At 41.0% G+C, this 72,089-nt stretch overlaps 1 protein-coding gene across 1 annotated transcript; it reads right to left on the reverse strand.

Annotated features, from left to right (window-relative positions):
* Nucleotides 1–27,566: 27,566 nt before the first annotated feature.
* On the reverse strand, nt 27,567–52,255 carry XRCC2 (X-ray repair cross complementing 2). Its single transcript, XM_035029850.1, has 3 exons — nt 52,147–52,255; nt 38,475–38,556; nt 27,567–28,590 (listed from the first exon to the last, which is right to left on the reverse strand). Exons 1-3 carry the CDS (start codon nt 52,183–52,185, stop codon nt 27,869–27,871), a joined length of 843 nt encoding a protein of 280 aa, XP_034885741.1. The 5' UTR covers nt 52,186–52,255; the 3' UTR covers nt 27,567–27,868.
* Between the last annotated feature and the right edge of the window lie 19,834 nt (nt 52,256–72,089).

Genomic DNA, 72,089 nt, shown 5'->3' on the forward strand with positions numbered 1-72,089 from the left:
AAAAAAAGATGAAAAATCATTAACCATTTATTATTTCTGAAACACTTAAGAACTGAGGAAAGATCTCCCCCACCTTGGCTGCTGTGAGCTTTATGGAGGCGTGGGGCCTTAAGCATGCTACAGAAGGGGTGCTGGTCATTAACTGGCTCTTTCTTGCAAGGTCTTTGCCTGCCCTCCCAGGTGGTTTGCTGCAGAGCCCATAATGAAGCTGACAGCAACTGGAGGCACGATTTTTCTTCCTTAATGCATGGCTTCTTTGGAATAGAATCAATTACAGAGTTTTATTTTATTCCATCTCTACGAATTGGCTGTGGGATGATGCTTCTTAGGTGTTGAAAAAAAAAAAGTCCCTGGATGAGAGATTGATATAGAGCAGAAAAAGGAATGTCACCACTAAGTGTATGACACAAATTGGGAACTGTGACAGTTTAGGGGAAAAGTTCATTGAAAACCTACTCGGTGCTCAGTGTGGAGGACTCAAAATGAGTAAAAACATCCTTTCTTTCCAAAAGCTTTCAATCTAGCTTGAGAGAGAAGGAAGGGGACAGGGAGGCAATGGCGGTCACCTGTGACTCAACAACAGGGTGCGGACAAAGATGGAGGACGGTGAGCAGGGAAATGACAGAGCTTGTTCTGGAAGCGGAGATATTAACAGCCTATTTGGGATACATGTTCCTTTGGGACAGGAAGGAAGAAGTTTAAGATAAGTACAGATGTCTATATACCTGTATGATAATGACAGCAAGTTGAGTTTAATACAAGTTCATTTTCTCTCTTTAACATGATGTGTTGGGACACCTGGGTGGCTCAGTCAGTTAAGCGTCTGCCTTCGGCTCAGGTCATGGTCCCAGGGTCCTGGGATCGAGCCCCATATCGGGCTCCCTGCTCGGCGGGAAGCCTGCTTCTCCCTCTGCCTGCCACTCCCTCTGCTTGTGCGCTCTCTGACAAATAAAATCTTTTTAAAAAAATGATGTGTTGGGGGCGCCTGGGTGGCTCAGTTGGTTAAGCGACTGCCTTCGGCTCAGGTCATGATCCTGGAGTCCCGGGATCGAGTCCCGCTTCGGGCTCCCTGCTCGGCGGGGAGTCTGCTTCTCCCTCTGACCCTCCCCCCTCTCATGCTCTCTCTATCTCATTCTCTCTCAAATAAATAAATAAAATCTTAAAAAAAAAAAAAAATGATGTGTTGGCCTCAAGCAATGATAATCTATTAGTAAGGTCTGCCCAGCTCTACTAAAAGGAACCAGAGCTCCTTGGAAAACTGTTACTCCAGACATGGGGCAGGAAAATTTCAAAGACTAATAAAGACAAGTCAAAATGGTATAAAACAAGTCTGAAAAAGCACCACTGATTAAATTTGGAATAATTTTAGCATCAAAAAACCTAGGACTGCAATGTATTAAAACACACCAAACATACAAAAATCCAATCCAGTATCATACTGATACTGAAACATTTTTTTCATAGTTACATTATGAGGTGGCTTAGGGAATCAATTCATTAATCTGGTAAAGGGAAGGAATCCAGCATTTATCCTGCCTTTCCAAACAGGAGGGCAAATTCTTCTCTGTGTAAGAATCATGGCTAATACATGTCATAGGAATGAAAACATTAGAATACCACCATTTAGGAACCCCTAATGAAATAATCATTCTAGGCAATGACTGTTAACGTTCACTAAAACTGTAAAGTGAAATGATGTCTGAGAGTTGCCCCACTAAAAAAAGAAAAAAAAAGATGGAGGTACAAGATAGATCAAAAAGGACAGCAGAATGTAGAGAACAAGATGATGGATGTATGGGGGCTTATTATACCATTCTCCTACCTTCATGAATTTTTGAGAATTTCCATAACAGAACTTAAAAAAAAATCCTGCTTCAGTTTCTCCTCTATGAAATATTTCCTACACAGCAGAGTTATGCATTTCACTCTTCATCTCCAAGTACCTTTGGAAATGAAGTGACCCAAGTCTCTCAGCAGTTTTCCAAAATCAAGACAAGCCATCTAGCCCACAGGAGGAATTCTGCCGGGTCAGGCATCTCTGTGGAGCCTGGGACACCGTGGGTTAACAGCCGGTCCCTGGCAGCTGAGTGGGGCCCCACAGCTGCCAGCAATTAGGCTAGCTGGCAGTCCCCTTAGGAAACTCCTGCTGCCTGATTAGGACTAATTGCTAGCCAGCATCTAAGTCCCCGATCGATAGAAAAGGAAATCCATTAGGGAAAGGCTGGGGACGGAGAGGCTGCCTTCTGGTCAGTCAGCCTGTGTGAGGACCTGCAGGCATGTTCACTAGTCTTGACTGAGGACTCCAAACGCACCCCACCCTGCCAGTGTTACCGGAAGGACTACACTGTGAAACACTCTCATGGGTTCCTTCTGACCCTGACTTTGGTCTACAACTGAAAGGTGCCTGTTTTGCCAAGGATGGCATTATGACGGTGGTTTCTTAGAGATATCAGCAATGTGTCATGGGAGTGTGGCAGAGGGCAAGTCCACCTGGGAAGCCCAGGACAGGTTTCATGCAGATGTGGGATTTTAGCTGAGCTTCCGACATTGGGCAGTTGTTCTGTATTAGGTGGACTCAGTTCAGAGACTCACTGGCAGCCACCGAAAATACGTCAGATCCTTGCCAGTTTGAAATCTGTGACTGGACACCAGACATCCTGGAGGGCATTTTCACGGGAGCCGTTTCAGCCAACCATGCTAGGTTCTGAGTGTACAAAGATGCAGAGGCTCTGGTCCTCACCTCAAGGAGTCCTACAGCCCACTGCAAGTTCAAAACCAGACAGAGAACACAGACGGACCACTGAAAGTGCTTACACCGCAGAATGAGGAGGATTTTTACTCCCCCACCACCAAATTAACTTTTCTCATTTTGTTGAGTTTCTCATTATAATGACACACACACACACACACACACGGAGTTTTCAGTTTCAACCTATTTTGAAATTCACGGGTCTTATAATCAATTATGGATTGTATTATTTGAGAGAATACATTGTGGGCTTACTTTTTTTTTTTAAGATTTTATTTATTTATTTGACAGAGAGAGAGACAGCGAGAGAGGGAACACAAGCAGGGGGAGTAGGAAAGAGAGAAGCAGGCTTCCCGCCGAGCAGGGAACCCGATGCGGGGCTCGATCCCAGGACCCTGAGATCATGACCTGAGCTGAAGGCAGTCGCTTAACCAACTGAGCCACCCAGGCGCCCCTTACTTTTTTTTTTTTTAGGATTTTATTTCGTCTTGAACTCCCAACCCCGAGATCAGGAGTTGCACACTCCACTGACTGAGCCAGCCACCAGTGAGCTTGCTTTAGGTTAAGTATCACAAGTAAGACATGAGACCCGTAAAGTAAAATACTTCCATAGATTATACAAAAACTAGATTAAATTCAAGATGTGAACTTATTTCTCCAGAAATAACATGCATCTGAAAACAAGACAAGGGAAGAACCATACCATTATTTACAACACTGTACAGAGGCAAATTCTGGTCCCTCTTGCACTAAACGTGTAAAAAGTCTGAAAGATATTAAAGTAAAACTATTGTGAAGAGGAAAAAAAATCCATAAGGATGTGTCCCTAACTTGCTATTTACCTCAAATGTAATCTAGAGCAACTTTTTAAAGCACTTAAGTGCATTCATTTGCTTTAAAATCAAGTTCATTACAAATAATCCGTTTATTAAAGAAAGTCAGGCATCAGCAACTCATTAAAGTTACTGTGTATACACAGGAGTAATAAACTCCATTTCTGTCAAAATATTCTAAGACTCAGATTTTCCCAAAGTCCTACCATACTGCTGTTCAAGTTAGACATCAGATAAAGGGTGCCTGAGTGGCTCAGTAGGTTAAGCGTCTGCCTTTGGCTCAGGTCATGATCCCGGGGTTCTGGGATCGAGCCCCGCATCGGGCTCCCTGCTCGGCGGGGAGTCTGCTTCTCCCTCTGCCTCTGCCTGCAGCTCACTCTTTCTGTGTTCTCTCTGACAAATAAAATCTTAAAAAAAAAAAATAGACATCAGATGATTGTGAATCATGATCACATTGCAGAGATCTCCTTAATCACTTTAGAGGGCTTTCTTCTCTGGTGAACACTGCAGAAGGGACCTCAGTAGGGATGGTCTGATTGTGCCACATGGTTTTGTCTCTGAGGTTATTGGTTATCAAACATTTAGAAGACTGTCCCGCAGAAGTAAATTCTTACTATTCTTTTGTGTTGCTGAATTGGGATGAGGTCATCCTCAAAGTGCCAGATGAATTTGAGTGACTTGGCTCAGGAAGCCATCAAGAGAAGACAAATTGTCACCGGCAAACTTTAAGACTTTTTTTGCCCTTTTTTTTTTTCCCCAGAGGGTTCCCATAAAAACCCCGATTACAGAGTAAGGAGACTGGCTTTATAAACTACAAAGGAAAACAAATCTCATTGTTTTATGCTCAGAACCCATACTTTGCCATCTGACCCCAAAGAAGGCAAGTGTTAGGGACTGCCCTGGCCAGTGAAGGAAGAGGTAGGGGAAGAACATGATTTATTATAGCAGAGCTGGTCCTGGAATCGGGTTCTCCCATTTCAAATCCGATGCTCATCCTTTACCATTCTTTCGACCTTGCTATTTTTTTTCCCCCAAAGTGGTCTCTTTATTCATTTCCTTTTCTTTTATTCCCTATTTATTCCTTTTCTCAGTTAGATGCTTTTGATTTCTTCCCTCTCCTTGAGTTCTTCCCTTTCCAATTATGTGGATTTCCTGGACTCCAGGAGTAGTTGAACTGCCTGGAATTCTGGGCTAGGCGGCCTTAAAGAAGCATTAGAGACTTGGTTCCCTCAAAACTGAAGGACAAATGTGCTGTTTAGTAACTAGAACGTCAAACTCTGTACATGTGATCATACACTGAAGTTTAATGCAGTTATTAAGAACCCTAATATAAACACCCAGATCCTCAAAGGTCTTGACCTTAAACTTCCACATTCTGTTTTTGCATAACTTTTCAAGGAAGTGCTCGCCATCCCAGTCAGTTTCAAGTGCAGAATGTGGGGTACAGGTCAGGTTTAAACCGCTCTCCTCTGGCGTTCTTCACCTTCCTTTGTGGAGCAGGGCTCTCGAGCTGCGTATTATTCTGCTTTGATTCCACTGTCCTTATTTGAACCCCTGTCATTCTAAGATTCCCCAAACCTTCCTTCTGAACGTGATGGTTTAGCTTCACAGTGCACAGGACACTTACACTTAGAAACATTCAACACCCTGTTATGAGGTTAAGTGACAGCAAGAGATTCAAGCGTTAACAGAAAACAAAGGATTAAAGAAGGGGACAGAAGCAGCAAAGCAGAAACCTTGGGGAAGCCCGCAGTGCTGAGAGGAGAAAGTACAGAGAGGAGGATTTGACTCTGGGAAGGAAGCCTCAAGATTCAAAGTCTGAAATCTTCCACAGTTGAGTGAAGCAGATTACTGTTAAAAATTAGATTAACTATCAGGGTTTATCTGGGTGGCTCAGTCGGTTTAGCAGCCCACTCTTGGTTTCGGCTCAGGTCATGGTCTCTGGGTCATGAGACCAAGCCCCACCCTGGGGCTTCCCACACAGCGGGGAGTCTGCTCCACCTCCCACCCCTCCCCACGCTTGTGCACTCTCTCAAATAAGTAAGTAAATCTTCTTTAAAAATGCATAAGCATTTTATTTATTTACTTTTTAACAGCTTTGTCGAGTGGTCTTGTTCCTGATTTTGGAGGAAAAGCTTTCAGCTTTTCACCACCAAGGATGATGATAGCTGTGGGCTTGTCATGTTGAGGCAGGCTCCCTCTACACCCACTTTGTCAAGACGTTTATTGTAAATGGGTGTTGAATTCTGTCAAATGCTTTTTATGCATCTATTGAGATAACTGTGTGATTTTTATTCTTCATTTTGTTAACGTGGCATATCACAGTGACTTGCAAATGGCCACCCTTTCATCCCCGGAACAAAGCCCACTGGATCACGGTGTGTGATCCTTCTCGTGTCTAGTAAATTCAATTTGCTAATACTTTGTTGAGGATTTTGCATCTATTTTCTTTTTTTTTTTAAAGGTTTTATTTATTTATTTGAGAGACAGAGTGAGAGAGAGAGAGAGCACAAGAGGGGGGAGGAGGAGAGGGAGAAGCAGACTTCCTGCTGAGCAGGACTCGATCCCAGGACTCCAGGATCATGACCTGAGCCGAAGGCAGTCGCTCAACCAACTGAGCCACCCGGGCGCCCTTTGCATCTATTTTCATCAGGGATACTGACCTGTAATTTTCTTTCCTTGTGTTTTTCTGGTTTTGGTATCAGGGTAATGCTGACCTTCTAAAATGAGTCTTGAAGTGCTCCGTCCTCTTCTGTTTTTTGGAAGAAGGATTGGTATTAATTCTTCTTAAGTTAATTCTTTTTTAAAACCAGTTGGTTTTTGTTTTTTAAAACTTTGGCTTTTTTCATGATTTCTATTTCCTTACTGATATTCTCCGTTTGATTAGACAGTGTCATTATAACGTCCTTAATTCTTCAAGCGTTTTTTTCCAGTTCTTTGAAGGTACTTATGATTGACTTTTGCCTCCTCATCCAACATCTGGCTCCTTCAGGGGCAGTTTCTGCTGCCTGTCCTTTGTCATGTGTATGGTCACATTTTCCAGTTTCTTTGCATAACTGGCACATTTTCTTTGCATAGTGACATTTTCGACAACATGGTAACTCGAGTGCTGATTTCCCCTCCCCCACCCCTCAAGGCTTGTTGTTTCTGCTTATTTTCTTAGTGGTTTGGCTGGACTGTTTCACTAAAATCTATGATCCTCTGCAGGTGCTCCTCAGAAGCACAGCCCTAGGCACACAGGCACCCCTCCTTCTGATCTCTACCTTAAGCCGCCTGCTACTTTGGGTATCACACCCAGCTGTTAGTTTTCAGTAAGGGCTGGCAAATTGCTCTGTTGTTTTCAATAATGCCCCTGGGGCATACATTCCTCCACAGTCGGATCCAATTAAACTCAGGCCCCTCTGTGGGAGCAGAGTTTGAGGCCAGTCTCTTTGAGTTTTGTTCTGATGCTAGTAGAGCTCTTCGGAGTGCCTCATTCCCTGATTCCCTCTGCTAAACTTCTAGCTGGTTTATAATTTATCTTTTTGTTCTACTCCATCTTCCTGCCTCCTCTTAATTGCTTAACATCAAACTTTCCATTATTTTGGGGGAGCACCTTGCAGCTTGAACTTCCTCATATTCTTCTCCGAATAAAGTTGGATCTCTTTGGAGCTTTCTATTCTTGTAGCTTCCTCTCTACCATGGCCCCAGAGCTCCTCAGAGTGGCAGTGCCAGCTTCTCTTGGAGGGACACCCGGCTGGTGTTGCGCGGGGACAGTAGTAGCCTCTGCTTTCTCGGCTTTCCTTTCCTGACGTCAATCCTCTGCCCTACCAAGGAGCTGGGCTGAGGGCTTTAGAGGCCAGTTCTTGGCCTGTTGTGCCTGTTGAGTTTCCACTCTAGGAGTGGGTACTGGGTAGTGATGAAGACCCAGATCTCTCGAGCTTCCTCAACATGTATTTGAGAGGAAATGAGAAATGCTGCTAGTCTGTCCTTCTGGAAAGATACTATGTCCCACAGCTGGAAGCTGGAGAGAGAAAGCCCGATGTTCTCTTCTGGATCTGCCCCAGGTAGAGCTTCATCATTTTGAGTGGGGCTGGGGAGGAGGGAAAGCAGCAGCTCCTGCGTCAAATGCCACAGACACTCCCAATTCTCTAAAAGATTTAGCAGATTTTCCTGAATCGATGTTTCTTCATTTGTGGTATGCCTTTAACACACTCCCAGAGACTGCAGACAGATGTTTCCCAGTTACAGTTAATTCACAAAGGGGAAGGTCTCCAGAGTTCCTTATACCACTATTCCAGAAGTCACCTCCATCGATTAGATTTTTTTTTTTTAATCTCGTATTCTATTTAAGACAAACTGTATCTTCCAGTATCAGTAAGGCCAACCTCCAATTAAGGAAGACATATCCAAACATCCTTGAGTCGTGGTCCTTTAATCTCTGCTAGGTGACAAGTTATTCGTGACTTCCTACACAGGCAACTGGTTTGCTGCTGGATGGCTTAAAGAAGTAAGAAGTTCACTGTGGACTAAAATATGCCTGTAACTGATAATATTTTGAAAGCATCTAAATTGTCTAATCCTTCTTGTATTACACAGTCCTTCAAATATTTGAGACCAAGCATCAAATCCCCCTCTACTCTTTTCTTTTTAAGTAGTTAACCTTCAATCTTTCTTTAAACGAGGAAGTTTCTGAACTTTTCAACGTCCTAGTCACTTTTTTTTTCAATATCTCTCTTAAAACTGGCCTAAATTAAATGAAAACATCTAAATGAAATGAGTGATTCAGTGTATGAAACTACTGTTTTCAGCAGAGATGAGTAGAAGTAAATAGATCAATGGATCGGTTATTACAGATAAATGATTAGTTGAATATCTTCCTGGCAAAGCTGAAAGATTTCATTTTACCAACTAGCATTTTCGGGCACTTTCGGTATGGCCAGTATGGTATCTGTTCGTTCCATGGTGCTAGTAGAAACCAGAGATGTCAGAGGCCAGGTGAGGGGTTTCCTAAGGGAGATTTCCAACTCTTATTCAGATGCATTATTCCTCATGTCAGTGCAGGTGCACTCTTAAATTAGCCTTTTATTTTTTCCCTTAATAAAGACAAATGAAGGACCACAATGCAAATTACTCACAACGCTTTCTAGGTCTTAGGTAACCGGAGGAGCTCATGAAGAGGCATTAAATTAAGCCGATATCTGTGCTAGAAAGTATTTAGCTGAAGACTCTTTTTGTTTTTCTTCACTATGTCACATTAAAACATATATGAAATTTACATACGTTGATGCCAGAATTTTAAAGGCATCAACGAGGTTTTCCATTTGTATGTTTTTTTTTTTTTAAAGATTTTATTTATTTATTCATGAGAGACAGAGGCAGAGGGAGAAGCAGGCTCCCCGCGGAGCAGGGAGCCCGATGCGGGACTCAATCCAGGGACTCCAGGATCATGACCTGAGCCGAAGGCAGTCGCTCAACCAACTGAGCCACCCAGGCGCCCCTCCATTTGTATGTTTTTGTAGTATAGTTGGGAATTATTTTTGAAATGAAAATCAGCAGATAAATCGTCCTCTGCTTACCATCCTCCAAGGATTCTATTTTTCCATATGAATTTAACCTTATTATGGGATAGAATTTCAGCTTGGTGTTTCATCTCTAGAACTACTATTAAATTCCACTATGGGTTATAGGTAAATCCTTGCCTCTAATATAAAAGACCCAACATTTTTTGCTTTGAATAATCTCAAATGCAGTGAATTCACATCTGGGAGCATCTGATACTTCACTTCCTAATCCTGCCCCATTTTTCCACCACAAATAGTTTATTACTAGGAAGCAAGGGGGCTGAGCCTTATTTTGTGTTGAAGTAACAAGGAAACCTGGTAGAGAGAAGGCATAATGGCCCTATGGGCTAGAACATGAAGAAGAAGAAAAAAAGAAGTTTCAGGAATAGGGTAGATTTTAGCACAGCACAGAAAAGTCTGAAAATCCCAAATTCTCTAAGGCAATGATTATCAAACTGCAATCCCAGACCAACATTGAAAGCGCTACCTGGGAGCTTATTAGAAATACAGAATCTCAGACCTTACCCCAGACTCACAGAATCAAAACATGCATTAAAAAAAAATCTCCTGGGGCTCCTGAGTGGTTCAGTTGGTTAAGGGTCCAACTCTTGGTTTCGGCTCAGGTCATGATCTCAGAGTCATGGGACTGGCCCCACATCAGGCTCCATGCCCCTCGGGGAGTCTGCTTGAGATTATCTCTCCTCTCCCCTCTGCCCCTACCCCACATGCTGGCACGCGAGCTCTCTCAAATAAATAAATAAATAAAATCTTTTTTCTTTTTAAGATTTTATTTATTCATTTGACAGAGAGAGACACAGTGAGAGAGGGAACACAAGCAGGGGGAGTGGGAGAGGGAGAAGCAGGTTTCCCGCTGAGCAGGGAGCCCAATGAGGGGCTCCATCCCAGGACCTTGGGATCATGACCTGAGCCTAAGGCAGACGCTTAATGACTGAGCCACCCAGGCACCCCTATAAATAAAATCTTAAAAAAAAAAAATCTCCTGGTCTTTTGTATGCACGTAAACATTTGAGAAACACTGGTGAAAACACCAAGAGTTTTATTCTTCTATGCCTAATGGTCCTGCTTTATTTAGGACTCTTTATAATAGAGTCACCCTAAAGTGTATTTGGACTTAGGAAATACTTGGAACAGAGCTCATGATCACATAGGATAAGGTGGTCATTTATGCTGTTTCTAATTTGGTTTACAGCTTACCCTAATGACTCATTCAAAGAATATTTAATAAACTCCTATGAGCAAGATACCAAGACACGTGTTATAGGAGATACATTTTTTTTTTTTTTACAAAACCTTAATTTTGTGATTGGGAGATAGGCTATCCTCAAAATAGGAAACAATCCCAAGAGCATCCTGTGAGACTCTAACACTCTATCTAGACTTTTTTAGACTCCAACTAGCTGTCATGAAACATAGGCATATTGCTTTAATAAATGTTCCCATTCAACCAAATGTAAAACGCATATGATTATATGGAATTAGATTTGTTCTTTCCTTGTGCACATCTTGCTCTTCATTCAATGAATCAAATGTAAATGCCACATTGAAAATTCAAGGGTAGTTTCAGAAGCTTTCTGCTACATAAATACAACTTCAAAATTTTAAGCATACTGTTGTATGAGGAAAACAATTATGGGTATAGATAGCTGAAAAAATGCTGTACAGAAGCTGCAGATCATCCAGAAGTAAATTCTATCAAGTCAGGCTGAGGCACCTGGGTGGCTCAGTTGGTTAAGAGTCCGCCTTCAGCTCAGGTCATGATCCCAGCACCCTGGCATCGAGGCCCGCATCAGGCTCCTTGCTCAGCGGGAAGCCTGCTTCTCCCTCTCTCTCTGCTCCTCCCCCTGCTTGTGCTCTCTCTCTCTCTCTCTGTCTCTGTCTCAAATAAATAAATAAAATCTTAAAAAAAAAAAAAGTCAGGCTGTAGTACCTTGTCTCTCTACTGGCCAAGAGTAATCTGCTCTCCTATAAACCAACCAACCGCTACTGATTATGGAACAGTTACTACGTAACAAACACTGAGATATAAAAGTATAGAATACAAAACTTCTCCTCCAGGAATTACAGTCCAGACCCATAGAAACAGAGATGCACGCAGAAGTGATGGTCAAGATTGTATAGAGATCTCAAACAAGGGGCACACACAAGCCTGCAGAAGTTAACTTTGGCCGTAAAGGATCAGATGAGCTGCAGGGCAGGTAAAATTTGAGCTGGGTGTTGAAACTCAAAATGAGTTTAACAAAATGACAGAATCCATTACTGTCTTGAGTAAAAAGAGTCTCCCTCACCCATAGTTCTCATGCTGCTTTTCCCAAAAGAAACATTTTCTTGGGACTCTCGTATCAGAGATCTGATTCTAAGGTCCAAATCTTGTTAGTCTACTAGGTTAGCTTTACTAACCGTCCAATAAAGAAAACGATCATTTCTGGATGATTACTTGGCTAAGCTGCATGGGGCTTTGTCTGTTTATCTGGCAAAATGTTAATGTATTAGCTTCATTTCATTATCCTTGTGAATTTTTCCTTCCTGCTTTGGCCTAGCAAAATTCCAGCTGAAAACAGTAACATGAAACCATGCAGCAACATCCCCTCTTTACTGTCTCTTTGCTGTGCCCTCCAGAGCCACACTCTTCAAAAACAGGGCTTTAAAAATGTTGTTGGCAGATGGATTAACTAAAAGAACAATTCTCTCTAGCTCATCTTTTTAGCTTACAAGCAGAGAAAGTAACAGTGAAAGAAGAAGTAAGGAAGGCTGGGATTTGAGTACCAGTTGGAGTATTTTTACTATTAGTAATATACATTTTTGTTTACCAGTCAACCTAACCTACTTGGAGGCCAAAGTAAAAAGCAGGGGCCTCTAACACTATGCCAAAAATAATTTTCAAAAGGTTAAAAACATGATCTCATATCAATATAAAACAAACATGAGCCCAAAAGTTTTATTCAACTCATTAGATCATGAGGGAAATGGCAAGACTGGGTTCAAATGAGAATCTGAGGGGCTAGGTATTGATAACAATACAGGAATGTTAGGATAAGATGACGAGGTTATATTTAAAACTAGCGAATGTCCCACAGGGCCATAAGCCACAACCTCTGGAGTTATCTTTCCCACTGGACAGAAATTATTTGCATCTTTAAGCAGACAAGAATCTACAAGTTAACCTCTGCTCCTACAGAGTTGTCCGGTAACCCAGTCAACAGCCAGTCAAAGGAGGAAGCCCGGCAGGGCACTGGAAGAGCACCAGGCAACCTCTTGCATCTACTGCAAATTCTGAGTAATTCTTCTGACACTCAGAAGAGACTCTCAAAAGGTAACGGCAAAGGTCCACCATCATAACGGAATAGTATGCAGATCTTTATAACAAGGTGACATTGGACCAATTATGAAAGAACACTGGTAGGAGCAGGTACTCATTCTGCACAGTCTGAAGAAACAAGAGTTAAGTAATAACACAGCTCAGGGAAGGAGGGCACAAAAAATGTTCCAGTGAACACTAATGAGCACAGAGGTCGTCTACATGGCAGCCTCCACGATCTGGAGCCCAGGCGAGAGGCACCCAGATATAAGTTTAAAGGGTAGTTAAGTCCAATATTAAATTCTAACACACTCTTGCTCATCTGGAAAATGCTGGGCACAGTCATACACCAGTGGGGAGACACCACCGGAGAGGAATACATAACCCACAGAGTACAGGGCCACTTGGTTGTAGCATTTCGCACTAGAAACCTCTGAAGGCATTAGTCTCACAGCAAAGTCCAATAAATCATATTTCTGTAAATGTCGATTATGAAAAATCTTAAACTGTTCAATAAACTCTCTTCAAGAAAGTATGCAAGTATACAATTCAAACATACTTCCATGAAAAATATTTCTAAATGTAAAAGTGCTGTTATTTAAAGAGAACAAATCAATTCAACCTCTTGATTGAATACATACTAAGTGCAGGATATGTTATTTGGCCGAGGTGAATTAATAGGAATAAGATATTGTTCCAGCTTTCAAAAAGCTTATAATAGGGAAGGTATCTCTGCAAACACATGGGAGCTCCCAGGAAAGGACGAGTGATGCAGACCTGAGTCACAGCAAGTCAGGGAGGGCTTCCTGGAGAAAGCAACATCTGAGTTGGGCCTTGAGGGATTCAGCATTCATTTGACTGGAAAATCCCCTGAAAGGAATGACTATGAATAGATTAAAGGTTGCTCTAATATTTTTTCTTAAAATTACTCCAATTACGTAGAAAAACATATGTGATACAACAGAGGCAAGTGACAAATTGAAATAAAAATATTAAGAAAAACAGAACCACGTTATGGACAATTCACAAAAGAAACAGAAATGGCCGATGAATGTCTGAAACTGTATTTGATCCTGTAAATAATCAAAGAAATGCAAAGTAAAATGAGATGCCATTTTGCACAGAGCAGCATAGCAAAGATTAGAGAGAAGATAATACTCTGGGTCAGCAAGTGCATAAAGAAACAAGTGCTCTCGGGGCGCCTGGGTGGCTCAGTTGGTTAAGCGTCTGCCTTCGGCTCAGATCCTGATACCAGGGTCCTGGGATCAAGTCCCACATCAGGCTCCTTACTCAGTGGGAGTCTGTTTCTCCCTCTCCCTGTGACCCTCTCCCTGCTTGTGCTCTCTCTCAAATAAATAAATAGATAAATAAATAAAATCTTTAAAAAATAAATAAAAAAAAGAAACAAGTGCTCTCATATACTGTTACTAGTTAAACTGGAACACTTCCTTTAGAAATGAATTTCCACTCTGAAGACCCCATCACAAAAGTAGACAGCAATACAAAGATTGCATCTACATGAATATCTTCGAAACACTGAAATAATCTTTAAAAGGACAAAGCAAAGAAAGAAACATCCAACAATTGAAAATTGGTCAAATTATGGATCCATGAAGTATCATGTGCCATTAAAAACTATAATCATATAAAAGTTAATGATGTGAGAAAAGTTACAAAATATTAAGTGTGAGAAAATCATGTTATAAAACTCTTGTCAGTCTGTATGGTCCCACTATTGTTTTTAAAAAACAGAAGAAAAAAAGGATCTTGGTTTTCCTGTGTCTTTTCAGATTATGCCTTTAGGTCTCATCTCCCACATTTAATAGTGATCTAATTCTAAGCCAATGCATCCTTTTTTCCTTATGACAATCTCTGGAATCAACTAGTAAAAGTCATTGTTTTTAACTATTATAACGCTTAAGAAAATCTGAAAGATGTACAGTATACCAATAAAGTTAATATAGCTTTTAATTTTCTTTATGTCTGCAATAAACATTACTTTAAAATCAGAATATCAATTATTTACAAAGTGAAAAAAATGGTCTTATTTTTATGTTTTAAAAAGATTTTATTTATTTATTTATTTGAGAGAGAGAGAGAGAGAGGGCGTGAGAGTGGGGTGAGGGGCAGAGAGAGAAGCAGACTCCCCGCTGAGCAGGGAGCCCGACGCAGGGCTCGATCCCGGGACTCCAGGATCATGACCTGAGCCGAAGGCAGACACTTAGCTGACTGAGCCACCCAGGTGCCCCCAAAATAGTCTTATTTTATTTTTTTAATTTAATTTTTTTAAAAAATATTTTATTTATTTATTTGAGAGAGAGAGACACGGCGAGAGAGGAAACACAAGCAGGGGAAGTGGGAGAGGGAGAAGCAGGCTTCCCGTGGAGCAGGGAGCCCGATGCGGGGCTCGATCCCAGGACCCTGGGATCATGACCTGAACCGAAGGCAGATGCTTAATGACTGAGCCACCCAGGCACCCCAAAATGGTCTTATTTTAAATAGCAATAACACTTTTACGAATTTAGGTCTAAAGAATTAACCACAGATGACACAGAAAAATCTGTGTGCTGGCACCATCTTAGCCCATGTCTACGAGGTTTATAAAGCTAGCAGGCTAAGACTTCATTAGAGAGGGGAACGGGAAGTCAGAAGAGCATACACACAGGTGCACCACAAGCCTGGTCTCACAGGACGTCTTCGGTGCATTCACAGCAAGCACTGCACCGAGGAGCAGTCCATTTTGGGGGAGAAGGGGAAAATAAGTTACATGCTAGTCCCCTTCCCTTCCCGAACTGTCATCAGTCAGAGTCAGCCCCAGAGGGCATTCGGCCCCTAAATTTCCAGGCTGTATTACCTGGCCTCTTTAGGCAGTTAGTGGGGAGGCCAGGAGGCAGGCACAGTAGATGGGCTTTCGCGGGAGGTCGGTGCTGGGGGCTCCCCCATTTGTACGGCTCTGGTAGCAACAGCTATGAGCTGGGCCTACCAGCGCAGAAGCAACGTGAGGCAGCGCTAGTGATGCTCCTGTCCAGAAGGTAAGTGGCCAAGGAGGGGGTGTGTGTGTAGGGGGTGAAGTAGGCATGGCCATGTGGATCGCGGTATCGTGGACGACACAAAACAGCATGGCACAGCCAACCCCTTGCAACATGTGGATCTACTCGTATCCTCTTATGACAGCCAGATCTCATATGAAAATAAGATGCCCTCACTTCTCCACAGGAAGAAATGAAAATTAACCTAGTTTGAAGATTTTATTTATTTATTTGACAGAGAGAGAGAGACAGAGCACAAGCAGGGGGAGCAGCAGAGGCAGAGGGAGAGGGAGAGGCAGAGGGAGAATCAGGCTCCCGCAGAGCAGGGAGCCCGATGCGGGGCTCGATCCCAGGACCCCGGGATCATGATCTGAGCCGAAGGCAGAAGCTTAACGACTGAGCCACCCAGGCGCCCCCAGTTACTTCTATTTCAAACGCACTATTCACATGTAATCCTATGTATGAATATTCTTGTATAGTCAAGAATCCTCTGTAATAAAAGAATACCTGTATCTCTGGCATCAGTTAGATTTTCATACAATGAACTTGAACAGACAAATCTGTATTTGGTAATGTAGTTAGAATTTTAAGTGAGATGAAGCCTATCACCCTATAAATAATTAGTACACTAAGATGGACTTAGAGGTCGGAGAGACCTCAGAGGTCAACTGGTCAGAAAAAAACAAAAGAATAAACTAAGTCACAGTGAAGAAAACTCCCCAAACAGACTTCAGGAAATTCTGGGCTGTATTTGAGATGTAAAGACATGAATTATGTGACTATCCATAAATATTTCTTAATCTTTTAAAAGAGATCCTTTAAGAAACTTCAAAATAAATTAATGGAATCCAATAATTTAAAACTCAAGTGCTGTTATTTCTACAAGATCCTGGGTTATACGTTCATTTGTTCATTGGAAGAAAAATCACATTTTCATTTCTTATATTTTATTTATATTAGCAAGCACTTCAATATTAATTCAAATATCTATCCATTAAATGCAAAAATGTTAATGTAATATTAAAAATGAAATTTAAATGGAAGCAAGGGACTATCACATTAAGGTTCCCATGGCAACTCTCACTACACTTTCCAGCTTCTGAATTGTAATATGGTCATTTATTACAGGCTCATATCAAATATAATTTTGCAAATATTTAAAGATGTATAGGTTAATTCATGTCAATTCAAGACTTCAGATGCAATGTAATATATCAGGCTACGGCTACTCTAAATATTAACCCATATTCTCAATTTAGACGTATCTATATAAAATACGTGCAAACTTCCTAAATTTTGAGTGATTTGTTAGCACTCACAGGAAGCACAGCATTTTGCTATCCCCATCACAGCTGAAATCTGAACTTTGTGTTAAATACTAACATAGGTAGGTCAAGTGCCTTCCTCTTTAGCTTAGCAAGAGTTTGAAATTACAGATTAATAATCTTGCCGTACTAGGCAAAATGTAAATTCATTAGCTCGCACAAGTTAGAAGTCCAGGAACCGAATAATGCAGGAGATCAAATGATACTGCCAAAGCCTCACCTTTATGATCAGCTCTACTGTTTCCCACAACCTTCAGCAGGACATATTAATATACTGAGAACTCAAAAAAGTAAACATCCTTTAACCTAGCAATATCTCTTTATTTACCTAAAGGAAAGAATTGGACCCCTACAAAGCTGTATGTATAAGGATTTAGAAAAATATATAAACAATCTAGATGTCCATCACTAGGAGTGGGTTAAGCAAACAATGATACACAGAGCTTTGGAAATGATTAGATCAGTATGTACCAATGTGGAAAGGTGTCCACAGCATGCTGTTAACAAGTATGTGTGTACAGCAAAGAAAAGAAAAAAAAAAAACAAAACGAACAAAGCAAAAACAAAAGCCAAAACACTATCTCAAAAACAATGTGAATACATCATAAAGACCGGTCCAGAATAGTCCAGAATATTAATAATAGAGATCATTGGATGATGGGATTATGACTGATTTCTTGTTCAGATGAATATAATTAGAAAATAACATATAAAATGTAAATACGTATACCTGTTGTTACGGTGTGAGATGCCAAGATCCTCCTCCACCGAAGGCAGGAGTATAAACTGGTATAAACCTTCTTGAGACATTTGATAACATGAAAACATTGCAGCAAATGTATTTCCATGTTCTGTTTTAAAAAAATAATTGGAAGGTGTCTAGGTGGCTCAGTTGGTTGAGCATCTGACTCTTGCACTCAGCTCAGGTCTTGCTCTCAGGGTTGTGAGTTCAAGCACCATGTTGGGCTCCTTGCTGGGTGTAGAGCCTACTTAAAAATAAATAAATAACTGGCACATTGGAAACCCCCAATTCAAAATGATTAGTAAACATCTGCAAAAGGGAATGCCATGTAGCCTTTACATCTCATACTGTAGAATATTTCTATGGGAAAATACTATTGATAACATGTCAGATCAAGATGCTCTTAGCTACAAATAGGAAACCTCGACTCAGTTTAAATTCTAAAATTTCTGGATAATCACAGCCGTTGAACCTATCTATTCACCTCTTAATTCCTCCTGAAATCTGGCTGAACTGTCAGAAAAGGGGGTGCAGTCAAAACCCGGAAAGATAAAGCAAGGAGGAAAGACAACAGGAACACGATCTCCGATCCCTGAAGCTAGAAGGCTGGTGACTGGGGGAGGCCTGTGGACCCAATAAACAGAGGACATGGAAGCCTCAGCAGGCAACCCACAGACATGCTGATTTTCCCATCAGAACTCAAAAACTGCTCAAGAATGGGCATGTTTGGAAAGTGGGAGTACAGTAGAAGAATTCATGTGCGAAATGAGAACCCAGGTATCCCTAAGAATCAAAACCTACTTGCAGATTTTAGAGGCCAGCGACCCTCCCACAATCACCAAACTTTTCAAAATGTGGAGGCCAGAGCACCCTTTCCAGCTGCGCCTTTGTGTGTATGTTATGATTACTGTAATGTACGATAATGACCTGAGGCTTATTAAAAATGAACCTTAATGAACTGGATAGAACATCGACAAATCTCATTCTGCTGCTTCCTTCCTTTTCTTTCTAATCTTAGCATATACTGTTTAGTTTTGCTTGTCTTTGAACCTTATTTTAAAAAGAATGTGCACATTAAAACTTATGAGTGTTCACAGCAGCATCATTCATAACAGCCCCAAACTGGAGGCAACCCAAATGTCCGTACTGATGAATGGATTTTTAAAGTGGCATATTCTCAAAACGGAATACTATAAGGCAATACAAAGTAACAGAGTACTGACTCATGTTGCAACATGGTTGAATCTTGAAAACATGATGCTTTGTGAAAGAAGCCCACAAAAGACCACATATTGTGTGATTCTATTTATATGAGAGGCCCAGAATAGGGAAATGCATGGAGACAGAAAGTAGATTAGTGGTTGCTAGGGGCTGAGGAGAGAGGGTATGGGTTTTTCTGGGGGGAGTGATGAAAATTTTCTAAAATTAAACAGTTGCACAACTCTGGATATACTAAAAACCACCAAAGTGCAAATTATATTTCAATAAAGCTATCAAAAAAACAGGTATTATACTGAATATGTTCTTTGGCAATATTTTAAGAAAATTTAACATTATGCTTAAAAATTTATCCAGGGGCGCCTGAGCGGCTCAGTCCGTTGAGTGGCCGACTCTTGGTTTTGGCTCAGGTTGTGATCTCATGGTCTTGGGATCAAGCCCTGTGTTAGGCTCAGTGTTCAGCGGGGAGTTTGCTTAAACACTCTCTCCCTTGGCCCCTCTTGCACTCACGTGTGTGGGTGACCAAAATAAATAAATCTTTAAAAAACATATTTATCTAATGTTTATGTACTTGCAGTAGTGCATTCAATTTTAACACTGCTGAGTGCTTCGTGGTATGAATAAACTATCATCTGTTTATCCATACTATGGTGAATGGATGTTTTAGTGGATTCTGGCTTTTGCTGTTAAAAACAATGCTAAGTATTTATACATCTTTCCTGATGCATATAAACACGAACTTCTCCAGGACATATACCAGAGTAAAGGGTGTAGGTGTTTAGCTTGATGAAATAATGGCAAATTAGTTTCCCAAGTGCAGCACCATCACGGGCTCACATTGCCATCAGCACTTAAGTCTGTTGCACATCTTCACTGCTTGCTACCGTCAGCCTTTTAAGTTTCTGTCCTCCAACTACGGAAGAAATGACATCTGACTGAGATCTTCGTTTGTATTCCAAATGAACAATGAGACTGAACCTCATTTTATGTTTTTTGATCATTCCCATTTCTTCTGTGAAATGCCCTCAAATCAGTTTTGCCCATTTTTCTTTTCATTAAATTTTCCTTATTGTGTGTATACCATATATTCATAGAGTATCATACACATATAAAACAAATTAGGAAAGTTAATGAATAGAAAAATATATACAACGTATATGTGTATATTCATATGATGCATATATGCAATTTGTTTTGGATACCGAGCACGTTCACATGGATTGCAAATATACTTTGTTTGTAGCTTGTTACTTTATCTTTCGATGCATAAAAAGTTTTAATGTCAAATTTATTTATTTTTAAGATTTTATTTATTTTTTGACAGAGAGAGACGGCGAAAGAGGGAACACAAGCAGAGGGAGTGGGAGAGGGAGAAGCAGGCTTCCCGCGGAGCAGGGAGCACGATGCGGGGCTCGATCCCAGGACCCTGGGATCGTGACCTGAGCTGAAGGCAGATGCCTAATGACCGAGCCACCTAGGCGCCCCTCAAATTTATGTTTTTGCATTAGTTATTTTTTTGTCTGTTTGAAGTACTTCCCTATAATATCACAAATATATTCTCATATTCCCCTGTGGTTTTTAATCTTTTGCCTTTACATTTATGTCTTTAATCACTGAAATGGATTCTTTTAATATTATATAAGGATCCAGGTTTTTTCCATATGTATCATCTATTCATGCTACAATTTGAATAGTCCATCTTTTCCACAATGATTTGCTCCTTTTGACATGTATCAAGCTCCATTCCTGGGTGGGTTTGTTCTGGAGCTCTTTCTGGTCTACTTGTTTATCTCTGTACCAATAACATTACTTCAATTACTTTAGCTATAGAACATCTTTCCATATAATAGGATAAGTCTCCCTACCTCAGTCTTAGTTTGGAACACAGAGCAGCCTTGGAAGGGCAGTGTTCAGACCTCCCTTTGAGAGGGGATATGCCACCACTCACTGGTGGAGTTGACAGCCTCCAGCTAAAGCACCTTCTGGATCTGCTGCAGCATTTGAGCTGAGGTAATGCTCTTCCCAGGCAACTCGCCAAGGCCTGGCCATTTCTGCCCGACGAGGGACTCCCCTACCATCTCTGTACTGGGGCTCCCTGTTGATCAGGCCAAGACTTTCTCAGAGCTCTGCTACCAGGCTGAAGTTCCTGCTGCCAATTCTCCTTCCTTCCCCCCTCTGCCCACCAGTGTCACACCTGCATCTCAGCCTGAAGGCTTTCCCCGCCAAATCCTCCTCTTCCCTTTCTTTCACATTTTATACTTCTAACCACATTTTAGCCTCTGTCTCCTTAAGACCTGAACTGATACAAGGGTCTTGACTATTTTTGATGCCTTGCTCTATTCGATTCAAGAATCAGATTGCCAAGTTCCAAAATGAAGACAAAAACAAAACGACTTTGATGGGATTTTGACAGGAATAACACTGGATGGGTTTATCCACTGCAGAACTGATAGCTCGAAAATACAGAGTGTATGTATGAAGCTGGTATCTCTCGCCACTTATTTAGGTTTTCTTTAAAGCTTCTTTAAATATAGCATTATAATTTTCTCAGGGTCTTGTGAATTTTTGAGATTTCTAGGGATCTCATATTTCTAGTTATGACTGAAATTGTAAATTTTTAAACTATTCTAATTCTGCTAGTATTTAGAAAAAAATTAATCTTTTTTTTTTTTTGAGAGAGAGAGAGAGAGAGTGCTGGGGGGGCGCCGGGTAGGAAGAGAGGGAGAAAGAGAATCCTGAGCAGGCTCCTTGCCCAGCGTTGAGCCTGACATGGGGCCCAATCTCACAACCCTGAGATCATGACCTGAAGTGAAACCAAGAGTTTGATACTCAACCAAATGAGCCATCCAGCTGCCCAGAAAAAGTTAATCTTTTAACTAGCAAATTTGCTAAACTATTAATTCTAATAGGTTTATAGACAATTTTAGGTTTCCATATTACACAATCATACAATTATGAGTTTTGTCTCTTCCTTACGCCTTTTATTCCTTCTCCTTGCCTTGCTGTGCTGACACTTTCAGAGCAACGTTGAGTACGAGCGATCGCAGGCATTCTTGTTCTGTTGATTTTAAAGGGAATCCTGCTATTTCACTATTTAATAATGTTTACTATGGGATTTTTGTAGAGACCTTTTATCTGCTCAAGGAAATTATCTTCTATTCTATGGTAAGAATATCATGAAAAGATGTTGTATTTTATTAAAAGCTTTTTTTTTTTTTTTTTTAAGATTTTATTTACTTGACAGAGACACAGCGAGAGCAGGAACACAAGCAGGGGGAGTGGGAGAGGGAGAAGCAGGCCTCCCGCGGTGCAGGGAGCCCGGTGTGGGACTCGATCCCAGGACCCTGGGATCATGACCTGAGCCTAAGGCAGACGCTTAACGACTGAGCCACCCAGGCGCCCTATTAAAAGCTTTTTTGTGTCTGAAATAATCACACTGTTTTTTACTTTTAATCTGTGAAATTTACACTGATATATTACCATGAAGATACTGAATCCTATAAAATACTTTTCTACATGGTCTGAGATCTTGTTTTTCCCTTTAATCCAGTTTATGTGGTAAATTATACTGATTGATTTTCAAATGCTAAACCAATCTGTTTCTGGGATAAATCCAACTTGGTCATGACGTAGTATCCAATTTCTATTTCATTGAATTGTTTGTTGATTGTGTTCAGTATTTTTGCATATATGTCCTTCAGTAAGAAGGGCTTGTAATCTCCCCCTCATATGTCTCTGTCCAGTTTTGGCATCAAAGTGTTGATACCCTAATTAAATGAATTGGAATCTGACTCTGACCCTCTTTTTTCTATTGTCTGAAAGAGTTCACATAAAATTGACACCATTCTCCCTTCAAATGCTTGATAACTCATTGGAGAAACCATCAAAGCCTGGAGTTTCCTTAGGGGTCTTTTATTTCCGGTCCAATTTCTTTAATAGTTAAAGACTATTCAGGCTTTTAAAATGTCTCCTGTGCAGGCTTTAATAAGCTGTTATTTTTCTATTAGTTTGCCCATTTTACCCCTTATCAAAAATCTTGAACACGAAATAATTACTAATAACTTATTTTTTGAAGGTCAGTAGAATCTGCAGAGGTGTCCCCTTTTTCATTTCTGATATTGGTTATTTGTGCCTAGCCAGGGGGTTACCAATTTGATTAGCCATTTCAAAGAAATAACCATTGCCTTTGTTGATCCTTTATTACATTTCCCCTTTTATTAATTCCTGCTTTTATTATTACATTTCTTCTACACAGGGAAGGGGATTTAATTTGCTATTCATTTTCAAGTAAATGCTTATTTAGCTCATTTTTTAGACTTTCTTCTGATCTAATATAAGGATTTAAGGCTGTAAATTTCCCCCTAAATATTGTCAATGGAGAACTTACTCTGTGATTTCAATCCTGTGAACTCTGTTGACAGATTTATGGCCCAGTATAAGGTCACTAAAAAATGTTATAATCACGCTAGAAAATAATGTGTTCTGCACTTGGTGGGTGGTACGACATGTGTTGACTGTGTTCAGTCTTCAGTATGCTTACTGCTTTTGCTCCTTGTATCAAACACTAGGGTGTTAAAATCTACCCATGATTCTGAATGGACTCCTTTACACTTCTGTAAACTTCATATTATCCTGGTGAACTAAAAGATTTATCAATTTTGTTACTAATCTTTACCTCTAGTAAAGATACTTTCCAGCTTAATATCTTCGGATATTAATATACATAGATCAGTCTTCCCTTCACTCATGTTTGAGGATCTTTTTTCCATTCCCTTAATATCATTTCTTGTATTCTTATGTCTAGAGGTCTCTTTAAAATAGCAAATATGCATTTTAAAATCCAGTCTGAAAATGTATGTTAAACCAGAGAACTTAGTCCATTTAAATATAATTATTGGTATACATGGACCCAGAGTCTGAACACTAACTCCACTGGCCCCCACTCCCACGCCCCATGTTGTTCTTCCTAAGTACTCTAGGTCTGTAGGAGTTGTGTATGTGTGCCTGTTTTGGATAGTGCATTTGAGAATGCACTTTTAGAAATAATTTGAAGGCTCAGATGATATTATCATCCTCCTCAGAGAACTTTTGTTTTGGTTGGGATATGGGGGCACTAAAAATCTGAGACCACTTTAACCTACCCTCCACCCAGACTTAAGTTACCAACACTGTGCCATTCTTGTTTCTTCTATACACCCTAGTTCAAGTTTTTAAAACAGATTTTGAGAAATTTTCAAGGCTTGTGATTTTTCAAACCACCCAGATGATGAGAGGCCAAGATGTGGCCTGTGCAAGGCTGATCTACTTCAATTTCACCCTTAATCCTAGGACTCCACCAAGCAGGGTTCCTAGTGAGGGGAGTGGTTTACTAAGGCTCCCCGGCAAAGTGACACCAACAAAGTACAGTGCGCTCTCAGACCCTTCAACTGACATCGGGATGTCCTTCCTCTTCTGAACCTTCATCTGGTAATTCCTCACTAACTGGTTAGCTCTTTGATACCTTAAATATAAATGTGTGTTTTATCCAGTTGTTTTTGTTTGGTTTGCTTTACATGTTCTGCTAGTACTGGAAGTAACTCTGGGAGAGTTCAAAGTATTAGTTCAACAATGATTATGTATTTTTCAGTTTCTCTTTTTTTTTTTTGAGTGTTTTGATAAGAGGTGTCCATTGTTTTCAAATTTATTGATATAAAGTTGTTAATATGCTAAAAAAAAAAACCTCTGCTCTATTCAATTATGTTCTTATTCATTCCTAAAAACTGAGCTCTTGCTCATTTGACTTTGTTGTTCCTGTTTTGTTTTCTATTTCATTAATTTCTACTGTTTTCTCCTATGTCCTTTGAGTTGTTTTTTTTTTTTAAAGATTTTATTTATTTATTTGACAGAGAGAGAGACAGCGAGAGCAGGAACACAAGCAGGGGGAGTGGGAGAGGGAGAAGCAGGCTTCCCGCTGAGCAGGGAGCCTGATGCGGGGCTCGATCCCAGGACCCTGAGATCATGACCTGAGCCAAAGGCAGATGCTTAACAACTGAGCCACCCAGGCACCCCTCAAGTGCTTACTATTTTCTTTACTCACTATTACTTCTTACATCTCAGACCTTCTGTGATAATATTCCTCCTTCTTGAAGTTTATCTTTTAGAAGTTCCTTTAGTGAGGCAATTTTGGTGGAAAATTCTGTTTTTGTTCATCTGAAAATGTCGGTCTTTTACCCTCATTCTTAGATAATCCATAAAGCAGAGTGTCTGCATCAAAATTTCCTGGAATGGTATTAATAATACCACATTTGATAGTTGAAGGCTGAAAACTGTATACAAAGGAAGCAATAAGGTAAGCACTATCTTAGTTTTGTATTGCATTTATCAGATGAATGTCTGGAATACCTTTCATGTGCAATTTTCTTTCACTAGATTCTCACAATGATTCCAAGAAGTTCACCCCCTTTTTACAGGTAAATGGAACACTCTGAAGATTTGTAAGCCCTCACTCCATTATTCTGGTTCTAACCAGCACCCCTGTATCTGGTATCTGTATAACTTAGGATGTACCATTTCTCTTTCCCTGTAAGTCTCATTCTTTTTATAAGTATTAAATTTTCTGTAGTGTTCAAGAAATCCCATTGGTATAAGTTTTAGTTTAAAAGAATTTTTTATTAACCAGGATTCTTAATTCCTTCCAACACGTCAGATAACAAATCTTTTTAAGATAACTAAGTCTTTGGTCTGACACATTAATATATAATTGAAAATTTAAGTTAATATAAAAGTTCATTAATTTTTAATCATGTTCCCTAAGAATAAGTTATAAATCTGTGAACAAGTCCATTAAGTTAATATTTCATTTATATAGATGAGAAATGGAAACAAGGATAGAATTCTGCTAAGAGTTGCTTAGTTTTTCATACATGCGTGTTGACGCATATACCCAGAGCTAGACCAGGGAAGATAATGGAATTTCTTATCTTTTCCAAACACCTAAAAAGAGATGGAACTTAGAGCAGACCAAGAGATTTATCTTATTTTTTAAGATTTTATTTATTTAAGCGTGTGTGCACGCACACACACACTCCCACTGAGCAGGGAGCCTTGGGCGGTGGGGGGGGCGGGAATCCCAGAACCCCAGGATAACAACCTGAGCCCAAGGCAGACGCTCAACCGACCGAGCCACCCAGGCACGCCAAGAGATTCTCCGTCTTACTGATCACACACTTATCCAGGGGGAAACCAGCATATTCCTCCAACATACAAATATTTATAAATTACTTACACGTAACATGTAATAAAAACCACAAAAATACAAAGCGAAAAAGGATGGACTGGGGATAAAATAGGTCATATTCTTAAGTATTTTAAAGTTTATTAGTGGCAAAATAAATTTGTTGAGGGCATATGGGTGTGAGAGTGTGAATGACAGAAATGTGATCCTGCGTAACTTGACTTGATTGCCCTTGGGACCACCATTGTTTTAAATTTCACGATATGGCCGAAAAGCAAACACTGGGCCTAGGAGGGCTGTTTGTCTGACCACTTCTTATTGTCTACGGACAGTCTGGTTCCCCCTGGACCCACAACAGAAGTAGCTCCTACCCCAGGACTTGTCCTTCATTAGGGTGACAATCCCAGGAGGCCCCATGAGGGTGAAGTGAGACGGAAGGACAGAAGACAGTATGCAGTGTGTTAATAAATGGACTGCTGCTGTAAGCAATGGGAACCAATCCTACTGGGGCCACTCCTGAGAGAACCTCAGTGTCCTCTCAGCTGAGGGGTAAGGAAGCTGGAGTGTTTACACACCAAATCCTGCCCTTCACTGGTCAAGGACTGCCCGGCCTGGCCCACATGCAGCCCAGCAGGCTCTGGCAGCCAGCAGACACCTCCAGAAGTGGGTTTTGGAAACTGCAGGTAAGCTAGAGGTGGCACAGGGTCCGTGAGCAGAGCACAGACAGCATCTGCCACCTCTGCTGTCCCTGCATCATGAAGAATATTAACGTCAATCTTAATTTCTTTGCAGGATCCTTTCTAAGCCCTTAAAAAGAATCTTTGTTAGGTAGGTTAATTTACAGTTAGTTTTAACTAAATTGGTAACATATAAATGAACATACCCACGAAAACATCAGTCAATTCTTTCCACTTTCCCCACAGGATACTTCAGATATGAATGCGACAGATGACCACCCGACACACAGATCAATGAGTGCACCAGAGTCAACTGAATATCAAATATTGTTGCAATTTCATCTTTTCTTAGATTAAAATGTATAAATAGAAGTTCTGAGATTTTCTTCCTCTCCACAATACATTACCTTGTGTACCTCTCGAGGTGCACGCTCCCCACTCTGGCCACCCCTTGGCCAAAGTACACAGAGCCTTGTCCAGCTCTCAGCTGGAAATAATTTGATTCATTTCATGGTATGGCTGGACTATTCTAAATGGCTAAGAACATACTAGTAACATACAGTTTTAGCATGTGTCTATCACTTAATGAGGAGATGAAAATTTCCAAACAATCTTCACAGAATTCCTTGAATGGGTATATTACTTCCCTGTGTTAAAAAAATGATAGAGACCCAACCAGAATGCAACTCCATCTTGGACTCATTCTAACTCAGATCAGAATGCTCTGACTTTCCAGTCTTTGGTGTGAAAGGCAGATGGGCAGGCTCCTTGTTTTCATCCCCTCTGCAGAAATAACAGCTCTACAGAACATTTTCCAAAGTCACAGCTTCCTAAAGGAGTTACATATGAGAAATCGGAAACGCATTTAAACTTTCCTGAACAATTAAGTACTTAACTAAATTCCAGAAACGTGACACAAAGTTATAAAAAAGTTCATTTTATTTAGGCTGCCATGTGTAGATTATTTATTTAGTTTTAAAACAAGCTTAATATACAGTTTATTACCACCAGTTTGATTTATCTTCAACAACCTAAGAAGAGAATAAAGTTCTACTGTACTAGTTTAAGAAATCTATTCTGGAAAAAAAAAAATTCCATTCTGTGTAGAAACATTTATATTAATTCTCCCAGAGTTTAAAGCTTTATAATCGAATCATTTTAGCCCATTAAGGACTTTTTAAATTTTGCATAATATCCTGAAAAACACTATTTTATGATACATATCAACAAAACTCAATGCCACTTTCTCCAATAATAAAAATATGCTTTTTTAAACTGTTACTTTTTAAATGACGTGAAACCAAAGAAAACTGGTTGCTGGTTTTAAAATCCTCTTGTTTGGAGAAAAATATTCTATGCCTTACTACTTGTTGCCATGCCTTACAGAGATAGGGTCTGTAGTCCGCATCTGCCTCACTCGGATGGTTCAAGGCAGAAGAAGGCCCTTCTGTCCGGTTTGTGGTTTTCTGCATTATACTTTGTGTTGTTGCAAAAAGAACCAAGCGATACTCATTTACGAGCTTCTCTAAGAACTGAGCACATTTCTTCAGGGTATACTCCTGTAGGTTAACACTTTCTCCTCCATTGACGCGGTCTATCCAGTAAAAAGCAGACAGGCTATCCAAGATCAAAAGGCAGAGGGAAGGGTGGCTACAAACCACGGTTTCTAGTGAGTACAGCGTGAGGAGCAGCTGGGTGTTACTACTGCAGTTCACCAGAAGCAACCTTCCGAGGCAGCATTTTACCATTTCTTCAGAACTCTGGGATAGTCTATGTTCGAGAATTGTAACCAGCCGAAGCATATCAAAGTGATAATCTGTGTCAATAAATAAGACTTCTACTTCCAGTCCCCCTTCCGATTTTGGGAGTATACATCGTGCTGTTAAATGATAAAGCATTTCTGTTTTTCCTGTTCCCTCTGGACCATGAAATTCAAGAATATCACCTGTGTAAAATGTAAAACTGTCAGTCAAAGTGGAGCAGCGCAGTAACGGCAGGCTACAGAACGAGTCTGCAACAATGTGTAAAAACACATTTACCGGAACGTCAAAGAAAAATCTAAATCCATTTGCCAAAACGGATCCACACAAGCAAATACAAATAAATAAGGAAATTAAATCATGAAATTTCACCTCTGAGGAAGGAGCTGGCTATTAATTAGCATCAAGAAAATGTGGAAAACGATGGCAAGGTTGAAAGGCACCCCAGGAAGTCTCCTGGGGAGGGGTCCACATGCACTCACACTGAAACTGGCGATAAGCTAAGAATAAAGTGCCAGACCTCTCATCTTTCAAAAATCTATTGATTACTACTATGGTACACAGCATTTCTCGTACCTGATTACCCACTAAACATTCTCTCCTTTTCCTTAAGTATAAAACCTCAATTTGGGGGGTGGGGGAAGGCAGTGCACCCAGTTGAAAAACTATTTTCCTTCGTATCCCTTGCAGAGAGGGGTCAGCAGGTATCACGGTTGTAGCCAATGAGACACGAGTGGATTGCTGCTGGGGGTTGCTAAGTTTTGCTTTCCTGGTACAGGGGCCACTTCTGCTCTGCCACGCCCCACTCTGGAGTGAGTATAAAAGGGACACCCTAAGTAGGGTGGGCCCTAAGAATGTGGAGCAGGCAGACAAGAGGTGCCCAAGACTTTGATGACACTACGGAAACCCACACAGCTATGCGGGGCCTGCCTCTCTACACTTGTGAGGTGAGGAAAATAAGCCTCTATCAGGAAAGCCCCTAGGCTGGACTTCGGTGACATGCGGTTGAAACAAGCCCTAATTAGAGTTTCTCGTGTTACTGGCATTACGGGCAGAACAATGCTTGGTTGTGCAGTTTGGTACGTTCAGAGCCTCAAGAGTCCACAGCTCTCAGGCCTAAATGCCAATAGCATCCCTCAACTGAAAACACCCCTCCACATTTCCAATATGCTATCACTTATTCTTTGCTATAAAAATTTCTTGAAATTGTGCCCAGCTGGAATGACATCTGCACTGTAAATTATTTTGCTAGCATTATAAGTGGAAGTAAACCACTCTGAACTTCAAAGACTCCAAATCTTTTTCTATATAGGTTCCAATAACTCTCTTCCAGTGAGGACAGCGCAAATTAAACACCTGGGTAAACTGTTCTGCCTCCAGAGCTCTTCAAAATCCACTCTGGACAGTGGCCTTCCAATTCTTGCTAGTTTGTTTCCATTTAATTTATGGCTGAACCACATAATTGGAAACACTGTGTTAAAAATGCAGATTCTTAGGCCCCAAGCACATTACATAGTCTGAGAATCCAGTTACTTTATTTCCTGTTATTACTAACAAACCATTGTAAACTGGAACGTTCACAAAGAATGTGTAAAAAATCTAGCATGTTACCACTATACCATATTTAAGGTACTGTAAAACTTCAAAGAGTTTCTACCATAATCTTACGTGCAATTCAAAATTTAAATAAAAACGATCACCCCACACCCCTCCCCCAAAAGATTCCAGACTCAAGAAGTAAAACTATTTTCACAATAACAATTGTTCACTGATGCTCTTGCTGAAAGTTAACATAGTAACTAAAAAACTATTCAAGCCAGATGTTCAGTTTATTCTCTCCTACATGATTAAGGAGCTAAGCTGAAATCCGCCCTTTACCTACAAGTAAGTCTTTTACTTCCCTATATTAGAGAAGGAGAAAAAACTACATGCATTAGATGAAACATTAACATAGAACAGATATTGATGGTAGTGAAGGAAAGCTGAAAACACAGTTTAGCAAGACTAATCTGAAAACAGTTTGCAGGACACAGTGAACCACACAGAAACACAGTGGGGAAACCAATCACCAGACTGCACCAGACCTTCCCTTCTTTCCCCAGAAAGAGGCCTATCAATAGCAACTAAGTTTTCTATCATACTTTACAAACGAAAAGAGACAACTTGATGATCTCTCATTTGATCCTAATAACAACACTCTGAGGTAAAAAGCAAACTTTATCACGTTCCATCATCACAGTTATCATGCTATATATTTTTTAAAGATTTTATTTATTTATTTGACAGAGAGAGAGCACAAGCAGGGGGAGCAGCAGAAGGAGAGGGAGAAACAGGCTCACCAAGCAGGGAGCCCGATACGGGGCTCAATCCCACGACCCTGGGATAATGGCCTGAGCCGAAGGCAGACGCTTAACGACTGAGCCACCCAGGCGCCTTCATGCTATATAATTTTTTAAAGATTTTTTTATTTTTAATTAATCTCTACACCCAACGTGGGGCTCAAACTTACAACCCTAAGATCAAGAGCCGCACACTCCACCGACCGAACCAGCCGGGCGGGCGCCCCTCATGCTGTATGATTTCTGACTATTTCATTTTATTTCCTGTATGCTCCTTTCAGGTTGGGACTTTACTATTCTATCTCCAGCACAAAACATAGTATCTTTCGAATGCACTTCATCAGATTACTTTCTTTTTGAGAACTTCTTGAGGGACATCTAAAAAATGAAAATGTAAGTCCTAAAGGTGAGGAGTAAAGGCTCCAAAGTGAACTCTGGAACATCGCATTTTGAAGACTTTATTTGAGAGAGATAGAATGAGAGAGAGAGCACGTGAGGCGGGGGTAGGGTCAGAGGGAGAAGCAGACTCCCTGCCAAGCAGGGAGCCCGATGCGGGACTTGATCCCGGGACTCCAGGATCATGACCTGAGCCGATGGCAGTCGCTTAACCAACTGAGCCACCCAGGCGCCCATGAACATCGCATTTTGAAAGGAAGCAAGTCTGATAGGGGAATCATAGGTAGGGGGTGCGACACTGGTCAGAGTCCAGCAGGTGCAAAGGCCCAGGACCAAGGCTGGAAACAAGAGACCGACACAGGAGACAAGCCAGAACAGGAACAAAGTGCCCAGTGAGTCCAGTGCCCTGACCACGGCCCCTGGCCCAAGGGGTGCTGACACTTGGGTTCTGTCAGCTCTTCAGCCCCTTCACATATTCAGAAGGTAAGGGTAAAGCTAAGGTAGCGTTGTAAAGGTTCTGTTCAGAGACAGGGTTGGAAGTACCCATGCAAATCAAATACATAAGGAAAGCAGGGATTTTTAATTCACATAATCACATAAATATCCTAACAAGAATTTAGCTTTCAAAATACTATGTTAGCTAGATGTCACAAAATAAAAATGGCTTACAACACTAGGATTTAAGATTCAAGACAGTTAATAAGAGTGCAGACATAATGATCTGAGAGTAAGCTACACAGAAACAGAGAACAGAAAGCTCAATTTGGTGGGTGAGAGTGAACGAAAAATTAAGAATAGAGGCCAAATTAAGAATACATTCACATTAGAGGAGTCAGCATGAAGACATATAAAAACAGAAATTTAATATAAAAATTAGGAGGAAAATGACACAGAGCATGAAAGGTTTCAAGAAAATGAAACAGTACTAAATAACATTAAATGCAGCACAAAATTTCTAAAAGTACAAAAATGGCCGGGGAGAGTTTGGGAACAGATCACTGAATCGGTCCTGGATAGTTACCTTAAAGCAGTAAATGTGTAGTTTGCAAAACCACTTTTTTTTCCTTTTTTTTTAAAGATTTTATTTATTTATTTGACAGAGACACAGCGAGAGAGGGAACACAAGCAGGAGGAGTGGGAGAGGGAGAAGCAGGCTTCCCGCTGAGCAGGGAGCCCGATACGGGGCTCGATCCCAGGACCCTGGGATCCTGACCTGAGCCGAAGGCAGCCGCTTAACAGACTGAGCCACCCAGGCGCCCCCAGCAAAACCACATTTAATATAAATATTATTTTATGAACCAAACTTCAAAATCAGATACTCAGAAAAGAGATGGAAGGGCTCTCCAGGGAGCACTCAGCATTCTTCCAAGAATCAGGCTGCAGCGAAGGCAGGGGGCACATGAGGAATTAGGGGGAAAATATGACGGTCTACATTCATTTAAAAAGTAAAAATATTCAACAACAGTTTTGTGAGGCTGGAGTCAAATGAAGACAACCGAAGGTAGGAGAAAGGCAACATACTCTGAAGTAAAAGGGAAGAGACTCCACAGGGAGACCGAACTACATGACACTGGCCAGAAAGTAAGTGTGAGCTATCTCTGGATATTTCTGGAATCCTCAGAATAGGAAAAAAATGAAAACCTAGCCAAATATTTTCTTGGAGAGAAGGTGGTGCTCATAAACATCTTTCAGCATAACTCAAAAGAGTAAGTCTCGAGCACTTGCTTACATGGTTTAACAAGGTTTGCTAAATCCATACATTACTAAGAAATAGATTATGTAGTATATGGATTCCTTAGATTCTTGGTTTGGCATGATTGAGATGAGGCAAAGCTTAAGGTGAAATCCTTGGTTAGATGATTAAGGGGTATATAAAAATACTCTTTCCCTTTTACAGATTAATAGCAAAGCAGTAAAAAGGTCATTTGTAACAACTGGGGAAATAAAATGTGCAAACTTGCATATTACACATAAATATTATCATTAAGGTCCCAGATTCTCTACAAATATGTTTAATGATCAACTGAAGTCAGTTTTGCTGATTTTATGAACATTTACTGTCTAATCATCACATCAAAAATCATATTCAAACATCATGTTCTACAGAGGGGCATAGTCCTTTTAGGGGTATTTGAAGTCACTATCTCAAATGTTTCTGATAGCTGTTGGAAAAGAAATCATACCCTTGTCCACTCAAAGTACTGGGTATGACAACTTGCAGTAAACCTCCCCCCCCACACACACACACACGCACACACCCCAAAAAACACCTCTACAGTTTGGCACTTGACAAATTAAACTAAATCAGAAAATCTGGATGGTTTGGCCTTGATAGTTGCTCTCACAAATAGAATGCTGTAAGGGATCTGGGTAACAGATTGTCAGAGTGAGTTTATGAATCTGAAGATCCTTCAAAATAAGGATAAAAAAGAAAAGCCAAAAAATACATCATCTTGGTACCAACCTACTAATTGTGTAACAATATGTTGAATTTGCAGATTACAATCATTACAGTATGGAAGAGGTAATGAATTGGTATATACTACTGAGTAACTACTACGGAAAAGCACTTAGAGATGTTTACAATGGCGTTAGAGCTTTCTATAATCCCTGAATGTCTTACTGCTTCAGTCTGAGCTTCCCCACAGTTTCTGATAAACTACTGTTGTTGATAAACAGTCCTTCTAATACGTCTTCAGTCTACTGCTCCCAGGAACACTCATCTAACCGGTTTTACAGCTAAAATATCGACAGTATTTATTAAATATTGAAATTAAGATGGTGTTAATCCAAACTAAGTAAACTTTTTTTGTTAGTGACTGAGCATGATGTTGTTTTTGGAGTTTCTACAAATGTAATATTCAAATGTATAAGCTGTGAACCCATGTTTCTGTGTCAGTTTCATAAGGTCCAACTTAATAATATCCTTTCTGATAGAATAGAAAGTTCAATCTTTTGTCTAACATGTTTGGTCAAAAGTTGTCTTTATTACTGATAGTTCAGAAAATTGTTTGCTAACAGATCTGCTTTATAAAAAATAGTACAAGGAATCTTCTAGGCTGCATGAAAGGACAGTAGAGAGTTACTTGAACCAAATGAGTTAATAAAAACCACAGGTAAATGCAACTACATAGGTAAATATGAAAGACAGTATATATTTATATTTGTAACTTTTTTCACTTATCTGACTTAAACAAATTAACTGAGTAATAATTTTTTATTTCTTTGTTATAATACATTTTCTTTGCTGTAATGGCTTTTTAATTTCCTGCATTAAGTCAATTTTAGAAGTGTTTATGGACATACAATGTATAGATACATAATTTGTAACAACATAAAGGAAGGGGGAGGAAATGGAGCTACCCAGTAGCCAAGTATTTAGAAAATATTGAAATTAAGATGGTATTATTAATCCAAATTAGATTGTTTTAAATTAAGATATTAATTGTGACCCTCAGAACAACCATTAGGAAAATAACTCAAGGGTGCCTGGGTGGCTCAGCTGGTTAAGCGTTTGCCTTCAGCTCAGGTCATGATCTCAGGGTCCTGGGATGGAGCCCCGTATCGGGCTCCCTGCTCCATGCATGGAGCCTGCTTCACCCTCTCCCTCTGCTGCTCCCCCTGCTTGTAATCTCTCTCTCTGTCAAATAAATCTTTTTTTTTTTTAAAGGAAAATAACTCAAAAAAATAAAGTAAAAGCAATGACCAGGAATAAAAATGGTACACTAGGAGCACCTGGGTGGCTCACTTGGATAACTCTTGCCTCTTGATTTCAGCTCAGGTCATGATCTCAGTGTTGTGAGATCAAGCCCATGTCGGGTGGGGCTCCGTGCTGGGTGTGGACTCTGCTTAAGATTCTCTCTCCCTCTCCTTCTGCCTCCCCCCCCCCCTTTAGCAAAATGGTACACTAGAAAATATTTAACACAAAAGAAGACAGTAAAGGAGGAATAGAGAAAAAAGATATAAAATGTATATAAAAGAGCAAAAGACAGTCATAAACTCATCTTATCAATAATTCATTAACTGTAAGTGGCTTAAACAGTCCAAACAAAAGGCAGAGATTGGCAGAATGGAATAAAAACACATGCTTCAACTACAGGCTATCTACCGCAGGTACACTTTACCACGGCACAAATAGACTGGGGACAAAAGGATGGAAAAAGACATGCCGTGCAAACAGTAACCAAAACAGCTGGTGTGACGATACCATCACCAAAGTATACTTTAAGACAATTGTTCTTAGAGACCAAGAAGGACATTTTTTTTCCCATCATGCTAACAGATGGCATAAAAGTTACCATTTTTAAGTGTACAGTTCAGTAGTGTTAAGTTACATTCACATTGCCGTAAAACAGCTCCAGAATTTTTCCATCATGCAAAACCCAAACTCTATACCCATTAAACAACAACTCCCCTTTTCACCTTTTCCCCCCAGCCCCGGCTACTACCATTCTACTTTCTGTTTCTATGAATTTGACTGCTATAGATACCTCGTAAGTGAAATCACAGTATTTTCCTTTTTGTGACTGGTTCATTTCACTTAGCATGTCCTCCCAGTTTATCCATGTAGTAGCATGACAGGATTTCCTTCCTTTTTAAGGCTGAATAATATTCCATTGTTTGCATATACCACATTTTGTTTATGCATTCATCTGTCAATGAACATCTGGGTTGCCCCCATCTCTTTGCTATTGTGAGTAGTGCTGCTATGAACACAGGAATGCAAATACCTCTTCAATACTCTGCTTTCAATTCTTCTGGAGATCTTCCCAGAAGTGGAATTGTTGGATCATATGGCAGTTTCTTTTTTTTTTTTTTTTTTTTTAAAGATTTTATTTATTTTGAGAGTGAGCGAGTGAGTGCACGCACGAGCAGGGGCAGGAACAGAGGGAGAAGGAGAGAAAGAATCTCAAGCAGACTCTGCACCAAACCCAGAGCCCAACCTGGGGCTCAATCTCATGACCCTGAGAGCATGACCTGAGCTGAAATCAAGAATCAGATGCTTAACCGACTGCACCATCCAGATGCCCCAATCATATGGCAGTTCTGTTTTTGATTTTTTGAGGAACCTTCATACTGTTTTTCATAGTGGCACCATTTTATATTCACATTAACAGTGCACAAGGGTTCCAATTTCTCTACAACCTCACCAACACTTGTTATTTTGTTTTTTACTGTTTCCATCCTAATGGGTGTTAGGTGACAAAGAAGGACATTTTATAATAATAAATTAATCAATCCATCAATAAGGTAAAATAATAAACTTATACATGCCCAACAGCACATGAAGCCCCAAAATATATGAAGCAAAACTGAGAAATAAAGGGAGAAATAAACAATTCAATAGTAATCGACAGAAACTTCAATACCCACTTTCAATACCAGATAGAACATTAGGCAGAAGATCCAACAAGGACAGGAGACTTAATGCTAAAAATCAACCAGAACTATAAAACATCAAGAAAACACTCAATCTAACTAGAGCAGAATATACATTCTTCTCAAGTGCACATAGAACATTCTTCAAGATAGACCATACGTTCAGCATAAAACAAATCTCAATCAGTTAAAAAGGTTGAATCACAGAAGACTGCTCTCTGATCAGAAAAGAATGAAAGCCGTAAATCTTGACCTTGGATTAGCCAATGGCCTCCTAGCTATGATACCAAAAGCATGAGCAATAAAAGATAAAACAGATAAATTGGACTTCATCAAAATTAATAACTTTGTGGGCACCTGGGTGGCTCAGTTGGTTAAGCGGCTGCTTTCGGCTCAGGTCATGATCCTGGAGTCCCGGGATCGAGTCCCACATCGGGCTCCCTGCTCAGCAGGGAGTCTGCTTCTCCCTCTGACCCTCCCCCCTCTCATGCTCTCTCTCGCTATCTCATTCTCTCTCTCAAATAAATAAAATCTTTAAAAAAAAATTAATAAGTTTGTGCTTCAATGGACACCATCAAGATAGTGAAAAGACAACCCACAGAATGGGAGAAAGTATTTGCAAATCATATTTGTTAAGGGACTTGTATCTAGAATATATAAAGGACTCTTACAACTCAGTAAGAAAAACACAACCCATTTCTTTAAATGGGCAAAAGATATGACATTTCTCCAAATTACATATACAAACTGCCAATAAGCACACACAAAGATGCCTAATATCATTAGCCATCAGGGAATGTAAATCAAAACCACAATGAGATTATCATTTCATACTCACTAGGAAGGCTATAAAAACACAGACAATGACATTTGTTTGCAGGATGTGGGAAAATTGGAACTATTCTACACTTCACCCCTGGTGGCAAGTAAAATGTGTAGCTGCTGAGGGAAACAGTCTAGCAGTTCCACAAAAGGTTAAACACAGTTGCCGCACAAACCTAACAGTCCCTCTCATGGGTATTACCCATGAGAACCGAAAACATATATCCACAGAAAAGCTTGTACACAAATAATCACAGCAGCGTTATCCGTAACAGCAAAAAGTAGAAACCCCAATGTCCATCAACTGATGAATGGATAAACAAAAAAGAGAGTATTACTCAACAAGAAACAGAACTACTGATACATGCCACAATAGAAAACTTGAAAAGATTATGCAAAGTAATAGAAGCCAGTCACAGAAGACCACATACTGTATAACTCAATTATATGAAATATACAGACAAGGCTATAGAGTCATCAAGTAGATTAGTGGCTGCCTAGGGCTGAGGGATGTGGGAGCAAACGGGGAGTGACCGCTAATAGGCACGGCTTTCTTTTTGGGGTGATGAAAATGTTCTAAAATCAATTGTGGTGATAGGTACATAAATGTGAATACTACAAATCATGAAATTGCACACTTAAAAGGGTGAATTATATCTCTACAGAGCTCTTCCACTAAAGAATAGAAAAACAGTGCCAGCACAGTACCTTTCTGTAAGTTCTCCTTAGTGTAGAAGCACTGCAGGGAACAAGTGGGCATGTCCTCTCCCTTCTACAGAAGTATTAACAGACAACGGGGTACCTAAGGACTTTCTTGTGATTCTCAAACTTCTAAAGAATTAAAAAATAAATTATAGTAACAAAACTCCCTCAAAAATACTGTGTCGGGATAAGAGAGGTCAGAATTTATTCTGAAGATTTACTGCAGATGAGCCAAACTTTATCTCATCTGACACAGATAATGAAGACTTAAAAGTGTTCTGCCATGATCTATTTCTCACTTTTTAATTTTACAGGTTAATCCATATAGCCGTTTGTTACGAGTATGTACATATAAATGAGTATGTTGGCAAAAAACATGTTTTATAAGCCTTAATGTATGACACTGTATTTTGGTTTGAGATTGTTTTTACCATGTACAGATGAATCTTCATCAGCAAACAGATATGGTTCTATTTCTTTCAAGGAACTTCTACCTTCAAGTCGGGCAAGGAGCTTGCAAAAGAAAAAAGAAAAACTCATTACCTAAAAATATAAAATCTTAGAAATCTACATTTACACAATTTTCCAAAAATCTATAAAAAAGACTAATTTAGTCTTGAGGATTTAGAAGAAATTATGAAGCAGGAAATACAATTTAGGAGAAAAATTATGTTCGTTTATTCAAAAAATATTTCCTTTTTTGTTTATGTATCAAATACTGATGGCATAAAATGAGTTCCTGCCCTCAGAAGAGCTGATAGTGTAGTTTGGGAGATAGGACCAAACTGCTAATTACAAAGTATTTACCTTTCTTATGTGTCCCAATTTTCTTTCTCATCATACTTAATACACTTACATCCACCAGCTTTTAATCTGTCTGCCTATTATATTGTCAATTCCTTATCTAGTAGTGGGAGGGGACAAAGGAAAACTGGAGAAAAACTGCCCTTGAAGAGCTCCCGCATGGATTTGTTGGGTGGACAGAGCTCAGGCATGACCACAGCCAGGGTGCAGAGGCTGTTACTTTGCATGTAGGTGAACTGTAAGCAGATTCACCTGCTAAAGCTTGCAGCACAAAACAGGCAGGAGATAAGTAAGTGCTAAGAGTGGAAGTCAGATCACAGAAGGCCCTACATGCCATGTTTAGGAGCTTATTCTCTGGTTTGCAGACAAGAGCAAGGGATTGTAAGCTATGTAGCGAGAAGCAGTCTAGAATAGTTTACTCAGTAGACAGTTGGGACTTCAGAACCAGACCTGCTAGCTCCCTTCTCTGGGCCTCAGGTCTCTCATCATTCAAGTGATAACAAACAGAATCTCCCCTCCCAAAGTTGTTGAGGATTCAGGGTATTAAAAAAAGTGCTTGACATGGAGTAAGCACTCTGTTAAGTACAGCACAAGCTACCATCATCTGCATTTCAAATAGATTATCTTGGTGGCTAGGAGGGTATGTATCTGAAAGTAAAACCAGATATGGAGAGTAGGCTGGAGTCTGTCACACTAATCTGGAGGAGGAATGCCCGCACCAAGACAAAAGTAGTTAGGATGACAGCAAGCAGAACTGCATGACTGACTTAAATGTCAATGAGGGACATGTAATCAAAGATATCAAAGCTGATTCTCAAGTTTCTGAGAAACCAGCACAGATCTGACCACCCCTCCATACAACAAAAGAGAAAAAGAGCGTATCACAAATGGGAACAAAAGCAGTCACTCTTTTTTTTTTTTTTTAACTGAAGGGAAAGTTTTGTAAAGATTTCCTGAAGTGATGAAAAGGTTCTATGCATTAATTTAGCAAATGTTTACTGAGTTTCTGTTACATACAATGCACCATGGCAGGTAAAATGTAGACTACAAAGATGAAAAAGATAACCTACCCTCAAAGAACTTGCTGTAACCGTCCTCTGGGAGATGATATTTTATTACAAAAGAAAGTAAAGCACTGCTCACTACACAAGAGACACAGCGCGCTGAGTTAGCGCAGACTGGGCAGGCGTATCCGAGGTTAAAACTCTCCTCCTAAGTATTCAGACACCATCTTTCTCGCTGAGTTGACACCTGAACTGACAGCGGACCAGTGGAGGCAGGTGAAAATGCTGGCCCAACCGCAGAAATGGCACCAAACTGTCCCAGCACACAGGGCATTCCTCACCACTCACAGAAAACACGCAAAACCAGTTTTTCATAAGAATGCCTTTGATGAGAAGGTTAAAAGTATTAGTTCTCTTAAATCATGACCCCCGAGTACTTTTTAAAATCATTGTGATGACACAGGACTCATACTAGCAGTAAAGAATTTAACCTTGATCAGAGAGGTCTGGCCTTTGCCCTTGGCCCCTAGGAGGTCATCTGCAAGTCTCCTGGAATATCTTGCCTGATCAAAGTGTCTTTGTTTACCAGGGAAACTTCCGCCACACCAGACAGTCTAACAGTGTGACTCAGGGTTGGGGCTTTGGATCAATTTGACCTCTGGTCTCAGGGGGGGCCAGAGAGTGAGGTCAGCTGCTTGGGCAGCTGACTGTGTCTACATGAGAGAGCCCCAAGAAGACGCTGGACACCAAAGTTCAGGGGAGCTTCTGTGGTTGGCAGACCATCACAAACTGTTGCTGGGAGAACTGAGCACCATCCACAACTCCACCAGGAGAGGACAACTGGAAGGTCTGCATTTGGAATTCTCCTGGACTTTGATCCATTACATCTCCTCCTCTGGCTGCTTTTAAATCTGCATCCTTTCCCTGCAGTAAACCATAACCATGAATATAACTGCTTTCAATAAGTTCTGTGAGTCCTTCTACTGAATTGCTATACCTGAAGGTGGTCCTGGGGAACCCCCAACTTGCAATCAATATCAGAGTTGAGTGTAGTCTTAGGTCTCTAACTCTGCAGTTTGTGTCTGAGGTAAAGTCAGCTCCGGGGGACGTCCCCAACTTCACACACAGATGAAGGACTTCTCCAAAATGAAATGCAATCATTTTGTTTTGCTTTGTTTTGTTTTCTCTAGGAAAAGCACTTGTGTTGAATATTTAAGTTGGATGCTTTTTTCAATTGGCTATCCTTTTATTTGAAAGAACGACTAAAAGACAAACTTTGATTATACAGACTTTGGTATGTGGCAGACATTTTGTTGAAAACAAAGAAAGTAAGCTTGTCACTTCAAGAAAACTGACAGTATTTGTTGCCAATGATAACATCTGAATTTTGGAAAACTCATCTGCCACTGTGACCTTGACAGCTTTCCAAAATTTAAGGTCCTTTTTGGTGAAGTCACCAGTGTTTTAATGAATGTGATTTTTAAAAATAATTATTTAACAAAACATGCCAATACTTGAAAGATTTGTGTAATTCAGTGAACCAGTATCTCCAAATGACCAATGCATGATGTTAAATCAGTCCTGGTTAAAATATTCACTCCAAGTGTTAGACCAATCAATGATTTTAACATACGAAAAAAAATCACTGATATAATTTTATATTCTACGTTGCAATTAACTTTTAGGAAACTACTATCTTGTCAAGTTTTGGTACAGAATCAAAGAAAACCCACAATTATCTAAAAACACCTTCAAATACTCCTCCTTTTTCCAACTATATGTATCTGTGAAAGGCCAGGGAGTCTTCATGTACTTTAACCAGAACATACAGTAATAGACTGAATGCAGAAGAGATGAGAACCCAGTCAAGTTCTATTCAACCAGACCTTAAAGAGATCTGCAAATATGTAAAACAGTGTCACTCCTCACATTTTTTGTTTAGGGAAATATAACTATTTTTCATTAAAATATTTATGGTAATAATCAAAGGGGTTATAATTGTCACTTGTATATGAATGTAAATATTTAAAATTCTAAATTTGTCATGCAGCTTTCTCTCTTGAGCTCGCCCGCTCTGGAGATCTTGCGAGTGTATTTTTCGCTTTAATAACCTTCTGGCTTCTGCTATTCAATAAATAGATATAACCCACATAAACAAAAGCTCTTTTGGTGACAGATACTAACTGCACTTATTATGGTGATCATTTAGCAACATAAATATCAAATCATGATGTACACCTGAAACTAATATTATGTTTTAACTACTATACCACCAAAAAAAAAAACCTCCACAAAAAAATGCACAAAAGCTCTTTAAAATCCTCAATAATTTTTAAATGTGTAATGCACTCCTAAAGCCAAAAAGTATGAGAACCACTGAGTTAGAAGATGGAGAGTCCAGCTTGAAGGACAAGAAAGAAACTTGCATGGACAAGATAGAACACATACAATGACTTTAAAATGTTTTAAAAAGCATGTATACAAATAACTATCCTCATCAGAATGATTAACTTAGGAAGTTACTCCAACTGTTTACTCTTATTATCACTCCTCAAAATATTTTAGAATTCTCTACTGTGAGAATTCCTGGTAAGAAAAGTATTCAAGAAAGCTTTATATTGGCATGACATTTGGACAGAGATGGTATTACTCCTCTTACCAAACTGGCTAAGTTAGCCAGTTTGCATCTGATTTTCCACTATTATTAAAAAATCAAATTCATTTTCAAAGGATGAAAACTTTCCACTATTGAGAATATTCAAAATGATGTTTTACAATGCCAAAGCAGAGTCTGTTTCTCTTTCAAATAAATAAATAGTAAAATCTTTAAAAGAAAAAAAAAGGGGGCGCCTGGGTGGCTCAGTCATTAAGCGTCTGCCTTCCGCTCAGGTCATGATCCCAGGTTCCTGGGATCGAGCCCCGCTCCCTGCTCTGCAGGAGGCCTGCTTCTCCCTCTCCCACTCCCCCTGCTTGTGTTCCCTCTCTCGCTGTGTCTGTCAAATAAATAAAATCTTAAAAAAAAAAAAGAAAGAAAAGAAAGAAAATACCCTAAAAGTCTGACATAACCTATTATAGAAATTAAAATTAATGATGTCCAGATTTAAGGAATGAACTGAAAGAAGCCAGGTATAATCAATCTGGAGTTTCTGAAGGGCAGAAAAGAGTTTGTTAAAAGGAACCCAAGTAAGTTCTGCTAGACAAGACAGTTTAATTCTTTTAGGGAAGATTAACACACTGGACAATCTGAGCTTGGTGATGGATTTCTCTTGAGTCTCTCAGCAATCTTTCTGAGGCCAAATTTCCTATTTAGAAAAGAAGGCACAGTGGACATAACAATTTTAGCCTATTTGGCAGTTTCACTAATATTGTTAATTAATAGATTTTACATTTGGTTTTTAAATCAGTATCTGCTAGGTTTTATCATAACAATAGTCATCAACTAACAGCTACTATTTGTGCTTACTGTGGTATCAGCAGTACATAATTTATATACATTATACCTTTTAACTGTTACATTAACTCTATTTGTTATCATTCTATTGTTCAGTTGAGAAAACTAGTGGATGCCAGAGCCAAGATTTAAGAGATCTTTTCTGGCTCCCAAAGCCTGGAGTTCTGGGCTCCACTACCTCAGAGTCAGCACCACCGAGACTAATCAAGTCTGAGTACACAGATGAAACGGTTTTTGGACCTACTATGCTGCCGATCAAACCGGTCCAAGATCCTGTCCAGGCAATTACCTGGCCTCTTTCAACCATCTCTGTTAGTACTCCCTCCAACAGCAACAAGGAGCCCTAAATGTTTCAACAGCAGCATTACTGCCATAACAAGTATATAATCTGCCAAGGGGGTAATACTCTATTGTATAGATATCCACTGGTAAACATTTCAGCCAAGTCAAGTGTATCCCAGGAACTGAGTGAGGTGCTAGGGATTCACAGATGTAGCAGACACAGTTCCTATCTTCAAAGAATTTAAGAAGGGAGAGTCAGGAGGTTACAAAAATGCAATAAAGTACTGTAGCTGCTACAAGAGAAATCAGGCAGGGTGCTGGAAGGTGTGGGAACCTAACGCCATCTTGGACAAATCACGTGGAGGACCAGTCAGTGACCTGGGACCTCCTGGAGCACAGCACCCCTCCCAACATTCTTTCCTTTTGTTTAACCACACCCTTAGGTACACCCTTAGGGCATAACATCCTTGACCTGCCCTGGAGACCTGACTATGACACACAGCCATTAAACATTCTCCTCTTGGGTGGTCCCACAGCAGTACTCCCAACCTCCGGGCAAGAAAGGCCCCGTCTTGTCTTAAGGGAGGTGGGGTTGGGAAGATTTACTCATCTTGAGGCGGCCCGGAGACAGGCTCAGTCAATAAGTCCCCTTCACAAGCCATTTCACATCAAGCTGGACTTGTCAGCCTTTCTGTTCAGTCTCAGGGTCAGTTCTAATTTGTGGGAGGCACCCTTAATTTTGAATGAGAGATTTAGTATATAGTTCTTTTAAATACATACAAAATGTGCCTTGACAGAGAAATGCTTTTTTTCTTTCTACAGGGAATGTCCTTTGCCTATTCTCTCATTTAAATTTCTAAGGCCAAGACTATTGAACAAACAATAATATACATTCTTCAAGGCCACCTCCTTCCATGAAACTATTACTGTACTTAACACATTACATCCCTCATCTGGATGTAAAAGCTCAAAAGGAAAAGAATCTTATCTTGGCTCACAATGGACTCCAAAACGCTTTTGTTTGGCAGAAACTCAGTAGCTCCCTGTTAAATTAAAGGTAAACAGGGCATAAGTAGGCAGACTTGGGAAGGATGGAGAGTGTAAAGAACCTCAAACTATTTTGATTTTCATGTTTGGACAGTCTGCAAACTTCTACCAAAAGTCCTGAGTATTCATGTCGAAATTCTTCATACTAACAAAAGTCCATTTCCAATGCAACTGTATACCTTCAACACCTAGTTAAGTAGAATACCTACCATACAGATGTTTTTAAAAACCATTTAGTTATGGAAAAGCTTACACAAGAGCAGAAAGACGAACTTAAAGATCAAACCAACCAGAAATGAATGGCATTAAGGTAAATATATACACATACATAATATATAGCTCATTTGGATAAAGGCTCATTTCCCCTGACCTTTTGTAAATAAATCTGTCTGCAGATGGACCCCAGCAGCAGGGCTGCAAACCAGTTAAGTATAAAAGGCTACTCAAAGGGGCTTCTGGGTGCTTCAGTCAGTTAAGCATCTGCCTTTGGCTTGGATCATGATCCCAGGGTCCTGGGATGGAGCCCCACATCAGGCTCCCTGCTCAGCTTCTCCCTCTGCCTCTCCCCTCAGTTTGTGCTCTCTCTCAAATAAATAAATAAAATCTTAAAAAAAAAAAATAAGCTACCTAAAGAAGCAAACATTCTAAACAAAATATTCCCACCCCTGCCCCATAACAAGCCTGGATTTCACACCTACAAAATGAACACAATTCTTAGTTTTACTACTCATATGCAGAGGAAATTCACGCCAAAACATGTTAACTATAACACAGGGATATAAGCGAGGAGCTGGAATAAGGAAGCAAGGGAAAGCAGCAGCTAGGTGAATATGTATGTGATTGATGCAAAATTTGGATCTCATGGTAGTTCCATAAATTAGAGGACCAATTCCCCTTCACATGGGAAATTAGGCTCCTCTGCCACTCTGAAAATTCAACTGTCCCTTCAGGGCAGAGTACTAGGCCTGGCTCTTCAATCAAGCTGGAAGAACTAATGCTTTTATAAAAGCAATCATCCTGTAAGAGGAAAAGGAAAAATAGATAAAGTAAAGCAAAAACTACTATATATACACCTGACAATTTAAGCAGCATGAATTTCTTTTTTTAAAGTTTTCAATTCCAGTTAACATATAGTGTTATATTAGCTTCAGGAGTACAATACAGTAACTCAACACTTCCATACATCACCCTGTGCTCATCAGGGCAAGTGCACTCCTTAATCCCCAACACCTGTTTCACCCATCCCCCCTCCTCCCCTCTGGTAAACATCAAGTTTGTTCCCTATAGTTAAGAGTCTGTGTCTTGGTTTGTCTCGCTCTTATTTTTTTCCTCTTTAAGATTTTATTCATTTGAGAGAAAGAGAGCATGAGCTGGAGGGTGGGGAGGGAGAGAGGACAAGCAGACTCCCAGCAGAGCAGGGAGCACAATGTAGGACTCGATCCCAGGACCCTGGGATCAAGACCTGAGCTGAAGTCAGACGCTTAACGACTGAGCCACCCAGACGCCCGTTTATTTCTTAAATTCTTAAATGAATGCAATCATATGGTATTTGTCTTTCTCTGACTTATTTCACTTAGCGTAGTACTCTCTAGCTCTATCCATATCACTGCAAATGGCAAGATTTCATCCTTTTTTATGGCAGAATAATATTCCATTGTATGTATATACCCCCTCTTCTTTCTCCATTCATCAATCGATGGATATCTGGGTTGCTTCAATATCTTGGCTATTGTAAATAATGCTGCTATAAACACTGTATCCCTTTGAATTAGTGTTCTTGTACTCTTTGGGTAAAATACTCAGGAGTGCAACTGCTAGATCATAAGGTAGCTCTAGTGTTTTTTAAGATTTTATTTATTTGACAGAGAGAGACACAGCAAGAGATGGAACGCAAGGAGGGGGAGTGGGAGAGGGAGAAGCAGGCTTCCCGCGGAGCAGGGAGCCCGATGTGGGGCTCGATCCCAGGACCCTGGGACCATGACCTGAGCGGAAGGCAGACGCTTAACAACTGAGCCACCCAGGCGCCCCCCCAACATTTTCTTTAATGTACAGAATTTATTTATTTATTTAAGATTTTTTTAAAAATTTATTTATTTGACAAAGAGAGACACAGCGAAAGAGGGAACACAAGCAGGGGGAGTGAGAGAGGGAGAAACAGGCTTCCCGCGGAGCAGGGAGCCCGATGTGGGGCTCGATCCCAGGACCCTGGGACCATGACCTGAGCGGAAGGCAGACGCTTAACAACTGAGCCACCCAGGCGCCCCTAAGGTAGCTCTAGTTTTAACTTTTTAAGGACCCTCCATGCTGTTTTCCATAGCGGCTGCATTCCCACCAACAGTGCACAAAGGTTCCTTTTTCTCCACATCCTGGTCAACACCAGTTGTTTTTTATATTGCTGATTTTTGCCATTCTGAAGGTGTGTAAGCAGCATTAATTTCTAGCAGAATTTGTAAGGACTAAATTTTAAATTTATGATATCCCACAAAAGTAATTCCATTAAACGCATTCTTCAGATTTCATCAGGAAGTTATATCAAACTGCTTCAAATTTTCATTTAGATAAAACAAATATAGGGGCACCCGGGTGGCTCAGTCGATTAAGTGTCCAACTCTTGATTTCGGCTCAGATCATAATCTCAGGGTCGTGAGATCAAGCCCCACATCGGGCTCCAATGGAGTCAGCTTGAGATTCTCTCCCTCTGCCCCTCTCCCCACTCGCTCGCTCTCCCTCTCAAATAAACAAAATCTTTAAAAAAATCAAATATATGCACAGTCCCAGAAAGAAACAGAAAGCACAAAATCAAAATTACAGGAGCTTAACGTTGGCAGAACACTTATTCTCACCTTGCATGTAAGGAACTCTGCTGGAGAAATATTTCTGGCATATTCTCCTATCCTCTCATTCTCTCTTCCCCAGGGAAGATTTTCTAATGGGTTATTTTAAGAGCAGGTACTAGACACCCCCTTCCTCCCTCCCAACGGCTTTCCTACAGGAAGTACACTTTCTCCTGTGTTCCTATACTTCAGTCTAAAAGGAGTGCACTCAGAAATGAGCATTTGGCAACATAAGTTGGCTGATAACCTAGACAAGAGAACTTTTAGTGGTACAGTGGGAGACCGAAGCCTGATCACCATGGGCTAAAGAATGAATGGGAGATAAGTGAGGCACAGAGCACAAACTCTTTGCTGTGCTGAGGAGTAAAGGAATGGGGCTGGGTGGGGCGTTGACATCTAGGGAGGTTTTCTGCTTCGCGGTTATTGTTTTATGTTAGGATACCAACGGAAATGACTGGTGGAAAATAAGACTAAAAATGCAGAAGACAGGGACGCGTGGATGGCTCAGTCGGTTAAGGGTGCTGGGATCAAGTCCCGCATTGGGCTCCTTGCTCAGCAGGTAGCCTGCTTCTCCTTTGCCGCTCCCCCTGCTTGTGCTCTCTCTCTGACAAATTAAAAAAAAAAATGCAGAAGACAGAAAAATGACCATAGGAGTGGGAACATCTGTAGCAGTGAGGTCCTTTGAGAAGGAATGGGATGGAAAAAATCCGTATCATAAGTGGAGAAGTTGCACTTTTTTTTTTTTTTAAGATTTTATTTATTTATTTGAGAGAGAGCCCCCGCTTGAGTGCCCACGCAGGGGGAGGAGCAGAGAGGGAGGGAGAAAGAATCTCAAGCTGACTCCCAGCTGTACCCAGAGCCCAAGGTGCCCAAGGTGGGGGGTGGGCCCCCCTTCAGCCCCCCCCAAGGCCCTCCAACCCCCCGCGCCTCCCCTTGATCTCACGATCCTGAGATCATGACCTGAGCCAAAACCAAGAGTCAGATGCTTAACCGACTGAGCCACCCAGTCGCCTCGAAGTTGCAGTTTCTTTTCTTTTTTAAAAGATTTTATTTGAGAGAGAGAGAGAGAGTGAGTAAGAGAGAGAGAGAGAGCATGAGAGGAGGGAGGGTCAGAGGGAGAAGCAGACTCCCCACTGACCGATTCCGGGACTTCAGGATCATGACCTGAGTCGAAGGCAGTCGCTCAACTGACTGAGCCACCCAGGCACCCTCGAAGTTGCAGTTTCTTAGAAGCAAAAATATTTATTCTATTTTAAGGAGGAAATTCAGAGAAAAATCAGTGCATATATTATCAAGATAGACTTCATGAAAAAGCAGGAATTGCTGTATTAATATCTGATAAAGCATACTTCAGAGGAAAGAAAATTCCTAGAGACGAAGAGGGACATTACAGAATGAATAATAAAAGGATCAATCCACCAAAAAAGACATATGATCCTAAATGTGTACATATCAATCAGAGCCTCAAAATACAAGAAGCAAAACTAATTAATACAGGTGAAAGGAGAAATAAACAAACCCACAATTATAGCTGGGACGTTAACAGTCACCACTCAGCAACGGACAGACTTACAACAGAAAATCATTAAGGATACAGAAGATCTGAACACACAAGATCTGACTCATGTATATAAATCACTGTACCCAACAGCAAATATACATTTTTTTCAAGTGCCCATGGAACATTCATCAAGACAGATCACATCCAGGGCCATAAAACCTCAACAAATTCAAAAGAACTGAAATCATACAGAGTACGTTCTCTGACAATGATGGACACAAACTAGAAATGAGTAACAGAAAGACAACAGGAAAAATTAAGGGAGTTCCCATGAAATTTTTTTTTTCCAATGTCGCATGAAGAAAGGCAAACGAGGGGAGAGGGAAGAGAAGATATGAAATTTATCCACTAAAGAAACAATTACTGAGTGCCAGCTGTGGACTAAATATTGTTCTAATCACTGGCACTAAAGGAGTAAACTCAACAGACAACAAAATCTGCTCTCATGACCTTTAAATCGATATAAACTGTCAGCTGTGCTAAGAAGAATAAACAGGATAAAAGAATAAAGATTAACAGTAGACAAGGTAAAAAAAAACAGGTTATTTTATTGTAAACTGTAGTCAAATGCTGGTCTTTAAATCAAGGGTTCATTATTAAGTTTTCCCCTTGCTACCTGGCCTACCATAATTCCATCTCTAGAATATGTTAAAAGAAAGTATTTTTTGCAACTTTATTTTCTTGGAAGACCCTGTATGAAATGTCTTTTCCCTCCTACTCGCAAAAGGTGGGAATAGTTAGCTGCTTTTTGAAGTTGTAATTCTCATGAATTAAAAATTTAAGGTAGGGGCGCCTGGGTGGCTCAGTCGGTTAAGCGACTGCCTTCGTTCGGCTCAGGTCATGATCCTGGAGTCCCGGGATCAAGTCCCACATCGGGCTCCCTGCTCGGCAGGGAGTCTGCTTCTCCCTCTGACCCTCCCCCCTCTCATGTGCTCTCTCTCTCTCAAATAAATAAATAAAATCTATAATTAAAAAAAAATTTAAGGTAGTTTGTTTCTTGGGCTAGCTTTTGACTTCAGGTATCTTCCTCAACACAGTGCCTCCAAGTAGAATCCATAAAGTACTGTAGCATAATGTGCAAAGGAAGAAAATTGTGTCCAAACAAATTAAGCACTAGCCATTGAGCGCCCAAAAGCACTTAAAGGAAGAGTTTCACTTAGCTGGTTTTCTTAACAAAAAGGAGAAAAAATAAAGAAGCACCTATTGCCCAGCTTCTTGTTCCCCTCCAACCCTCTGTACTCCAAAGTAGTATGAGCCAGGCAATCTGGCTTAGGGTCTCCACGCAGACACGGCAGGCCAAGGATACGTTGCTAAATTTTTTGTTCAATGATTTGGCTGTGTTAGGCTCCCTTTTTTTTTTTTTTTTTAAGATTTTATTTATTTATTAGAGAGAGAGAGAGCGCGCGTAAGCAGGGGGAGCGGCAAGCAGAGGGACACACACACACACACACACCGACCCCTGGCAGAGAGCCCGACGGGGGCTCGATCCCAGGAACCTGGGATCATGACCTGAGCCTAAGGCAGACGCTTAACCGGCTGAGCCACCCAGGGACCCCAGGGCTCCCATTTTTTAGATACTAGGCTTGTTCTGACTGCAAAAGTTATCTATGTTTAACCTTGGTTTCAAACGATCATCTAAGTAAGTAAGGTTTTAACTGTAGTGGTTCTTATACATGCAGTAGCTCTACTCTTAAGGAGCAAGGGTTGGTAAACTATGGCCAGCAGGTCAAATCCAAAAGTTTAAAAATAATTTAACACAGCCATGCTGATTTGTTCACCTCTCTATGGATGCCTTCACATTAGAACTGCAAGGTTAAGGAGTTCTGACAGAGACCCCCTGGCCTGCAAAGCCTAAATACGATCCCGCCCTTCACAGGAAAAGTTTGTTGACTTAAAGAGTACTGTTTCTCCGCCGCCTGGGTGGCTCAGTCGGTTGGGCATCTGCCTTCGGCTCAGGTCATGATCCCAGATCTCTGGGATGGAGCCCCATGTCGGGCTCCCTGCTCAATGGGGAGCCTGCTTCTCCCTCTGCCTCTCCCCTCCACCTGTTCCCTCTCCCAAATAAATAAATAAGATCTTATTTAAAAAAAAAAAAGAGTATTGCTTCTCTCCCTCATCTGTATGAGAGATCCTTCCTAATCCACCCCGGCCTATTTCTCAGTGCTCACTGCCCAACTCCACTTTCCCTCACTAGCTGTGTTCCAACTATTCAGAACTACCTGCAGTTCCCCTAAATAAGCCGTGCTCTTTAGGCAGAACCCACGTTAATTGCTATTCTCTTTGACTGCCACCCCCTCCTTGCCAAGGAGAACCTCACATGGTTCTTTTAAAACCCAGTCATCTGCTCCTCCTAACTAGATGCCTGCCCCTCTGTTGGGCAGCATGCTTTCCTACACATACTGCAATTTTTAGGTCGGACTCCCTGACTAGCTCTTCAATGGCAGAAGTTGTTTCTTTTGTTTCTCACTCCAATTCCTTAACCAGTGGAACCAGTGGGTGACACGCTGTAAGTACCTGAAACTTCCTGGTTCAATTCCTGAATAAATTCTTGCAGGATGTCAAATAGCTGGCGTGTTTTTTGAGGTACTTAAGCTGGAAATGCAAGCTGGGAGAGCGAGGGCTTGAAGCATAAGCAGAGATGTAGAGGCTAGAGGGAGAAGGGGAGGCAACCTACTCAAATACTGCCTGTCCTGGCTAAACGTCTGTCAATTCTCCAACTGGCAATCCCTCCCTCTTCCTCGCTTCTGTTGCCTGGCTTACCGTTTCTAACCGCAGTTAACGTGTGACAGATTCGGACCGTCAGCCTAGCGATCAGAGATCAGGAACCGCACACCTATGTGCACGCGGTGGGGGGGAGCCTGCCTCCGCCTCCGCTCTGCGCGCGCGCGTTAGCCTGCCCATCTCAGAAAGCTCCCAGGTACTGGGGGCCGGCTCCGGGTGCGAAGGCAGGAGGGGTCGGCGGGGGGCCGCAGTCCAGGGCGGCTCGCCTACCCTCCGCCGAGCGCCCCGCGCGCCCCGGGCCAAGGCACCCGCCCCACCTCCCCGCCGTCCCGGCTCCCTCGCCCGCCCACCGCCCTGTTCCCATCTCTCCCGCTCCCGTCCAGACTCGGCGGCTCTCACCTCTGTCCCGGACTCGGCCCTGCGGAAGTCACTACACATCGCCCCGGAGGCTGGGCGAACCACACACTCAACTTTCCCGCCACTGGCGCCATTTACCGCGAGCGGAGGAAGCCAGCAGCCAGTCAAACGCGCTGACCCGTGACCCGGGCGCGAGCATGCGCATTGCGCCCGTCCGCAGCCGGGGAGGCGGCGGGCATGCGCAGTGGTGTGTACTGGCGTCCCTCGCTCGTGACGTCAGACTCCGTCTCCTAGGAGACCCGGAGACAGCTGGTGATTTTTTTCTTCTCTCCTAAGCTTCGATTCGTTTTATTAGGTAAAACTAGCAGCACGTACCTTTTTTTTTTTTTTTTACTATAAAAAAGCGGTTACTGAGTACGCAGGGCTTTTTGTCCGTTGTGGGTTAAAAGCCTCTGGCTGGTTATACATGTGATTCATGGTTAATTCTGAAAACAAACAATTACACTAAGTTTGAAAGAATCTATGTAATTAAGAAATAATTATTATAATAGTAATTACAGCTAACACTTACAGTGCTTAGTATGTGTCCTCAGTGCTTTATGTATAATAATTCATTTAATCCGCACAGTCCTATGAGGTAGCTACTGTTGTCCCCATTTTACGGACGAGGAAACTGAGGCACAATTTTGGCACACATGACCAGAGTGTAGTGGGTCAGCACGTTAACGGGAAGGAGGGAAAGAAGAGCATGAATGCAAACAGTTCTTCAGAGAAACTTGGTTGTGAAGGAAGGAGATAATATAGTACCAAGAACAATCAAGGAAGAGTCTTTTTTTTTTTTTTTTAAGATTTTATTTATTTGAGACAGAGAATGAGAGAGACAGCATGAGAGGGAGGAGGGTCAGAGGGAGAAGCAGACCCCCTGCCGAGCAGGGAGCCCGATGCGGGACTCGATCCCGGGACTCCAGGATCATGACCTGAGCCGAAGGCAGTCGCCCAACCGACTGAGCCACCCAGGCGCCCCAAGGAAGAGTCTTTTAAGAAGGCAGAGCCTGGGATATGTTCAAATGTTGACAGGGAGGAGCTGTGGTAACTTACCGGTTAAAGAAAGAGAAAGAAAACCTGATGGAGTCAGGACCTAGAGACAGTGGAGGGTGGAGGTATAAGAGTTAGCTTTAGCTGTGGGAGGGTATCTCTTTCGCTGAGTAGAGACAAGGGTTGAGAATGGGTGCAGATGCCCATAAATTTGGGGATGAGAAGCTCAAAGAGCTTGAGGGAGTTCGAGTCTGAGGTACAAAGCGAGGCGGTAGAAATCCAGGACTCGTCTTGTGAAAGTAAAGTGTGTGCCTAAGCTGACTGCCTGAATTAATGTTACCATCTACAGGCTCTGCCAAAAACCTTCCTCAGAAATCCATTCTTGGTTCATTCTGTACACAGAGCAGCAGTGACTGACCTAAGTGCTCTATGGCAGTAATTATTTTAACCAGGGTAATTTTCCTTAACACTTACTGTCCACAATCACGTTCAATACACAGCATATATTAGTACTATTCCTTCATTGCACAGAGCTTTTATCCCTGAGTTACAATTTTCTTGAATTTCAAGATAAATTTTCTGAAATCATCATGGATTTTGATATCAGATACACCTGGAATTTTAAATCTGGTTCTGTCACTTATTACCATGATACTCATCACTTACCACCCTGGCCCTTAGTTATCGTTGTGTTGTGGTGATGAAACTATGTACTTAAAAGAGCTAGCACAGCACCTAGCACAAAATGTTGATTCCCTTCCTACCTCCCTATCTTTCTTAGATCATATCTTAACATAGTGCCAAAGATACAATAAATATTCAATACCCATCTCCTGTTTACCATGATGGCAGTGATTAGGGCCAGATTAAGAGATGAGCCTGTCTGGAAGTTGTCCAGGGTGGTACATCATAAAAGCTGCGAAAACTCTCTATGTATTAAAATATCACAGGAATATGAGATGGAAAAAATGATTTTTAATTGCAATTCTTTTCAAACAGGATACTGTATGTGGTTGGGAAGAAAAGACACTTGGAAAGATGGTAAAACAGGCACCATAAAAGACAACGCTTGAGTAACAGAGAGTTACTATGTGTAGGTTTAACCGATTGGGATAGAAGGTAAGGTGAACAAGCTGGTGCATTACCACCACCAACATTCATTCACCTACTCTGCCTTCTCCCCACCCACTCCCACACAAGGAAGCAGGACTGTGAATCCCCAAAAATATGTCGGCAAATACTGAAAATGCATCCTTTAGAAGATGTGCCAACTTATTTGCTTCCCTAGGGAAGTCTGCAAATCTTTTTTTTTTTAAAGATTTTATTTATTTATTCATGCGAGATAGAGAGAGAGGCAGAGGCAGAGGGAGAAGCAGGCTCCCCGCGGAGTGGGGAGCCCAATGCGGGACTCAATCCCAGGACCCTGGGATCATGACCTGAACTGAAGGCAGACGCTTAACCGACTGAGCCACCCAGGCGTCCCAGCAAGCCTGCAAATCTTGATATAATTCTGATAGTATTGATGATAGTGATGGCTTGTGCTATAACCCCTTTTGAACTGAAATCCTGGATTTCCTAACTTAGAAATGTGAAGTCTAGTTTTTCTAATTCTGCAAAATATGCAAGACATTTGTGTAATGAACAGCTATGGAAGATATATTCAGTGTCTCCCTCAGGAGCAAAGTCCTGCTTATTGTCCATTAGAAAAGATTTGTGTTCGCTGAGCTGAAATGTCCTCTCCTATAATGCAACCCACTCCACATGCAGGTGTTATCTTACCCTCTTCACATTCTTTGTGCTTACTGGGGCTCTTGGAACCAGTGTACCGAGATGCTGATATTCTGGCTGCTGGTTAGGACTCTTGTGTCTTTTTTTTAAGATTTATTTATTTATTTCAGAGAGAGAGAGAGAGAGAGAGTGAGTGTGTGTGTGTGTGTGTGTGCAAGCAGGGGGAGGGGCAGAGGGAGAGGGAGAAGGAGAGGGAGAGAGGGAATCTCATGCAGACCCCTGCTGAGCATGGAGCCCGACACAGGACTTGATCCCTGGACTCTGAGATCATGATCTGAGCTGAAATCAAGAGTTGGATGCTTAACCCACTGAGCCACCTTGGTGCCCTGTGACTCTTGTGTCTTTTATCAGCATCCATGAAATTGTGGTTGACTAATTCATTAGCTTACAGGAAGAGTAAAATCTCAGACTATGTGTAGTTCTTGATGACCCACACTGAGCAATCTGTAACAGGATAAATTAAAGATTTTGAGTGAGCAAAGAAGTTCAGAGAAGCAGGAATGTAATTGTAATTGAGAAAGGCAGGATTTAGCCAAAATAGATGAATATGTCTTTCATTCTGACTGAAAGTTTTTTTATGCCTTGTTAAGCTTTCTTGATAAAGTTTTGGGCCTAATCTCTAGGATTTGAGAAACTAGAAATTTAGTCCTGGTAATAGTAATGCCCACTTTTGGGTTCTAAAAGGCAAGAATCTGGAACTAATAGTATTAGCCATTAATATCAAGGGGAAAAACTAGAATGAAAAAGTTTCATGAGGGGCACCTGCGTGGCTCAGTCGTAGTTAGGCTGAGGTCATGATCCCAGGGTCTTGGGATCGAGTCCCGAGTCAGGCTCCCTGCTCAGCAGGAAGCCTGCTTCTCCCTCTCCCACTCTCCCTGCTTGTGTTCTCTCTCTTGCTGTGTCTCTCTCTGTCAAATAAATAAATAAAATCTTAAAAAAAAAGTTTCATGAAAAGATATATTTTCACCCATCTATTCTTTAAAAAGCTGATGTAATATCATATACTTATGAAATAATTCTCATAGATAATACTAAAATTGCTCATGGTATAAACTGGAATGTTTTTGGTTACAAATCTCAGAACACTCAACTCTTATTGGTTTAAATAATAAATGAGAGGGGTGCTTGGCTGGCTCAGTCAGTAGAACATGCAACTCTTGATCTCAGGGTTGTGAGTTCAAGCCCCATGTTGGGTGTAGAGATTACTTAAAAATAAAAATAATAAATACATAAATAAATAAAGAAGTTTATTGGGTCACACAGATAAAAGTGCAGAGGTAAGACAGGCTTCAAGGCTGGTTTATTGGGGGTTGAATTAAGCAAACAAGTACCTAGTTTCTTTTTTTTTCTTGTCAGATTCATATTCTCTACCTTGGCCCTTATAGGGCTATGTGTCTGCACCTGAAACATTAATACATTCAGGGAATAAGGTTGGGCTGGTTAGTGGGGGCCTGAGCTACATGCTCCACCCCCAGACCCAGGGTTGGAGGTGTATTCTCTCAAAGTGTATGGGCTCTGTGTAAGGTGTGGGTAACAGTAAATAACAACAGCAACAACAACAACCCAGTAGTTAGGAGAAGTGGGAGTGGGTGCTGGGGAGGCACCCTCCCTCTCATTATATTCTCCATAATGAGGACACAAATATACAAAGTCACATATCTAGGTCATCTCCTCTTCCATTCTGTTCACGTCTCTACAAAGCAATTCTTTCCTTACATGTAAGAAAATCAATATTTGAGAAAGAAGCCTTTACAATTGAATAGCTGCCCTGGGCTGATTGAGCTTCTTGGTCCTCACACTGTTCCTAATGAAGATTATGTGTCAGCTGAACAAGCTAAGTTCATTAAGTGCACACCTGTTTGTATGAGCCATCTTGCACAACATGGTTTTGAAATTCCGTTTCAATGTTCTAGAGATATCACTTCTCTTTTAAAACAATGTTCAAGGTGTTCTCATAACTTGCTGGTGGAAATGCAAACATGTGCATTCTTTATGGAGGGGAATTTGCCAGTTCATAACAAAACTGCACATTCATTAACTTTTTAACACAGCAGTCCTACTTCTAGGAATTTATCCTAAGGTTGTACCTCCGATTCCATATGGAAATTTAAAATCCATCATCAACTCTGCCGTATGTCTGTGACGCTGGGTACGCCTCTAACTTCCATGAGATGGTAGCCTCCACTTCTTTCCCTGGGGAATGAGGGATTTGGACTAGATGATAGCTCCCATTTATCAAAAGTCAACTCTGTTGCAGACACTCTGCCTTTTGTTCTATTGTATGATTCCCAACCCTTTCTTGCAAGGTGTTTATTATTCCCCCATTTTATAGGTGAGGACTTCGAGGCTCAGAGAGGTTTGACCATCACACAGTCCTCCAGCTAGTAAACCCAGATTTACATGACTATAAAGCCGGAGGTCTTCCTAACACATTAAGTCGCTTGCAGAAGATGCAAACGGTCTAAGGCCTTTTATAACTCTAGGTTCTATGATTCTCTGTGATTAAGAAAGGAATCAACAGGGACACCTGGGTGGCTCAGCCAGTTAAGTGTCTGCCTTGGGCTCAGGTCATGATCCCAGTGTTCTAGGATCAAGTCCCAAATTGGGCTCCTGGCTCAGCGGGGAGCCTGCTTCTCCCTCTGCCTGCCACTCCCCTGCGTGTGTTCTCTCTCTCCGACAAATAAATAAATAAAATCTTTTTTTTAAAAAAGAAAGGAACCAACATGTCTGCCGAGGTACTAATAATTCATAACCTAAGCATTGTATCCCTTTTCCTGTGGGAATTAACCAGCAGTGAAGTGAGTATCAGGTTCGCTTACCCTAAAGTCATTGTCACCTCAACCTCTTCCTTTCTTATGTACTCAGGGTAGTTCATTGTACTTTTTTGGCTTGTGACCAGCTCTCTACTCCTGCAAAGCCCTACTCTGGTTTCATTTATTTGTTTATTCCCTTTTAGTCTCACTTCTTACTCTTTATCTCATCCCTGCCTGGGCAATGACTCTAAATGTTCTATATGTGTACTTGCGTTTGTAGCTTCCTTACAAAATAAGTAGTTTTGTTTGAGTATGTATGTATTTGTGATTCACAGAGAGGAGTGTGCTCATTCTTTGTCCTGGCCGGGATCTGAGACTCTCAAATCCATTTCTTGTTCTTTCTGTGCTCTGCTTTATATCACAGGGCGGTGCAGGGTGCAGTGGGTCAGGGTGTGAGTTGAGCTTTGCAAGCTGCATTTCCAGGTTCCCTAGTCAGCTCCTAGCTGCATTTAGCCAGTGGGAGGCACCAGTGGGAGATAGGAGAATGGAGGAAGGGAGAAGCTGGTGTGTGCTCCTTCTCTGTCTTTTTTAGGCTCTCCTGCAGCAACCGTGTCTTCTCCAGAGCTCCAGTTCCCACGGAACAACCCTGCCATAGTTCCAGCTCTTAAAGGGTGACCTCAGCCCCTGGACTTAGGTCACATCACTTCCTGCCCTTGTCCCTCCCACCTCTAGTAGCAGAGAGGGCTCCCTGCTGTTACAAAAGCCTAGGCTTCACCTGTCTCCTGTTTGGTTTCCTAGCTGTTTTGTCATCTGTGCCACCAATTTCTCATATTAAATTCTCTCTGTTTTAAAATACTTAGCGGGCGCGTGGGTGGCTCAGTCGTTAAGCGTCTGCCTTCAGCTCAGGTCATGAGCCCAGGGTCCTGGGATCGAGCCCCACGTCGGGCTCCCTACTCCTCAGGAAGCCTGCTTCTCCCTCTTCCACTCCCCCTGCTTGTGTTCCTGCTCTCGCTATGTCTCTCTGTCAGATAAATAAATAAAATCTTTAAAATAAATAAATAAATAAATAAATAAATAAATAAATAAATAAATAAATAAATAAATAAAATACTTAATGTGTTATCTGTTTTCCTAGTTAATTCTCAGCAGATACACTCAATTGTTCCCTTGTTTTAAGGTCCAGCTCTGTTCCTATTTGTCTGTGTCCCTCTCTGATTGCTGCATGATGGTCTACACTGTGTACCCACCACCTTGTGCTTTTCTTAGTTATCTGTGTCCTCCATAACTAAAGTGTCTCCAACTCCTGCTCTCACACACAGCACTCTGATGAACATTCGCTATGTATGTGCCCTCACAGATCTTTTGTGAGAATTTCTCTGCAATATATCCTTGGCATGGGGTGGCTGGGTCATGAGCACATCAACTCAACTAAGTTCTGCTAGGTTGGTGGACAAAATTTCCTCTTTCCCCATATCCTCAACTCTTGCCATCCAATTTGTTGCCTTACCTATTAAATTTCACAATAGTATTACTTAATAGCAGGATTAACTAACAATTTTTGAATGCTGTACCAAATGCCAACCACTTTACATGGTTTCTCATTTCGTTCTATGGGTTAAGTGCCCGGTGAAGGAACAAAGGATCGGAGGGGTTAAGCAACTTGCCCAAGGCCACATAGCTAAGAAGTTGCAGACTGGATTGCAATCCAGGCCGATCCATTCTAGAGCTTGAATCTCTGACCCTTATGGCATACTGCTTTTACCTCAGCTGATGGCCCTGCTTTATACCTGAAGAACTGAGACTGGAGAGATGACATCAGTTACATGATGACATTTGCGTAGCTGGGTAGAGTTGGGGATTATTTTGACCTTGGGTCTGACCCAAAGCCAGTGCCCTTGACTTCACACACCATCCAACAGGCACCATGTCTGGGAAACAGAGAACCCAGGGCCGTGAACTTGTGACTGCCAGTGAGACTTCTGAATTCTCTAGGTCACACCGACAGAATACCAGCAGAAAATCGGGTTCACAAAAAGACCTGCAGAAGTAAAATTGCCCTAAATTTAATTTAACTGCTTTAGGAGGTGAAAAGATTGAGATCAGCATCCATGTTAGAATAAGGGCTTTGAGGAGTCTGGGCATCTAAAGCCCAAGGTACTGGAGTTCACCAGTTGACAACATTGATTTCCCAATTAAAAGGCTTTTGACCAATCAAAACCATAATGAGATGCCACTTCACAACCACCAGGATGGCTAGAATAATATAAGCAAATAAATAAATAACTAGCATTGGTGAAGATCTGGAGAAATTGGAATCTTTGTGTATTGCTGGCGGGAACATAAAATGGCTCATCTTCTGTGGAAAACAGTCTGGCCATCCCTCAAAATCTTAAATGTAGGGTTCCCATATGACCTAGCACGTCCTCTCCTGGGTCTATTCCCAGAGAACTGAAAACCATTGTGCACACAAACACTTGTATACAAATGTTCACAGCAACATTTTTCATAACAGCCACAAAGTAGAAACCACCCAAATATCCATCAACTGATGGGTGAATAAATAAAATGTGGTATATTTATACAATGGAATATTATTTGTCAATAAAAAGAAATGAAATGCTGATTTGTATTGAAGCGGGTACAAACCTTGAAAACATTATGCTAAGTGTTAGAAGCCAGTCACAGTGGACATATACTGTATGATTCCATGTATATGAAATGTCCAGAATAGGAGAATGCAGAGACAGAAAATAGATTATTGGTTGCCTAGTGCTGGAGGGTATGGGGGAGTGTTGGGTGGGTAACGGCTAATGGGTACAGAGTTTCTTTTTGGAATAATGAAGATGTTCCAAAATTGATGGTGTGATGGATGCACAGCTCCTGAATAAGCTAAAAGCCATTGAACTGAACACTTCCATAGGTGAACGGTATGCATGTTGAGTTTTTTGGGAAAGCTGTTGAAAAAGGCTCTGAAAGGGCGCCTGGGTGGCTCAGTTGGTTAAGCGACTGCCTTCGGCTCGGGTCATGATCCTGGAGTCCTGGGATCGAGTCCCGCATCGGGCTCCCTGCTCGGCAGGGAGTCTGCTTCTCCCTCTCCCACTCCCCATTTGTGTTCCCTCTCTCGCTGTGTCTTTCTCTGTCAAATAAATAAATAAACTCTTTTTTAAAACAAGGCTATGAGATTAAGACTTTTAGAGAAATGGATGTTGGGAATGGACTAATACGACATTATCTTCTTTATTTACAAAACTGGTATTTTATTATTTTTACACACAATTAATTATACAGACCCCAGCTCATTCCAGAAGAAATTTTTACTTCTCGTTTAACTAAAAGACTGCTCTTTTACCCATCTGTATGTCTTTTTTGGTCTTATAGGATAGGGTTTCCCAATTCCCTCTCTCTTCTTCCTTTTCATTTATATTTGTAGACATATATGAAAAGAGTTGTTATAATAAAAACCTGTTATATAGGTGAAGATGGAAATAGTAGATAGAATTCTCCCACCTTTTTAGGTAAAAAAAAAAAATTTCAAGAAAACTATCCAGACTGAATTTGAATAATCATTTAAGGGCAGCAGCTCTCAGAATTTTGGGGCTCAGGAGCACTTTACACTCTTAAAAATTATTAAGAACCCCAAAGAACTTTTGTTTATGTGGGTCATATCTAATGATATTTACTGTATTACAAATTAAAGTGAGAAATTTTAAAAAGTATATATTTAATCAACCTTTTACATGTCAACATATTTTATTTAAAAAAGTATTTTCTAAAATAAAAAATTGGCGAGGGGTGCCCAGTTGGCTCAGTCAGTAGAGCATGCAACTCTTGGTCTTGGGGTTGTGAGTTTGAGCCCCACGTTTGGTGTAGAGACTACTTAACAAAAACAAAATCTTTTTAAAAAAAAGTTTTTATTTATTTATCTGAGAGAGCAGAGGGAGAGAGAGCACAATTGGGGTGAGGGGCAGAGGGAGAGAGAGAAGCAGGCTCCCCGCTGAGCAGGGAGCCCGACTTGGGGCTTGATCCCGGGACCTTGGGACCATGACCTGAGCAGAAGGCAGATGCTTAACAGACTAAGCCACCCAGGCGCCCCAACAAAAATAAAATCTTAAAAAAAATTAATTAAATTAAATAAAAAATTGGTGAAAAGAATAGCATCGTTTTACATTTTTTGCAAATCTCTTTAATGGTTGGCTTAATTGGATGACAGAATCTTCTATCTGCTTCTGAATTCAATCTGTTGTAATGTCAGCACAGTGCAAATGCCAACACAAAGAGAAAGGAAAATAACATCTTAGTATTTTTATGAACACAGTTTTGATCTCATGAACCCCTGAAAGGTCTTGGCGATCCTAGGATCCTTAGATCATAGCACGCCAACCACTGGTTTAGTACTTGCTAAAATTCCTGCTAGTAGTTCCTTTGACTAGGTTTCACATTTCATTTTAACAGAATTGTTATTTAATAATCACATTTCAAAATATGTGCACAGATACCTAGGTATATGTACAAAAATTATTTAATTAAGCACATGCTGCACAACTGAGCATTTACTTTTGCTCTGTGAAAATATAGAAACCAGGGTCGCCCAGGTGGCTCAGTCAGTTAAGCGTCCAACTCTTGACTTCAGCTCAGGTCATGATCTCAGGGCCGTGGGTTTGCTCTGCACTGAGCACGGAGTCTGTTTGTCCCCCTCCCTTTGCTCTTCCCCCTGCTCTCTCTGTCTCTAAAATAAATAAATAAATAAGTAAAAGAAGCCATTTTAATAACAGAAGAAGAATGGCTAGCAGAAAAAGGAAATCCCTCACACGACATGATGGTCTTACAGTTGATGACTCCAAATGCAGAGCACATTTCTCCTGAACCTGAGGTACACTTTTTAGTAATCACATTTGCTGAAAAGCCCAGAAGGGAGCTAGAATGTGTCACCGATGGTTTTGAAGCCTTGGGTGAGGACCTGGGAGAACAGCAGGAAAGGAGCAGCTTTCAATCCAGGCCAGAAGAGATATCAGTAACACAGGAGCGAGAACAGTGGTAACATGGGTCCCAGTAATTCTGGGGGTGATGATACAGCAGGGTCTAAACAAACCCATATTGCTGCAACAGTTGGTATGCCATGTACAGAGCCTGGGTACTAAACAAAGTGAACTTGGAATAGATGGATATGGAAAATGATCTTATCAAAGCCACTGAAAATCAGGGATATAAAATAGGCTATGAATAAGGAAGTGAGGGGCTACACTCTTGTTTCAAAGAACCACATATATTAAAACAGAGGGGTAACTGGCGCTCTCCCCAAAACATGTACACCTACTCTGGAAATACACATACCAGTAGGGAAGATGGCAGGAAGCATTCGGGAAAGCAGAAATGGGGGGAAGGATGCTGGGGGTTTGTTGGTGGGAGAGACCACAGAGCGCCAGGCCACACAGAGAAAATGAGTCATGTTTTCTCAACACGAGATGCAAAACCAGCAGAGGAAACAGAAAGAGGCCTGAACTGTCTGTTCACTGATGGAAGCCTCATTCTGTGGAAAGCAGAGCTTCACACATGTCCTTTATGGTCCTTTGTTGGAGATTAAAGTGTTCTAATTTAAACGTTAAATGAGAGGAACCGTTATATAGAACTTCACTCTGACCACGCGGAAAGCAGCAGCGGAAAATGACCGTATTTTAGAGGAAACACGGGTCTAGTCAGATACGTCCCAGACCTAAGAATAGTAGAATTTCAGAGGAGGAAAAAAAAAACCAACTATAACCCTGTGGGTAGACAATTTAAAAGTGAGTTGGGCCAAAGGAAGATGGCTCTAAAAATAAGTAAGTCTCTTATAGAGTGGAATTATCTTTTTTTTTAAAGATTTTATTTATCTGAGAGAGAGAGAGAGAGAGAGAGAGAGAGAGAGAGCACGAGAAGGGGGAGGGGCAGAGAGAGAAGCGGACTTCCCGCTGAGCAGGGAGCCCGAGGCATGGCTCCATCCCAGGACCCTGGGATCATGACCTGAGCCAAAGGCATACGCTTAACTGACTGAGCCACCCAGGTGCCCCTAGAGTGGAATTATCTTAAGTATGATATATTTTGATTAAACCAAGCATTTAATAGTTTATGAATAACATGGAAAAATAAGAGTGGACAGATAAAACCTTCACTACTGTGAAATCTTTTTTTTTTTTTAAGATTTTATTTATTTATTTGAAAGAGGGACAGAGACAGCGCGAGAGCATGAGTGGGGAGGAGAGGGAGAAGCAGGCTCCCTGCTGAGCAGGGAGCCCAATGCGGGCTCGATCCCAGGACCCTGGGATCATAACCTGAGCCGAAGGCAGATGCTTAACCAACTGAGCCACCCAGGTGTCCCTACTGTGAAATCTTTATTTCTAAAAGGTTTAAAAGAGTACAACCAGTACCCCTGGACTTATCAGTTCCCCTCCAAGAATCCATCCCTTGGAAAGACAGTCCAGGTACATAAAGAAATATGTCCCAGGATAAGTGCTGAGGCTTTGTTTGTAAAATAATACCAATGTCTATAAATAGGTGATTGGTTTAATAATGACGATATTCCACATCTTGGAACATTTCATAGCACTCGCGCAGCAGGGAATTGTATATAGGGACATGGAAAAGATAGGAGCACGATGTGGCTGGGGTCAAAAGCAAGAGGCAGAGCCTGGTGTGGTGCGAGGCTGTGGGCGTGTAGGGGTAGCAGCCTGTGAGCACAGAGGGAGAGCCCCGCGGGGCCGTGGGGCGGCTGGCCACGGAGTGGAGCCTGAGACAGAGCCCAGCACCACTGAAGGCAGAGAGGCGGCAAGAAAGCAAAAGACAAAACAGGAGGCAAGTGTTAATATTGGTTTATCACATGTAACAAATATACCGTACCACCTTAAGATGGTAATCATCGTGGAAACCAGGTGTCAGGTACATGGGTACGTGGGTCCAGGTACCTTTTGTTCAATTTTATCAATTTTCCTGTAAATGTAACAGTATTTTTAAAAAGTAAAGCCTAGTTAAAAACGTGTGTGTAGGGGCGCCTGGGTGGCTCAGTCGTTAAGCGTCTGCCTTCAGCTCAGGTCATGGTCCCAGGGTCCTGGGATCGAGTCCCACATCGGGCTCTCTGTTCAGTAGGAAGCCTGCTTCTCCCTCTCCCAGCCCCCCTGCTTGTGTTCCCTCTCTCGCTGTGTCTCTCTCTGTCAAATAAATAAATAAAATCTTTTTTAAAAAGTGTGTGTACAAGGGTGAGAAGTTTGTAGATAAAAAGATGCCCTTTGAAGTGGCAACTTAGTATATTTTATCACCTTTGTATGAAAACTAAAGTGAGGGGTAAAGTGTGACAAATATCACAATATGTTTACTAGTTACATTAGAAAATCCCAGTAACTCAGTGGTGAGAGACTGCAACATTTCATACAAATTACACCTTCCTCATAATTTATAAATTAATGTTTAACTACTGGTAGCAAAGGAGTACTCTTTGCCTTGTTTTAGATAAAGCACAACTGAAGTGGGAAGCTCATTTTTACCCACTGTAGACTCAAACGTATTTTGTTCCTGCTGGTCTCCCAAAACCTCCTGTTAAGCTTGAATATATAGCTTTTCTTCATTTTTGATCTCAGCATTTGTAAGGGATAAATAATTGATTGGCACAGGAATTCTGGGAATATATTCAGCTTATGCTCAGCACTAAACTATTTCTAAATGTCCTTAGGCCTCAACCCAAAATGTGCATCACAGAGATGTCAGCTGGAGCTGGGAAGTCAGTGACAGTATGGATTAGAGTCATGAAATGTGAAGTGCAACCAGAAAAATAATAGACATCAGTTTCATTGCTAGTTCAACAGTCAGTGTACTTGTCTGCGTAAAAAACTCCCCTAAATGTCTCTCTGCTAAGACTATAACCTCTTTGAAGGTAGACTCTTCTCTTCTAATTTTAACAAAATCTGGTTGAAAGCAGAAACTTCAAAATGCATTGAAGAAAAAGTATAATTTAAATTTTTTTTACTTTATTATGATAACACAACATGAGACCTACTCTCTTAATAAATGTTTAAGTGTACAATGTTGTACAGCAGAGTTCTAGAATTTATGCATCTTACATAATTTACTTTTTATGCCATTGATTAACAGCTGCCCATTTCCCCCTCCCTATAGCCTCCAGCAACCACCATTCTGTCTGACTCTATGAGTCTGACTATTTTATTTTGTTTTATTTTAAGAGAGGGAATTGGGGGGAGGAGCAGAGGAAGAGGGAGAGAGGATCTCAAGCAGACTCCCCACTGAGTGCAGAGCCTGAAGTGGGGCTCAATCTCATGACCCTGAGATCATGACCTGAGCTGAAACCAAGAGTCAGATGCTTAACTGACTGAGCCACCCAGGTGCCCCTAAAAATAAAATCTTAAAAAAAAAAAAAAATTCCATTGTATGTACATGCCACGTTTTCTTTATCTACTCATCTACCAATGGATATTGAGTTTGTTTCTTCATCTTGACTATAGTGAATAATACTGCTGTGAACGTTGGAGGGCTAATACCTCTTTGAAGTCCTGATTTCAAAATTTTTCCTATAAATACCTGGAAGTGGGATTGCTGGATCAGATGGTAGTTCCATTTTTAATTTTTTGAGGCATCTCCATGTTGTTTTCCAGAGTGGCTGTGCTAATTTGCATTCCTGCCAGCAGAGTATAAGAGTTCCCTTTCTCCACATCCCTGCCAACATTTATTATCTTTGGGGTTTTTTTTTAAGATTTTTTAATTTATTTGTCAGAGAAAGAGCACAAAGCAGGGAGAGTGGCAGGCAGAGGGAGAAGCAGCCTCCCTGCTGAGCAGGGAGCCTGACTTCGGGACTCAATCCCAGGGCAGTGGGATCATGACCTGAGCCGAAGGCAGACACTTAACCCACTGAGCCACCCAGGCATCCCTCTTTTGGCTTTTTTTGTTTTTGTTTTATTTTTTTATAACAGCCATTCTGAAATGTGTGAGGTGGTATCTCATTGTGATTTTGATTTGTATTTCCCTGACGATGAGTGATGTTGAGCATCTTTTCATGTGTCTATTGGCTCTTTGTATATCTTCTTTGAAGAAATGGCTATTCAAGCCTTTAGCCCATTTTTTAAAAGCTTCATGACGTTGGTCTTGGCAATGATTTCGTGGATATGACACCCAAAGCACAGGCAACAAAAACAAAAGTAGAGAAGTGGGATAATATCGAACTAAAAGTTTTCCACCCCACAAAGAAAACAACCAATGAAATGAAAAGTCAACCTAAAGAATTCAAGAAAAGATCTGCAAACCATCAAGTAACAGGTATATTTCCAAACTAGATTTTAAAAACTCATAAAACTCAAGAGCAAAAAAGTTAATAAGCCAATTTAAAAAGGATGATTTTTAAAACTTGATTTTCTACACATGTGTAAAAGGGTAATCTTGGTCTGAAAATTTTTCATTCATAAAATTGTTAATTTTTATTTAGTGCCAAAGGTCCCAGGCCCTGCTCAGGGTATAACAGAGGAACACTGTGAATGCCGTAAATAGGATGAGCCTTAGTTTTCACATGCTCAGAAAATAACTCAGCCTCTTTTATCCCTTCCCCCTACTCCCCAAGGCATTTCTGGGATCCACTAGGGTTGTGTCATATGCTCAGAAACGGGTCCAGTTAGGTTCTTCTGCCCAGCTTTCTTGCTGAGCATCTTGCCTTGACCTGCTACTGGTACCCTAGTTGAATGTCGACTTGACTGGATCCAGCTGTCCTGCGCAGGTGGTTATACTGAACCCTCAGAGGGCAAGTGTGCAGACTGTGGTGGATGGACTTCCCACCAATTTTGTGTTGTAGTCTCTCAACTGGCCCTCAGCGCCGCACAGCTGTCAGCCAGAGTCTTACCAGACACAGCCTTTGGGGAATACATCTCTTCCACTTTGAGACCCTACCCCTCAGTCAGTAGCGGCTGGGGACAGATGCCTGGCCATCCTCCCTCTTTATCGCATTTCACCCATTCTGTCCAGGCATCCATGCATGCCATACCATATCCTCCCAGCCCCACACACCAAGACCTCTGTTCATACCAACTCATGCTTATAGGGCATCTGGAGGAATTCTGCCCAGGACCATCTCTTATAGTCTAAATTCTAGTTTGAGTTTACCAAAGATCTGTTATGTACTCCTAAAGCAAAGTCTTACTTTCCAGATATGCTGGGGGAAGGGAAGCTTGACTAACTCATTATCATTGACCTGCATTCATCAATTATTAAGAATATACTTAGCCTACCATATGCAATATTTAATTGAAGGCATAGAAAAGAATATGAAAAGGACTATATTACCCAATCGTGTTTGTATTACTGGCCTCATCTCTTGCCCCAAACTAGTCATATCATAAGTGAGAGTCTGACCAAACCAGGAGTTTTAGAATTGGCATCCGTAAGACCGTCACTCAGTCCTTATGTATGGCTGGACCACAAACCATAAATTCAGGACCTAGGGGGTGGCCACAGTTGGCCTTGGAAAAGAGAAATCCAGGCTTCAGAAGGATAGCCAAATGAATGCAGAAGGTAGAGAGAAAAAGGGAGAGACAGTACTTCTTGGGTTTCTAATAGTTTTCTTCATTCTGTTTGGATCCTTTCCCGTGGCCCTTAAGTTCCTTGATATATGCCTGTGTCTTTAGAAAAATCCCACCTTTTTTGCTTAATTGACATAAAGTTGAGTTCTGGCACTTGTAATCAAATAGCCAATATTTACTAAGCAGTTACTTAATATTCCAAGCATTGTATGGTACTAAATGTTTTGCGTATACTCAATCTTTACAGCAACATCGTGAGACATGGAGAGGTTATACAGTCTGATTTCAGAAATCATGCTCCTACTATTCTGCTTCCCAAAGAATATTAAGTAATAAACACTGTGCTGTAATTAGTGATTTCTCTTGGCTGTCTCTCCCATTGACTATAAGCATCTTGAGGTCAGGAAATAGGACTTATTTATCTTTGTACTTACAGCACGATGTTCAATGATTGGGAAATTAATTGATTATGGCTTTACTATATTACAGTGCAAATGTTTGCACCTTCTCTCCCAAAGCATCTCAAGTCCTTCAGGGGATTAGGCGGAGTGTCATATCATTTGGGAGAAGTTTTTTTTTTTTTTTTTTAAAGATTTTATTTATTTGAGAGAGAGAGAATGAGAGAGAGCACATGAGAGGGGGGAGGGTCAGAGGGAGAAGCAGGCTCCTCGCTGAGCAGGGAGCCCGATGCGGGACTCTATCCAGGGACTCCAGGATCATGACCTGAGCCGAAGACAGTCGCCCAACCAACTGAGCCACCCAGGCGCCCCTTGGGAGATGTTTTTAAAATGACACACACCTTCGAGTTCCAGGGTATACCCTTGAATCCCACCTTCTTCAAGTTGCTCTGTAAGGAACCCACTGTTAATGATGGGAGTATGTCAAAGCTGTGTAGTGAAGTGTTGAGTACCATTACTGAGCTTCTTGAAGTAAGGAATGTGCTTTTTCATTGCTAAATAGCCATTGTCTAACAGAGTGCCCGGCACACAATGTATGCACAATATATATTGGTTGAATGAATTAGTAAGGTTGCTTTTTATCAGGTAGTTTCTAATTCTGTTTTTTTTTTTTTTCACCACTTTAAAGATATTTCCTATCTTCTGGATTCCATTGTTTCTGTTGAGAATTCTGTTGCCAGTGTTAATGTTCTTTGGAAAGCTTTTTTCCCTCTGGCTGCACTTAATATTTTTCTCTTTGTTTTTGGTTTCCAAGAAGTTCTACTGTGATATATCTAAGTGGGAATTTTTCTTTGTATTTATCTTGCTTGGGGCTCATAGGAATGATTGTATCTGTAGCTTCATATCTTTCATCAATTTTGGAAAATTCTCTACCCTTATCTCTTCAAATATTGCTTTATCTCCATTCTCTTTTCTCTCCTTGGTACTCCACTTACATGTCTTTAGTCACTTCTACCTCTTTCTTTCTCTTCTATGGCTTCTGTCCTTTTGTCCCTCAATGCTTCATGCTAGATATTTTTTCCTGACCTAGCTTCTGATTTATTCTCTTGTTAGCTGTGTCTAATATGAGGTTAAACCCATACCATATACTGAGTTCTTAATTTTGGTTATTATTTTTTTAATCCTATAACTTTCTTTTAATTCTATCTTATGGTTTCCAATTCTTTTTTGAGTTGTCTTTAATCTCCTGGAACATATTCAGCATAGTTATTTTAACACCTTTGAGTAGGAAGGACTCCATTATTTTGATCCCTTATGGGTATATTTCTATTGTTTTTTGTTTCTCCAGGTTTCAGCTGACTTGACTCCTCATAAACCCATTTATTTTTAATTGTGTACAAGACATTGCATACTAATTATTACAGAAATAATTTGAATCTAATATAATGTTATCTTTTGCTAGAGAAGACTTGTATTTGCTTTTGGCAGGTGGCTAGGGACACTAGCAATTCCAGATCAGATTAATTCAATAGAGGCCTTAAGATAATTGGAAGCTGAGCTTTAGTTCGCCCTGATTCCTAGGATCTGGCCCTTGAATTTCCCAACCCAGTGTGTGTGTGTGTGTGTGTTTCTCTAGAGCTCCCCCTCACTGAGGTCTCCCTCAGAAGGCTATTAAAATATCTGTTCAGCTTTTCAGTCTTTCAGTTACTTTTTTAGGAATTGGCAGATGCCCTGGGACAACAGTAGACCTAACGCTGGATGCCACTCCTTGGGTTTAATTCTTCTCTAGATCCCAGCCCTATAATTATTTACTGTGTTGTTAGTTCCCCTAATGCCTTCAAACAAATTCTTTTTATATTTTGAGCAGCTTTTCTAATTGTTCTCAGTGAAAGAGTTGTTCCCCATTATCTAGTCTGCCATTTGCAGAAGGTATCTAATTCAATCCTTATTAAAATTTTATCCTTACCAGATAAGCTAATAGTAAAAACAAAACAAAAGCTTTTATTTTTTTAAATGTCATTTACTGTTTCTTTACTCATTGGTGAAGATGCTATTAAAGCACTTTCTAAATAACTGAGAAGGAAGGCAGGTGGCCAAACGAGATAAAGGAAAAGATCTGGTTGATTCCCAAACTGTATCATTAGCCTGAACAATGGAGATAGGAGAGACATTTCCCAAATTAGGTTGAGCAGACATTCTCCTTTTTAAAAGGCAATCCCATTCTCAGCGTTTATGTGTTATGTGTTACCTGAAGCAAACTTCTCTTTATGCAAAGCATAAAGTAATCAGGTATTTCATCAAGTAGGGCCAAACTTGTTTTTTCTTCCTCGATGACCTGGGGTTATACGCACCATATGTCACACTGGGTTAAAGGTGCAAGCAAGGAGATGACCTCTTAAGAAAGGTTATAGCGAAGTCAGGGATCAATACTAAGTATGTCAGCCAAAGCCTGGGCCAGGCTGGGCCAGAGTGAACAGGAGCGAAGGAGGCAAGATGGTGCTGCAGTCAACAGGCCACAGTGCCCGAGGGAGGTCACCAGACCTGGATAGGGCAGTCGCAGCTGGAAGGATCCAGTGAGACATTGTAACTGGGGCAAATCTGCTTTTATTTCCTTCTTGTCCAGAGCCAGCCTCATTCTCAATGGGACTGGCCCAGAGGAATGCAAGGGAAGAGAACTTCACTCTGGTTTCTGGGGCAGAGGGAAGTGGGATTTTATACCCCTCCTGACAGAAGCAATTACAGCCTATAGGAGCAAAACCCAGGTGGTATTTCCCCAGAGTTGATCCTATTTCTCTCCCGGGTTGACAACTACCTCAGGACAGGGATAATGGTTGTTGATACTATCTGCCACTGTGCAGCTCTGAAACTAAGAGAGAGATTAAATATACAAGCAGAAAAGCATAAGGGAAAAAAATCAAGACCAGGTTGCAAGCTTCCCTCTGCCTCTGATATCCACCACTGATTCTGCATTGGTGTGCACCTGGGAAGCTAACACCCCTTCTCTCTTGGGGCCTGGAAGGAAATGTGAGGACCTCCCCCCTTCCCCTGGCTCGCCTGCCTCATCTACCTCCACCACACTAACCTGCTCATAGATCTCTAAATCAGAAGGGAACTTGGGATTCTGTCGTGAACTGGTCCTCACCCAAAGCAGGAATTCTTTTTAAAGCAATCTTATGTACTGGTCAACAAGACTGTGCTCAAGCACCATCAATATTGGAAAAATTGCTGAGGCATTCCTTTTATTTTCATTTTATTTTATATGAAAACACATGCAGAACGAGAGTATGCTGAGCAGGAGAATGCTCCGTCCGTTCAGTGCCCCTCCCTGTGGCAACCATTGTGATGTTTCTATGTATTGTACCTGGAGGGTTTTGTTCACATGTTCATATGATCGTAGTACCCTTCCTTCAACCAGTGCCAAGCACATACTTTTTATTTAATACGAATGACAACATAATTTTGTATTAAGT

This window comes from Mirounga leonina, unplaced genomic scaffold (assembly GCF_011800145.1).
Source record: "Mirounga leonina isolate KUSES-001 unplaced genomic scaffold, KU_Mleo_1.0 Mir_321, whole genome shotgun sequence".
NCBI lineage: Eukaryota > Metazoa > Chordata > Mammalia > Carnivora > Phocidae > Mirounga > Mirounga leonina.

Excerpts from the sequence above, each read along its gene's own strand:
- XRCC2 (XM_035029850.1), bottom strand. The coding sequence starts at position 52,185 with ATGTGTAGTGACTTCCGCAGGGCCGAGTCCGGGACAGAG. Across the intron at positions 38,557-52,146 it reads GGGCCGAGTCCGGGACAGAG|CTCCTTGCCCGACTTGAAGG; the intron begins GTGAGAGCCGCC and ends TTCTTTTGCAAG. Across the intron at positions 28,591-38,474 it reads TGAAGATTCATCTGTACATG|GTGATATTCTTGAATTTCAT; the intron begins GTAAAAACAATC and ends CATTTTACACAG.